At 34.8% G+C, this 72,089-nt stretch overlaps 2 protein-coding genes across 7 annotated transcripts; one reads left to right on the top strand and one right to left on the bottom strand.

Moving 5' to 3' along the window:
- Positions 1-825: 825 nt before the first annotated feature.
- On the top strand, positions 826-8,719 carry LOC121430445 (COMM domain-containing protein 6-like). The gene is made up of 6 exons (XM_041627744.1): positions 826-935; positions 2,337-2,461; positions 2,960-3,036; positions 4,361-4,472; positions 6,271-6,477; positions 7,213-8,719. Exons 1-6 carry the CDS (start codon positions 908-910, stop codon positions 7,261-7,263), a joined length of 600 nt encoding a protein of 199 aa, XP_041483678.1. The 5' UTR covers positions 826-907; the 3' UTR covers positions 7,264-8,719.
- A 3,709-nt stretch (positions 8,720-12,428) lies between these two features.
- On the bottom strand, positions 12,429-55,462 carry LOC121430017 (calcium uptake protein 3, mitochondrial-like). 6 transcript variants are annotated; one of them, XM_041627459.1, is made up of 14 exons: positions 55,329-55,462; positions 49,670-49,717; positions 45,438-45,520; positions 44,923-44,973; positions 38,578-38,598; positions 32,671-32,742; positions 28,513-28,595; positions 27,262-27,301; positions 26,110-26,247; positions 25,472-25,483; positions 16,440-16,548; positions 15,778-15,867; positions 15,091-15,158; positions 12,429-13,508 (listed from the first exon to the last, which is right to left on the bottom strand). In XM_041627459.1, exons 1-14 carry the CDS (start codon positions 55,393-55,395, stop codon positions 13,434-13,436), a joined length of 957 nt encoding a protein of 318 aa, XP_041483393.1. In that variant the 5' UTR covers positions 55,396-55,462; the 3' UTR covers positions 12,429-13,433. The 6 variants fall into 6 exon arrangements, with proteins under 6 accessions (XP_041483393.1, XP_041483259.1, XP_041483524.1 ...); XM_041627325.1 differs by lacking the exon at positions 38,578-38,598 and having other exon boundaries at positions 44,884-44,973; XM_041627590.1 differs by lacking the exon at positions 32,671-32,742 and having other exon boundaries at positions 55,329-55,461.
- Between the last annotated feature and the right edge of the window lie 16,627 nt (positions 55,463-72,089).

Raw genomic sequence — 72,089 nt, 5'->3', positions numbered from 1 at the left:
TTTAAATACAAATTTGACAATATTTGGACCAACTTGACTAAACCATATAGTACTAAACAAAGGTAATTCTATATGTTCAGGGAGGAATTATTAGTGTTTCACATGACAATGAGGAGAAAATTAGAATATTTCATATTTCATATAATAAAATACAAAAGAAACAGTGAGTGGATGATGTCATCAGTCTCCTCATTACAGACCAGGATGTGCAGATAACTGTTTTGTGAAATTAAGCGAAACTTAAAAATTTCGTAACTTTCTTATTTTACATCCGATTTTGATGAAATTCTTAGTGTTATGTTTGTTGGATTTTTCTCTTTTTATTCAAATCAACTTTTTTTTGGAGTGGACTTGTCCTATTAACTCTTGAAGAGCGTGTATATATAGTGACTGCACTTCAGAGTGCTGATTTGTCTAGTTGAAATAAACTTTTTGTTAGGGTAGACCTGTCCTTTAATTAGTTTCAACTATGGGGAAAATAGTAAATTTGACTGGTTGTCAAATAATAAAAAGCCCCCCCCCCCCGTGAGGAAAATCCCCGGCCGGGGGTGGGAAATCTTTTTTGAAAAGCCAAAAGTTTTATTAGGGCGGCCTTAAATAATTACATGTATTTAATAATACATGTAGTTAGAAAGAAAGCTTACAGAAACAATCGAATTCAGTTAATACTGCATTGGAGCTGCTTGGATTCAACGTTGCTAAATTGGGCAATGCACATCATTTTAATTTGAAAGCAGGTCAGGGGGTCAAGCCTTGAAAAAACAAATCTCACACAAAATCGGAAGACGGTATACCATACCGGTATGGACCAACGAACGTAGAGGGCAGCAACACACAAGCGCCGAGACTGTCACTGAGACAAGCAGACCACCATCGCTTCTAAATATTTGTTTTTTGTCACTTCAAAATGATCGTTCTACAGTCTGTTCCCGATGGTAAGTGTGAAAAAGTAGCACCTCTTCGATGCTGTTATAAAATATGTTTGAATTTGCTATAAAGACAGCAAATATAATAATATAAATGTACCTATAACTTTATATGACTTATTACAGTCCCATATATTTATATTTATGTTTGTCTCGTATTTTTCCATTCACACTGCCGTTCATCATCATCATCCGTTAAACTTTAAAGTACAGTCCACCAGGTTGGTGTATCATCATACTTGTATTCAACTAGTTAGGGATCATTTCGTGGCACTCAACTCTCTTTTTGTTGCATTATAGGGCAATGAGAGCATTGTAATAAGAGCACAAGTGCAGAAGAGTGATGAATATTGACAAAACCTTTTATTTGTGGTGATTTATTGATGAGCTATCATGAAGTTTCAGCACTTGCTTCTTATTTGCTGCAAGCAACACAAAGCTGAAATGTCTTAATGAAAAGAAAAAAAAACATGAACGATTGCTTCATGCTTCAGTCACAAGTCACTGAGTATGAGCTTTAAAAGTAGAAAAAAAATTAGAAGTTTAGTTGGAGGTGAAGGGTGTCAAGCTTCGTTAAGCTTCAGTCTGTTTTTTTTTAGCTGCACAAAGAGTCCATTGTAGAAATTTTTTACTTGCACTGTACACTCAACACTTGACAAACACAAGGTACGATAATACCCCAGTGGCGGACTGTACCAGACTGGAAGAAGAAGAAGAAGAAGGATGTCACAGATGATAATTTGTAGTGAATTCATATGATTTTTTTGACAGTGACCCTTGAAATTGAAAGATTTTGTTTTCAGATCTACATGTAGGTCCCAGCACCAGGAAATACGCATGGGTGACTGGCAATTTCACCCTTGTGAAATCCCGGATCAGCCCGAAAATTCCCTCAAAATGCATGCTTTGGGGTGCCCCAAGATCTGTCACAAACAATATTCATGATTACTTGGAAAATCGATATTCTAACTGGCAGAATGATCTTTGTTTTTACTGCATAATTGCTTGTTACCCTGAAAAAGTAGCCATTAAAATGAAAGAAATGGCCCCCAAATTTATAAAATCGCCTGAATGTACAAAAAAGATCTCTTCTCCTGCTAGGTCCTAATTTTTTCTAATAAGTTTATATCAATTTTTATATATTTTGTTTGTTTACTTTGGTTGAGGAAAGTGATTCTCATTGTACTTCTTTGTCCTACTCAGTACTCAGGTTTTGCATAATTCACTACTTTTTTAAAGAGAAAATGTGCATTATTCATGTTTTTTTCAGTGCCATTTATGTGTGTTGTATGTTAGTAGATTTTTTATTTTTTTACATTGGATACTCATGCCATGCCTCTTTAACTTTATGTTTGGCATAGGCCTACATCTTTGATTTTTTCTTTGGTCTCGTATTTCTACATGAAACAGGTTTTGGGGAAGCAGTGACCTACCTCAACTCCATGCCTCAAGATGTAGTAGCTGAAGTTTGCCAGGAGGTGCTTGCATTCCTTACCTACAAGAAAGGAAGCTTAGAAGTTGCTCCATTTGTACCTGTAAGTGGATTCTGTCTCTTGGGAAGGGTTGGGTCATTGCTGAAAGATATCTCATGCAGAGACCAATTCAGTTTGGTTGCTGTTTTTATGATCTCTAACAGGGGGGGGGGGAAGATGTGGCTGCAAATATTCAAAAAAAAAGTCACCAATATACTGACATAGCAATATACCTGAATCACTGCATTACAAATTGAAAGTGTTAGTGTTCGAATTTGGAAGCCCACTAGTTATGACCGCAATAAGTTCGAGCTCTGAATTTGGATCCATCTGTAGAATTACCACTTGTTTTCAAAGGGGGTCATAGAAAAATAATTCTGATAGTATTCACTGAACTTGTATCAGATGTTCCTAGGTGCTCTACACTGATACAGCATAATTACCTTGGCTTGAGATGTGTAATACAATCCTGCTACGTCTAAATATTATATCTTATGAACGACTCTCGTCCAAAAATATTTTAAAATGAAATTTATGCTATTTGTCTTTTGTATACTATAGAAATTAGAAGCAGCAGGTTTGGAGGCTAGTATCGAGTCAATGAGAGGTGCTGCTAATGCATTGTCATATTTGTTCAGGTGAGGTTCATTTCATTCCTTTAAAAGACTACATTATATCTCATTTTGTTCAACTCATCTAGCTGAAAGATGAATTTAATTGGCACATGATTTAATATTCAATTCTAGTGTATTGGAGTAAGACAAGACACCAAAGACTTGAAAATTCACTATAATTTATTTTCTTTGAAGATCTATTCTGAAAGAGGAGATAAAGAGTTTTAACTGATGTTGAAATAAGACATTTCTTCATTGTTTTTTATCCCAACGTGCTATGGGGAGAGGGGCAGTATTCCAGTATGCCAGGAAGTGAGCATGATGATCAAAATGTGTAATGTTCTATTGCAATTGTCATGCACTTTGCTCAGTCGATATGCTCTTTAAAATGGGAAATCATACCCTAAAATTTGATTTGGATAAATAGAGCAAAATCAAACAACAATTTTGCTATAAATTCCATCGAAGTTGGATGGAAACAAGAAAGTTTTGCAGATTAGATAATGGATATCCTCTTGATAAAATATTCAAATCTGACAACGTCTTGTGACATGAATTAAGCTATATAGGTTTTATCTTTAAACTTTATAGCATGTTTTATTAGGTAGGTCATATTTTACACTTTATAGGTCAAGTCCACCCCGAAAAATTTTGATTTAAATAAATAGAGAAAAATCTAACCAGCATAATGCTTAAAATTTCATCAAAATCTGATGTAGAATAAGAAAGTTATGACATTTTAAAGTTTCTCTTATTTTTCACAAAACAGTGATATGCACAACTCAGTGACATGCAAATGAGTTTGCCTTTAGCCTCAGTGACAAATGAAACAGTCGATGATGTCCCTCACTCACTATTTCTTTTTTTTATTGTTTGAATTACACATTATTTAATTTTTACAGATTTGACAATAAGGGCCAACTTGACTGAACCATGTAGTATTAAACAATGCTAATTCCACTTTTTCAGGGAGGAATTGTTGTGTCATTGGACAATGAGGAGGAAATAAGAATATTTCCTTTTCTATATAATAAAATTCAAAAGAAATAGTGAGTGGATAGCGTCATGAGTCTCCTCATTTGCATACCGACCAGGATAGGCACATAATTATTTTGTGTAATTAAGCGAAACTTTAAAATGTGATAACTTCCTTATTTCACATTAAACTTTTAAGAATTTTTCAGTGTTATGCTTTTTGGATATTTCTCTTTTTTTTAAATCAATTTTTTTGTTGGGGTGGCTTTGTCCTTAAAAAGGAAGATTTGCAAATTCTGTCCTCAACAAACTTCTTTTTCAAGCATCAAACATAACACCTATTACTATATTCTTTTCAATATTACCTTTTCAGGTCAGCAGCTAAGGCTAAAATATCAGCTGATGAGCTAAGTAAAGAATTGAGCAGTAGTCTTGCTTGGTCAGACTCCAACATTGCAGCTATAAAACACATATGGAACCAGCAGGTATGATATATATATATATATATATATATAGAGTGCGTCCCACAAAAAACGAAACCGAGATTTGTCGATGATTTATCATAGCTTAATCACAAATACAATAGACAAATGATCTACCATTTTAAAGCTTAGAATCTCCTCTTTCATCTGAAATGACTTAGATTATTTTTCATTCACGCATGAGTGAGCAAAAACAATTTGAAAAGGGGATACCAAAAAGTCACTCGGCAGGCCGGATCTGGGTTTCAAAAAGAAAACCTTATTTTTAAAAAGTTCAATATCTGCTCTTAAATTTGATACCTCAATTACAGAAAATGGTCAAGAAATAACAAAGTTCTGGTTATTTGAAATAAGGCTTGAATTTCAGTAATTTCATAAAATGAAGAGGTTTTACAGGCTAGCATTCAAACTCACTCGACACTCCGTTTTGTTGATGATCAGTCATGCATTAAGTCTTTGTTACCATGCGATAGCTTCTGTGGGAAACCGGTGAAAACACATTTATTTAATGAAATTATAGAAATACAAGCTTTTTTTTACTACTCGACCATTTTCTGTGATTTAGGTATGAAAGAAAAGAGAAGATATTGAACTTTTTAGTCATGTGATTTTCTTTTTGAAGTTCAGATACACCGCCAAATGAGTTTTTGGCATCCTTTCTTAGAATTGTTTTTGCTCAATCATGAGGGATAATCTAAGTAATACCAGATGAAGTAAGGGATTCTAAGCTTTACATTGGTAGGTCATTTGTCTATTTTATTTATGATTAAGTTATGATAAATCATCGCTAAATCTCGGTTTCGTTTTTTCTGGGACGCACTGTATAGTATGAGTGAGGTCTTATTGAGCGCACACACTGTCCAGAGATGCTCATGGTGCTAGCACAAAACAGTTCCTTTGGACATGCATAACTACATATTATAAACTACTACAAATATAAATGTAAATTAAATCAACATAGAGATCTTAATTTTTGATAGTTTTGCATCACCCACTGGAATTCCTAGCTACACCTTGGTGGGGCCTGGTGCCCCCGTGCTCACTGCTCCATTCACCAACAATTTAAGAGGCTATCCCCTTAAATTGTTATTTTTTTGTTAAGCAGATACAGACAAGCAGTCTTAATAGCACCACCTCAAGTCTTCAACTACTCATATCTGGCCAGGTTCCTAACCCACAATGCAACATTCTGAGCAATATAGTCTCGTAATACATGCTCACTTGAACGATGTGCTAATGCACTTTTCAATACATTTATATTGCAATAATGATATTAAGTAGCTAAATAAGTACTTTTCCTCTCAAAATGTTGTTGTTTCACTTTACAAATATAGGTTTATTTATTCCCTCTATTATAATTATTTTGAAAGGTAGATTTTAAGACTAGCTAGAAAATTAAGACAAAATTTTGATCAACATACATGTAACTGCAAAAAACAAAAACAGACAATGGTTAATTAAACATTTGCTTACTGAATTCTTTAATTCTGAATTCATCTTACAAAGATCAACTGTTTCCAGAAGGTAAATGTTTAAAGGGGATTTTGTGACTGAATTTCTTTGACATGTGCAGCAGTAGACAAGTAAATATATGTATAGAGGGTTCTCTGATGATATCTCTGTGACACAACAATGGAAAACCTGCCCATCAGACCATAAAAAATGATTTATCATGGTTTAATACACAGGTTCTTATGATTTGTCCTCCAACATGTCTGCTTGTGGAAATGCAATGTAATAGTTCATTTCTTCTTTAATCAACAAAGTCAAACCATTCTTACCTTATTCTTCTTTCATACAGGGAAGGACATTAATGACCCCGGAGTTGGCCGACTCTGTCCTGGGTGTCGGCAAGTTGGTGGAACTCAAATGGAAGCTGGGTGTGGCCATGAGCTCCAACAACTGTAGAAACCTCAACTCGCCATTCATAACCGTCAGTCTAAAGGTCGCCGACCCCACAGGCCAGGTTCAAGAGAGGTCATTTGAAATGACGGTGCCACAGTTTAGGGTGAGTGGACAGAGAGATATGCAAGCGTTTAGCTGTGACAAATAAATGAGTTCATGTAGATTGCAAATCAATCCATCCTTTCCGGTACCCACATCAAGGAGGCATGGAACCAATTGCATATTTGCAGTTAATAAAGATTTGCAGTTGATAGCACATTTCAGCAATTAACACCTTAGTTAATATTGTCGTTCTGCCCTTGCATTGAACACAAGTACAAATTTTCTCACATCCAAAAATGCTATACAAATAGCTGTTATGGATCATAGAGGAACAGCTAGCGGACACAAATGTATCCCTTCTTAACCTATTATTTGTTTCTTATTTTAATAGTCCTTGTTCCTCTCAATGTGTTTCTCATGAGACCTGAAATTAATAATCTGTTTCACCTTGTTCACATTCCAACTGATAAAAATCTTTTTGATATACATTTTGAAAAGTGATCAGGCATTCTGTGAAGGCCCTTTGTTAAAGAAATGTCCATAAGTCTACATCTATGCTCTTGAACATTTACCTAGTTGGGTCTAGTATTAGAAAGAGAAGTATCCAGCACCACATTCACTGTATTCTCATATGAATTTGTAATTTAAAAGTGCATATTAAGTACAATTTTTGTTTAGAATGTTGAAATTTTAGTTTTTGCTATTTTACTATTATTTATGGTATGACAATGATGATGTTAATTTATTTATCTTCTCTTCCTCTAATTCTCTTCTGGTTTTTTTTTTGCTGTTACAGAATTTCTCCAAGCAGCTTAAGGACATGGCAGCCATATTAGAGACTGTATGAGGACATTTATAAACACATGATGCAACTCTAATAGATATAGACATTTATTGAGAGAGAGGAAGAGTGAGAAAGAGAGATTTAGGGGGGTGGGAGATATGGAGTATAAAATTTATATTGTCACTGGGCTGTTAAACCTCAAAATGTAGAAATTTTGAGGACGGCTTAGAAAAGCTTAGATTTGACGTAAATGGCAACCTTCTTTTGCCTTGTAAGAGTCCTGTACAGGAATTATGAGACTATTTACAGACAATATCAGGTCACCCTACTATTGCCATATTCATAAAATTCTACAGCTCTTTCTGAGCTGCCTCAATTTTGTTTTTAGTTTGAGATGTATGTTTAGAAGACGGTGTACTGTACAGTCCAGTACTGTACCCATACAGGTAAATAGATCCAACTTACCACCGCATATAAATCAAGTTATTAATGGCAGTAAAAACTGGTATGTATTTGTGACCAACAAGACATTGATATTACCCATGAATACAAGGTACACAAGTACAATACAGGCATGATATTTCCCTCTGAAAAAAAATCTGAAAAATAGCCAAGGTCAGGCTAAGTCACAGACGAAGTCTGAGGCGCCCTGGTCGGTGTTATAAGCTCTTGCATAGTAAAGAAATTGAAAGTATCTTGGGCAAAAGATTTCATGTAAAAGAAAAAAAAAATTCAGAATTCCTATTCAAGTCGGGAGAATATCATGCCTGGTTCACGTACATGTATATCATATGTGCTAGTGAGATAATTTGGTGTCTGTAAGTATCTTAATGAGTGAAGATGATGCTAATTTGTATGAAGGAATCGGGGAAGCCTTTCACAAAGCAACTTGGGTGTAATTTTCACCCACAACTGTTATAAGCTTCTAATATCCTTGCTTTTGATTGACCGAGAGCAAAGTTATCAGCAAAAAAAAAAATTGATGTTTCATTTTATGCTTACCAGATCACCGAAGATAAAATCTCTGTGTGAGGTGGGTGGTAGATATCATATTTCATATTTTCTATTCATCTAAGATATTATTACTTTAGAACTGTTTTATTATTTTAGGAGTTAGATCATTCCTGCAAAGCAGTATGCATCTCGAGTTCATGTATTGTAGTACTTATGGAATCCTGCTATAATAAAAAAGTTTCAAACTTTGAAAAAATATTAAAGATATTTCAGACAAATGTGCATCCTGTTAAAGCCCTCCAGAATATATGATTAGATTAGAGCTTTATTTTGATAAAATGAAATGAAAAATTATTGGCGCTTCTAAGGTGCTTAAAACCAAGTGTGAGCTGTTAATCTTTTCGGTGCTGGTAAATATGTAATATGATTTTGATATCCATACAAAGTAAAGGTGACCCTTACTCCCTTCACTTTGTCACTTAAGACTTGGGTGCTTTCATAAAATAATCAACCTCTTTTTGTGGATCTCAATTTTTCCTGTCCTAACTTAAGATGAATATTTATTTTACTGTATTGAGGTACATACAGGTGCATATTGTAAATTCAGATTCCACAGATTTTTGGCTATGCAATAATTGTAGAATTTTTAAGAATCATGATTATTGGATAATATGTCATCTTACATGTCAAAACATACTATCATGGCTTTTTCTGAATGTGAGGTACAAGACCTCTCTAGTAAATATTTTTATGCAATCTTAAGTATATACTTTTATTTTATAAGAAATGTTTGTATTTGATTTAATGTGATCTCTCCTCAAAACAACAAGACACTATGGTTTTCCTACATTGAATTGAATCGAAATGTGTTATTTCAGCTATTGTCATACAATGAATTATTATTGATGAAATAGCATACAAAATAAAAATACATTCAAAGTAGACACAAATTACAAGGAAAATCCTAAAATTCATTATTAATCAGGACAAATCTATTAGAAAGAGTACATGTATAATGAATGAAGGGATGACTAGATAAGGCAATGCTTTATAGTGTTGTCATCTTGTTGATCTGAATATTAATAGATGCTTTTTTAAATGATGGATAAGAATTAGGCTCTTTTTTAATAATATTCACAATTTACTGGTAGCAATGAGGATGGACATACACAAGTTTTGCAATGAGAAACAAATGTACATGTATATATAAAGAAGTTCAACATGGGAGAGGAGTAGACTCAGTTTAGATAAAATTTGCAATTTATATGAATTCTTTGCAACTTTGACATTGATCACAAATCCAAGTCTCGATCAGTCATAACATTGCAGATGGTACGAGACAACCGATAGGCTCCGAATGATGGGCTTTAGTTGGTACACATACTCCTGTCCTTTCATAATGTCTATATAATTATTGTAATCTTTATAGATTAAAAAAAAATCTTCATTATATTATGTTTTTTCACTAGACACTATCATCTTAATCACTTCCATTACATTTCATGTATTCACTCTTCTTCAACTGAAATTTATTCATTTTCCAAATTCTCTAGCAAGCTGGAGACTCCTTGCACCTGCACAAAAGCATACACACATGTTGACTTTTCAAATCATTTCCAAAATGAACCTATTTGATACTATGTAAAGTTTTATATATGTATACATTATTCATGTAAATAAATTGTATAAATCCTGAGATCATGCTTTCGTGTGATTTATAGTCATTAGAAAAGGTATTGCTAGTGATTGCATCTCTTTATCAAAGTGTTGTATGAATTTGTTTTTTAATGCACGTAGTGTCATTGTTCATGAGGCCTACATTTTCTTGTGGGTCGACAGCTGTTTCCGCAATGTAATACGCACCACTAGTGAATGTAAAAAAAAAAAATACTGAGAAATACTTAACTATAACTTAAGTGCATGGGAGAATTAGGATTATAATTAGAACTAAAAGTGAGATCCCCTAAAATATGTGGTGTTAAAGCAAGGTTAGTAATCATTTTGAAAAGAGAAACGGATGTTAAAGGACAAGTCCACCCCAACAAAAACTTGATTTGAATAAAAAGAGAAAAATTCAACAAGCCTAACACCAAAAATTTCATCAAAATCGGATGTAAAATAAGAAAGTTATGGCATTTTAAAGTTTCTCTTATTTTCAACAAAATAGTTATATGAACGAGCCAGTTACATCCAAAATGAGAGAGTTGATGACATCACTCACTCACTATTTCTTTTGTATTTTATTATATGAAATATTTTGATTTTCTCGTCATTGTCATGTAAAATGAAGTTTCATTCCTCCCTGAACACGTGGAATTCTATTATTTTAACATTTTTTGCTTCAGGCAAGGAGGTCCTAATCGTAAAAATTGAAATATCGTATAATTCAAACAATAAAAAACAAAAGAAATAGTGAGTGACATCATCGACTCTCTCATTTGGATGTAACTAGCTCGTTCATATAACTATTTTGTTGAAAATAAGCGGAACTTTGAAATGTCATAACTTTCTTATTTTACATCCGATTTTGATGAAATTTTCAGAATTGTGCTTGTCTGATTTTTCTCTATTGATTCAAATCAACATTTTTCTGAGGTGGACTTGACCTTTAATGCACAGTGATCAAGTAGTCTCTTGCTATTAATGCAAAGGAGTGATGTCATAATAAGGTTGCATGCATTATTAAATGCATGATGTGACCGAGGCGATCATGCTGATCCAAAATCCTCGGCTCTTGGCCCCATGGGTGTGGATCCGCTTGCACTTTCTATTCATTAGGGAGGATGGCGCTTTGTACTATTAAGTAATGTCCCCCAGATGAATAGAACTTTCTGCGGATCAACACCATTGCTTAGCCATCTTTATGAGCAACACTCCCAGAGAGAGAGAGTGAGACGGCACTATCCACACTATCTTCTATACACACAATTTAATCGACTTAAACTCTGAAACCATGAGAGATTAAAGTTAGATAACAATGAAATAAATATTTCTTTAATCTTCAAAGCAAATTTTTTTTGTTACAATGCATGATAAATAGTCTACATGTATTTACATAAAGAATTACATAAAATGCAATTATCTTCATGTGAACTTCAGTCTAACTCATTTACACATAAATTTTAAAGTTAGAGTCGTCTATTAATTGTACAATATCTATTTCATAGCTGTTGTGAATACACCCGGCTTGCGATCACAAATTTGTCCATTCCTTTATAACAACCACTGGCAAATGGTTAATTTTCCAACATGAACTATGTGTTCAGCAGATAACATTCTTAAAGACTTTCTGAGGACTAAAATACTAAAACTGCTGCTATTTCTGGTGTAGTGTTGCACTCAGTGTTTACATAACACGACCAGCAGCCAAGTCCAAGCTGAACTGGTGCTGAACTTTTTGGACCAACTTTACGGTTAAGACTATATTGGCACTGATTCTGCAGACTCATAAACATACGATAAGGGCTAACTCTGTTGGAGGCTTTGAATCAGACTTCAAATCTTGGATTTGTAATTTTCAGAGTCTTGCCTTAATTTTCAATAAAAACAGAGAACTTTGAAAAAACAGTTAAAGGTGAGTCTCAAACCAATGACCTTGACTGCAGTGGACCCATAAGAGCGCATCGTTTTACCGATTGCAGCACACCAGACGAGCTGGTCGATACGTTGTAAAGTATGCTCTATACTATTACATGAATATTCATGAGGCGAAGTCTGACTAAATAAACCCTATCGGGTACTAAGTCTGCCAAATCAACATCAATACAGTCTTAACCCAACTTAACATTGGCATAGCACCATACTGGAAATAAAGTTGGTGCCAAGATGAATTCCATAAGTTGTTGACCCACAAATAATTTGATCGAGGTCATTTTTTGAAACTTGGGTTCGGTGTTGGTGCTGGGGAAGGCAATCCAAATTGAGCTTTCAACAACAACACCAACACTGAAAATGAAACTTCCCAATGTGCTTGGCTGGGTGGAGTGGGTGCAAGGCACCCCTCTTCCAGTTGACTGCTTTTAAATGCAATATAGTAATGTAGAGTTAACCACAACTATATAATTGTACACTCACCTTTATATTTGTATACTAAATGAAAAAAGGACACACTTAACAAGATACCACATTGGCCCTTATGAGAAATGGTGAAAATTAAAGGTTGAAAAAAAAGGTAATGGAATACTAGCTCTGTTTGAGATTACTTCTCAAGGACTTACTTCAACATTGAACACAAGCACATATGTAGCAAATGTAGTGAAAAATGTTTTGCCAGGTTTTGACATTGTGTGATGATATTGAGAAGTATCGATAATGGAAGCTAAATCAAGTATATAGGTAGATGCAATTCCTTTTGTAGAGTCAACCCAAGAATAAACAACTATACTATAATTCATGGGTTTATGAGGAAACTGGTAAATAAATTATTCTTGGCCTCATCACACAAAACTGAATGCTTGATCATGAAGCTGATTTTCAAGTTTCTAACTGATAATAATGTGCGATCAGGTATGTAGATTTAATTTTTACATGTTGTTACAGGGCTCCCGACTTTAGTTTAACTTTATCAAAAAACAAACAAACATATAATCAATATTTCAATACCTCCATGCAGAAAATAGTATATCCAAATAAATAATAAAGTAATAACAAAAGATAAGGTTTATAACTGTTTATGCTGTAATGTGCTTTGGGCCATTCTGGGAAAAGCACTTTATAAAAATTGGCTAATATTATTATTATTATTATACTCCACATAAGATTCTAATTTGATCTTATGATGTACGCCTTCAATTTCTAAGTGTCATTTTGAAATTTATTTATTTGTCAATTATATTATGTATGTCTATCCACAATGACTTCACTTATTAACCCATTCATTGCCTAGCTATTAAAACTTGGAAAGTCCCTATCAAAAACCAATGGTTATTACAGACTTAAATACTCAACAGTATACATGCATAGGACAAGCCTATCAAGTCAACATTACAAAATACTAAAATGGGGAAAACTTTATCCCTTGTTGACCTTTAATTTGGAGATGTACAGAGAGTGAATTTTTCTCATTTGCAAAGTATTTATCATCTCTTTTAGTAATCTAAATGGTAAATACTTGTATGTTGTACTTCTTGATGGCCCTTTATAGCTGTCAATGTTCCATCTCCCACGTTTATATGACTGTAGCGGAACTACAAGATCACAAACATATGAATAATTTATATCTAAAAGAAATTCTAAAGCTGCAGATCTACAGGGTTGCATCTTGGAGCCAGTGTTGACTCTTAGCTGTTGTGCTTGAGTTCTTTCCTCACACAAGCCTTGAACCCTTCCCAGCCAGCCGGCTTCTTCAGATGTTCCTACATATGGAGAAAACAGATAACAGAGGTTAGAGCAAACATGTAGAAGCAAGTTTGCAAAAGCACCATCTCAATTCCACAGTTCTGCCGTACTTTGGCAAAAGGAAGCAAGTTACGAAAGTATCATTTGTTGTAAATGAGCAATGTGTGTTAGTCATTCATTTACATAGACGTCAATCTAACAGTATATTTTCTTCAATATCTTTCCATAGAGCGATCTTTTCTTCCCCAAATTTTGCCTGAACGTGCAACATACAAAGCGTGTTTAAGAAACAACAATAACTCAAATTTGACTGAGTCACTTGTTTCCTTTGGGAAGAATTATTCAAAAAGTCCTATGTTCTTTACCCAGCATGCAACATTTGATCTTTTGGTCTTATAATACCTACCCCATTGAATTTTTCAACTTCACTCTTTCCAACCACCATACCACAAATATCTTTAAAAAAACAACTGCTTTATCTTGATAAGGAACAAATGATCACAGATTGCCTATGAATATTCATTTTCATTTTCTGATAAAAACAAAACGGGCATCACTGGATGACCCAGAGGGGAGGGGCACATCTGGCTCATGCCCCCCCTTTGAGAGCCATAACCAAACATGTTAATGTAGAGATGCCAATTTTACCCAAGTGTGCCCCCTATTTAAAGCAAGGACCTTTTTTTCTTCTTTTTTTTTCAATTTTTTTTTTGGTTGTCAATTTTCATCAGAGAAATGTGCCCCTCCCCTTTTGAAAAATCCTGGATCGGCCCCTGATGGGCAACAAGATTTACACCAAATTTCACAACACGTTTTCAGTTGTTTTATCAAAGACTATATGTTTCAAAACTAGTTAACAGCATAGGAGGATAAGAGGATTTGAAGCCAAAGTTCCAACGATTTTCAGCACCATCTCAAGTACACTGTAGTTACCATTGCTACCATCACACACTCGGAATCCTCTCGATGTATTCTACTCTTCATCACTTCCAGGAACCCCCTTTGGGTTCTTCCTTGACAACTACCATTACCAGTCCTCCTTACTAACACTATCACCAATCAACCACTCTCTCTCAGAATCCTAAATGTTTATTTTTAATTCATCATCGCTCCCAGGAACTCCCTGTTTGAAGACCACTACCTCTACTACTACTACTACCCCATCACTACTACCACCAATACCACTTCAATATTACTACCACAAATGCCACTATGACTACCATCACCACTACCACTACTACAGTACTACCACTACCAGAGCTACTATGACCACAATCACTACAACTACCTCCACCACTACTACCATCCACCACTACCACCACTCTGAATCCTCAATGTATTCTATTTTTCATCATTCCAAGGAACTTCTTCTGGCTTCCTGACGACAACTACCACCTCAGCTACTACAAGTTCTACCAGTACCACTAAAACCACCACTCACTCTAAATCCTCAATGTATTCTATTTTTCATCATTCACAGGAACTCCCTCTGGCTTCCTTGATGACAATTACCACCACGGCTTTTACCACCACACCAATACCACCACTACAACCTCTACCACTTTCATAACTACCACTACCACTAAAACCACCACTCACTCTAAATCCTCTATGTATTCTATTTTTCATCACTCCGAGGAATTCCTTCTGGCTAAGTTTCCCATCGCCTGTACATTCAAAGAAAAGAAATGGAACGTTAAAATCTATCAAGCAATCATTCACATAGATAATGTAATTTTCATTTCTTTGAAATTCTTAATCTTTATATCAATGAATCATTTCATTTATTTGCCTTGCTTCTTGAATCAAAGTCACTTCATAACACTCTCCTCAACTTAATGATAAATCTTACATGTACTAAATGTATCCATGCTATTAAATCTCTCTTCTGAAGAACTCCCAATCATATTTCAGGAATATCAAAATCTAAACTTCATTTGGATTAACATAAAAATAAAAATGAAATGCCTTTATATTGAATAATTTTGGAGCAAAGTTGCTGAAGTTCGATTGCAAATTTGGAATTGATCTTCAACATCTTTCCTCTAAAATTGTTGGATTAACTTTAATTTCAACTAATCAATTTACTTCCATATATACAATAAGCAGACCAAAATTCAAATATTTTTTTTTTCAAATAACGGCAAGACATGTGATTGATTTGATATTTGAGTCTAAATTAGCTTTGTAATCAATTTCAAATTTCTTACAATCCCTTCAAGTTCTACTGAAAACTGGTCCATATGCAAGTGTATCTGGGGTGTATTAAAGCATAGTAATACTTACCGTCTTTATCAAATATCTGAAAAACTGTATGTACTATGTGCCCATCGAGATTTTGACCAGTGGTGACGTTCACAGCTCTGCAGAACTCAGCTGAAAATGAGGGTAAAACAGAGTGAATTTAAAGAAATGCTGGGTAAAACTGAAAAAAGAAATACATGTACTAGAGCTCTTCAATATACAAGAAAAGGCAATAGAAAAGAACTGGAAAAAGTATTATCTTTTCTAAATAAAGAACCCTCTATCAGAGGGGGATATCACCCCAACCCCAATAAAAAAAATAAAATGAATAAACTGACCATAGATTATTTAGTCTTGAGTTGAAAGTGAGTATTCTCATTCATAATCTCACCTTATCTTAATTTTCATTATACATGTAATGTTAATCCAAATGAAGTTAACTTGTGAATTGCATTCATGAATCAAAACAAAGAAATTAGCACTTTTAAATATATCATGAAGTGAGAATGAACACATTATTTGAGGTCAATTCATATATTTTGGTATTTTTTTTTCTTCAGATGGTTGGTATGATTTAATTCTAGTCATTACCTTGTATGATGGGTTAGTCAGCGAATGTGTACAATATAATTGTGTGTACTTGTTTTGTGGCAATGATACGTTTTATTTTTCAGTTGGTTGTGGAATTTAAATCTAGTTATTACCTTGTGTGATGGGTTGGTCTGCAAACGTGTACATCCTCAGGACAATCTCAAAATCATCAAGATGATTGATAAACTGAAAGAATTCTGTGAAGCTTTCAAAAGAGATACCCTGTAAAGACAAATGAACAACAAATTAATTAATTAATCAATTTTTAAAAGTGATCAATCTTAAAATTAAGGTTTGTTCAACTGCAGTAACAAATCATCAGTGTCTTTTATTGAAATAAATTGCAGCAAAAAGTGCAGTTATATGTCATATTATAAAGAGAAATCTTGCATATTAACTGTAATGTATGACCTCAAATGACCTTTGACTTATGTAACCTCTAAGAAAATCTTAGGACGCCTTTATACCAAAATTTGCGTCTTTCACACAAGAATCCCACAAGTGTCTTTCTCTAGCTTATCTCTTACATTCAGCAGAGATAAAATGGTATTCAAAGGCTTTATGCATCAACTTCAGTGGCTTCCAGGCATTCACCATTTTCGGTCTGAGATGGAGAGTTAAAGGAGAAGTCCACCCTTACAAATATTTCTTGGAATAAATAGAGAAAATCAAACAAGCATAACTCTGAAAATTTCATCAAAATCGAATGAAACATAAGAAAGTTATGACAATTTAAAGTTTAGCTTAATTTCACAGAACAGTTATACGCACATCATGGTCGGTATGCAAATGAACAGACTGATGACGTCATCCACTTACTATTTCTTTTGTATTTTATTACATGAAATATTCTAATTTTCCCCTCATTGTCAGTGAAATTTTTTTTTATTCCTCCCTGAATATGTGGAATTACCATTATTTCAACAGTTTATGATTAAGTCAAGCTGGTCCTTATTGTCAAATCTGTAAAAATTGAAATACATGTATTGTATAATTTAAACGATTAAAAACAAAAGAATAGTGAGTGAGGGACATAATTGATTCTCTCATTTGCATATCATTGAGTTGTGCACATATCTGTTTTGTGGAAAATAAGCAAAACTTCATAATGTCAAAGCTTTTTTTATTTTACATCCGATTTTGATGACATTTTCATTTATAAAAATCAACATTTTTTCTGGGATGGACTTGACCATTAAGCATTTGTGATAGTATAATGCCCTACATAAATGTACATGTAGCATATGCATTTAAGGGCAAAGATGTTTGGATAACCATGGTTATCATCTGAACAACTGACGCAAAGTTACGAGAAAACTTAAATGTTTGTAATGGACAATGGGTGATGAACCAATGCCATCTGGATATCTTAGCCTGGCAGTCACATTTGGTGGGCAAATGACGAATAATTATTAAAGGTATTGTTTAACTTTGTGAGCAGCAGATTTAAAAAATTCTCAAACCAAGATGAAACATGTGTACAAGTGCATGTATTAGAACTAATAAACACTGAAAACAACCATTATTGAGAATGAAAAGCTAAAACTACAAGGCAAACCCTGATTTTGTAAATAGGCGTCTTCTAGACGCCTAAATAGTATACATAAGTGTATGGGATGAAATTAAGATGGTGTTTCCGGTCACTTTATACTTCAATTTTTGAAGCACTAAATAATTATTTTCGAACGCAATTTTTTCTGGGCTTCATTTTTGTAACATATCACAGACACAGGTGACAAGTGTGACCTTCTAGCTCAGATTTTTTAAAAGTCAAACCAATGTTAAACAATCACTTTAAGATTTGCTGTATTGAATTCAATAAGACTCTTTTTGTGTATAATTGTTGAAAACTGATTTTTTAAAATTACAATTTGGGTGATAATAACGTTGTATTTTACCCAGGGTAGCCACTTCAATTCTGAAAACTGTTCTCCAGCGGGCCCTGATGAACACGTTATTATTACCCCGGTTTTATTGGGCGCTCGAGCATTTGCTGAAATGCACACTCATGAATTTCAGGGAGGGATACCCCACTCATAACGGTGAAATGGATTCAGCTAATCCGGCTTTTAATGTTGCAATGAAATGGTTTTGAAAGCATCCGTTCTATGTGTTCCTTATTGTGGCAAAGATGTACATCTGAAAATGTATTTGCTCCTAATGATGATACCCAGGCTCTGTCTTAAAAAGCATTGCAATTGATCCAATCAACCACTACAATGGAAAGCTAGCAATGTCCTCATCTAAACAGTAGGTTTGTTCAACACACTTTCTAGATGTCAAGTCCAGTCATAAATTCATAGGTTTCTTATAAATTCAGTGTGCTTATCTTTGTTTAGAAAGGACATTGTGCAAATTTCCTGAAGAAAAAATTGTGACACCGATGCAGTGGCATGATGAGCCCCAAATTTTGAGGGGGCTCAATATGGTGTATTGTGTAAAATGCAATAAAAAGTTGCCAGCGAGCGAAATTATCGAGCAAAAATTTCGACATTTTCTGATAAAAATACAAGTTTGTGATAGATTTGACATAATATTAAAAAAATAATATCATATTTTACCCTTGACCCTTTCCTCTTCTTTATTTTTTTATGGACGTGATTTTTTTTTTTTGGGGGGGGGGCAAGAGCCCCCCATCTGTACCAGTGCATCAATGGATTTCCATATACTTGAGGTTGATAGGATCAATCATAGCTCTCTGAAAGACAGGGCCCTGATGTCTTTGATGATTACTTATCATTGACAACTTGATTTAATAATAATAATACATAACATTTATAAGGTGCTTACTACTGGTGTTTCTGAGTGCACTGTGTTCTGTGTATGGTTTGTACTTGGGATAAAAAAAAAATGTGGCAGGGGAAAATGACACAAAAAATAATGCAACTAAGCTAACAATAAAAAATCAAAACTGGTAGGTTTTGAGTAGGGTTTTGAAGTGATTCACAGACTTGGCATTATGAACGTAAGATGGTAGCTTATTCCAAAGGGAAGGGGCATTGGGTGCTGAGAAAGTGACCATGGTAGCTACCATTAATGGTTAAGTATATATCCAATGGTTACCTGGGGAAAATCTTCACTTTAGTGAATGACTTATGAAATCATTTTTCTCCTGAAACAGGTGCTAGATGCTTTTGTCAACCCTTTTCACGCAGCTGTACAATAGTAGACGTGACCTGACTGTTAAAGCAACTGTCTGTTATATCATCTTTCTCTTGCCAAGTTACACTGATGCCAAACGGTGTCATGAATGTAATATTTATCCATTTTCCCCATGGACTGCTAAGTTTGGCAAATGAAGCTGTGATGCATTTTACCTGTTTTAACACTGATAAAATGGACCCCTCCAAATAGCATTTTTAAGTTCATGCAAATCAAACCAGAATATATTTTGCTTTTATGATTGGAGAACATAATTTCTTATATCTATCGAGGGAGGTGTTTCATAAGTCTTTTCATATTAAGTTATGAGGGAATTTACAATCGAATGGTGAGGAACTTCACATTAACACCAATGATAATCTGGTGTGTATCAATTTTTTTTTAGTGTGGGTGAGTCGTGGTCTAGTGGTTCTGACTCTCGCTTTTGAAACAGAGGGTCGTGAGGGTTCAAATCGTAGCCATGGCGTGTTTTCCTTCAGAAAGAAATTTATCCACACTGTGCTGCACTTGACCCAGGTGAGGTGAATGGGTACCCGGCAGGAGTAATTCCTTGCATGCACTGAGCGCCGTTGATGGTCGAGCTAAAGCCGGGGTAATAATAGCAAGCGCTTTGTATCCTCTGGCAAAAATCGCTTTAAAAATCCAGCTTTCATTATTATTATTATTATTCACTACAAGAAAAGATCACCCAAAGACTGTCAATAAGTCGTTCCAAACCACCCAATCACAAGAATCCGTTAGATTACGAGAACTTTTTCAAGCTAAAAAAACCCCCTGTTTAATATTCCAGCATTCACATCGCCCTGAAAAGAGGTGCGTGCCCGGCCAACTACACGCCCTGGGGTGGGGGGCATTCAAATATATTGCTGTATACACGCATGACCAAGTAATTTCTAAACACCCCCTAAACAAGTTTCTCTCTGTGTGCAAAATAACCCCCTAAACAAGTTTTTCGTGGGCTTTATTTACACATTTTAGCCCCTTAACATGTTGTCACCAAAATATGACCTCGGGGAAAAAGCTTGGGAAAAACATACCCTAAACATCTTTGGCTTGTCTTAAAAAAAAAGCCTTGGGGGAAAAAATATATAGGCACGTATTGTATTACCGGACACTATCATATTTCCGGACGCGCATATTATGCGTATGAAATCAATTTCGTACCGTAAGACTTCCGCATATCAATTTCACAGATCAATTCAAAGAACAAAATTGCAAAAACAAGGCGAAAAAATCCAACTTTTACCTTATTTTTCTCTAAAATGACAGAAAACGCTTATAACATAGTTTTGCATTAACAATTGATCCCAATTGATCTATTTTCTGATGGAAATACGGGCATAATTATTTGCCGAATTTTAATCTTGTCCGCTCCATCGCTCAGATCATCGACGGCTAGTTCTCAAGGTACTCGGTAGTCCGGCCATGCGCGAGGTTTACCGTGATAGATCCAGATCTAGAGAGCCGTCGACGATCGACAGCGCATCGATCGAACTTGATGACTGAGGGTCACGATATGAACGAGCATTAATACTGGAAAGTGCCATATCGAACGCGCGATAAAAAATGAAATTGGTTAGCAAACACAAATTTATTACAAAGATCTGTTCAGAATCGATATAAGAAAGCAAACAAAAATTTAGAATTTACTCATGATATATCATGAAAAAATCACACGCAATTCTTTCTTACATCAATATAATCAAGAATATTTTTACCCATCCGGCGCGCGTCCGGAATTATGATGTAATTTGTCACGCATGAAAATAATTGTTTTTTCGCGAAGGGTATGAGGCAAGTGCGGTGCAAAGAAAACGGTTGGAATATATAAAATAATTTCGTCATATTCATAATTTTCAGAATATTTGGAATAGCAAGTGATAATTTTTCTTGATTGTATTTCCTCTAGTTGTCATTTTTAAAGCACTGAAATAAAGGTGTCCGGCAATAGGATACACTGCCATACCCTAAATACGTTTGACCATGATTGTCCATTGACCAGTATTTCAAAACCTCCCTTTTTCTTGAAAATCAGTGTTTTTGATACCCTTAACGAGTCCATGTGCGGACCGCATCCAAAACTGAAATAACACCCCTTTAAACGCGTTATTTTGGTCAGGCGTGTGTACAGCAATATATTTGACTACCCCCCCCCCCGGCTACACGCTGCTAAAAGTTCCATAATTTGCTTTCACACTGCCAAAATAATTGCGACCTTGGAAAAATCCAGCGAAAGTTCTTGGAATTTTGACAAGTACCCTCTACCCGGTATTTAGCGGGGATTTTCTTTTGGGGAGATGTGTAATTTGCTTTCACACTGCCAAAATACCTGGAACTGACAAACATGGGGGCGGTCTGAAACCACCTAATAGGGACTCTTTTTGTCTTACATACAGGCCTGCAAATACTGCAAGGGGGTCCTACTGTGCAATGGTATAGAAATAAAGAATGGACATTAGGGTGATGTTACAAAATATTGCATGAGGTGTGAGAGAGTAAGAATGTCTCTCTTTCACAGAACAAAAAAATTCTTGTACCATTGCACTAATTAGGATATTTCCTTTTTTTATTGTGTAATGCCTCAAAAGTTGGAGAAATTTCTGACACCAGGGAATACGATATGGGGAAAGAATTTCTGATTGGAAATATTTTTAAGTGCATGAATTGAGATTCACATTTACCCTTGTAAGCTTAAAATGATATCACAAAGAAAAAAAGCGAGTTGTTTCGTAATGGTGTAGTTAACAAGGGCACAGTATACAAATAGCGAATAGGCATGAGTGCGATGGTGCGAGATTTCGCATGAGGTGAAAGAAAGATGCTCTATTCAACGAGGCGTTAGCCGAGTTGAATAGAGCGTTTCTTTCTTTCACAGAATGCGAAATCTCGCACCATTGCACGAATAAGAATATTCGCTATTTGTGTTGTACAACGCCTCGGAATCTAGCGAAAATATGAAAAAAAACAAGAGTTTTTCCCTCCAGTAATCTATGAAAAGGGAGCAAAAATATTGAAAGCGAAAAGCAAAATCCCACAAGCCGGGCCCACAAGCGCGCATGATCTTGGACAGCATTGTGCATTTAGCCAGCGGGCTGTACGCGCATTATCACCTTATTCAATGAAATCGCATTGTGACGTCACCTTCTAAGGCCGTGCAATGGTACATTTTGGATGGTACGTCTTGTGTGCAACGGTACGAATGTGTGACATTCAGCCTCTAATTTGATCGCGTATAACAAGCTAAATAGGCGTTGTACAACACTAAATATGCATCTTATCATAATGACAAATGACCATGCAATGGTATGCTTATTTTTTAGATAATACATGTGCACTGGTACAAATGTTGCATGTTTCAGCTCCCATAGGTTCACTACACTGAACCTTCATTGTGAGATTCACATCTAATGTCAGTTAAAAACTCTGTACTATGCTGATGAAGCCTCAAATAAAAATTTCAAGTTTCATTAAGCATTGTTTTTTTTTCATTAAAAAATCCATAAAGTAGAAGCTATGTAATTATGAAAAAACAAATTACTGGTTAAAACCATTAGTGTAATCATTAATCTCTGTCATAAACAATCTGGTGAGTAATTTACAATAAAGCATCAAGATACTTCTGGAGCTGATTGCATAAAGTTACTCTTTAGCAGGGGCGGATCCAGAATTTCCAAAGGGGGGGGGGGCAAATTTTTTCGGAGAAAATTTTTGACAACCCCCCTCCCCAAAAGGTTTTAAACCACAAATTAAGTATATTTCGTACCTGAAAAATTTTGACCAGCAAAAAAAAAGAGGTTCAATTTAAAAAAAGGGGGCACACCTCGGTTTCAATATTTCATATTGAACACATTTTGTCTTGTGATAATTTTTTTTTTGTACCATATTTGTTGTTTTCTTGTATTATGTTTTTTGTTGTTATATGCCACACTTTGCTTATTCCTTATAATTTCAATCTTTTATATTGTAAAAACTTTTTGTAATTCTGCTCTGTGGTGTGATGGAAGTTTTTTATCTGAATAAACCATTTTGAATTGAATGGCATTCTTACATTATAAATTTTAATTTTTCTTCTTTTTCTTCTCAAAAGGGGGGCACGTGGCCCCCCCCTGGATCTGCGCCTGCTATTTAGGTACTTCCATGGAACAAAGTATCATTTTATTCAAATTAATTTAAAGTGTGGCAAGTGTTGTGCTTTGCAGGATAAAGCCTCTATTATTTATATAATATTGACTGGCCTTGAGGGGAACATCAAATATATTGCCAGCAAATGAATCATATTGGCCCGAGTCTTTAGACGAGGGCAATATGGGTCATTTAAGGGCAATATATTTGATGTTCCCCGAAAGAAGAGCCAGTCAATATTTTTATTATCATCCAAATCAGATATCTAGAGCAAAAATCATGATAATGGGGATATTTCTTTTAAAAATAGAGTTCTATTGTGTCATGTTAATATCGGTCTAGGCTCTGCACTTTACCATTATGACGTACTTGCAAGCGCTCGGATTCAGCGTTGTCTTTATTATGACGTATATTGTTGGTGGGCGGATCCTTATGAAGCGTATCTCTTTATACGCATCCACAAATTCCCGGATGTGAGACCAGGGAAAATACAAAGGTATATTTTGCTCCGTCTCTGCATGCAAAGTAAATATGCGCAATGAGACCGAGGAAAATACAAACAATATACCTACCCCTTCCGATATTCAGAAAATGTAGGGCAATACGGTTTTGTAAATGACCAGCTCAGATGTCTGATACGGGTGATAATAGATAATATTTTATTCCTAAGTTTCAACTTTGGAAGACACAACTGAACATCACTTCATGCTTACCATATTATAGTCAATCGTAAAGTCATACTTAATATCATAAACAGAATAATGAAATGCAATCCCTGGATTAATTTCATGCCCCTGTACCCTTATATGGCAGCTAAGCTACAGCCGGTGTAATGGTATACATTATAAAGCGCAGTAGAGAATATAATTTAGTTACTGTGCGGAATAATTGGGAAATGTTACAGTTCTTACATTAGTTATCATGCCATTCAATATTTATCTGCATAGCTCTATAGGACTAATCAATTTCCATTACTTCAAAATCTTTGTAATTGATGCAATTACTTTAGAATTGCAATTTTTTAACTGATACATCAGTTTTAATAAGAGCAAATAAATGTATACTTCAGTTACAAGAAACAGGCAAACCCTAGGGGCGTTTCATGAAGGACTTTTATCGTTTTATCAAACAAGTACCAGTTTATCCGACAGTTACCATAGGAAGAGTGCCTCTCAGCCAATCAGAATCAAGGAAAAATGTCAGATCTGACAACTTGTCGGATGAAAATATTGATGAAACGCTCCCCTGGATACTTATAGTTAATTTTGCGACCTGAGAAAGACTTGCAGTTAGTTGAAAATTTATGGCAACATATCTTCACCGAGCACCAAGCCCCCAAGCATTATAATGGTAATGAAATTCAATGATTTTCCCTGATAAGGCATATTCAGTGAGCGATGACTGCAGAAACCAAGGCGTGGATATAGGTTTTTATGATTTCATTTAGATGGTTTAGCACCCCCTTCCCAACCCTGCCGTTAATTTCCTTCAGCAAGAAATTATCCACATTGTGCTGCACCTGACCCAGGTGAGGTGAGTGGGTACCCGTTGCGATTTATCTCTCATATGCTTAGGCACCTAACCTGTGGCTCTAGGACAGCCAGGTTATTAATATAATACCATGTGCAATATCAAATGCATGAGGGTTCATGCTTATAGTAGCTTCATTATCATTATTATTAAATAATTTACCTTATTCCATCAATTTTTTTAGCTAAAAGTAAAATATGAAATAAGAATCCAATATCACGATGGTACTTGGAGATCTACTATGAAAGCAGCAATGCCTTTTTCTTTGCATAATTCTGAAGATTTGAATAAAGCAGCAGTGTGTTGTTAAAAAAAACATCATTCTACTTACTCTTTCACCAAACTTCATATTAGTAAAAAAGAGACATAACATTGCATTAATTATCAATTTAAAAAGTGAGTTTGACCTGGGTTTTAAAGAAATGATAGCCATTTGATTTCTTTTCATTATTCTTTACATCTTCTGATCATTTTTAAGAATGAATTCAGAGCAACCTGATTGCAATGTTAAATCATATCATGTGACATCCACATTTCCTAAAAGTACAGCGCATGGTATTGCAAAAGGTGCAAAAAAAGTGAAATGGATTAAAAAAAAAACAAATTTGCACATATTTTGTTCGCAGATTCAAAGTAGTTTGAAAGTGAAGTTGGGAGTTGCAAAGGTTGCAGTTTTCACTTTCCATAACTAGTAGTTAAAAAACAGAAAAAATGGCTTTAAACCAATGGCTTATAACTTTTGGTGTCATCATTTCATAAAACAAGTTCCTTGGTCTTTTATGCATAATAAAAATGGAATGAATGATATGCACACTAATCTTTAAAACATTGCATTTCCATCAATAACTATAGGTTGAGTTGTGCAATTAAAAATGCTAGAGAAAATGGCATTTGCCCAAATTTGTCAAAAGTAGCCCTAAATCTTTTTTTCCACTAAACTAGTTTTAGGACGGGAGGTGTCTATTATACCTTTTCTTCTGGCATGCGATCTCGGACCCTCTGCACATATTCTTCCATTTCTGCATCCTCTAGATGTGTGTAGCGTAGGAGGATGTTAGCAAACTCTGCCTCGCCAATACTGGGCATCCCTCTGGAGAACTCATAGAAGTGAGGGAGGAGAGAAGGGGTTGTCAAGGAAATCAATGTTTATGGGAGGACTGTCCTCTTGTGAAGTATTGTCGTGTGAGACCCTACCCTTAACAAGTATATATGTTTCAAACAAAACGACACCCTTGACAAGTATTCCCTGAATAGACCCCCCCCCAAAAAAAAAGTACAGTGATATCTTAATTGTTATGTCATGGACGTGATCACGGATGTCTGCTTCAACTTTAATTACATGAATTTATTACTGCCCCATCCGACTCTAAACAAGTGCATCCTTCATAAAGCATTTTAGTCTTTATTTATACCCTCGCAAATTAGAACATAATCATGTAGCTTTCCTAGCAAAATATATACCCCTTTTTCAGTATTTTTGGCACCCTTATTATGTTACGAACGTAACCTGCCCAATTTTGAAAAAGAGATCTTTTTTCATGTTTCTTTGGTCGTGCCTGGTATGCACTTGTCAATGGAAGTGCCCCCCCCCCCCCCCCCGGAATAAAATCAGGAGCTCAATAAACATGGCCACTTATAAAAACCCTCTCAAGACTGACTCTGAGATTCATTTATACGTCCTCTAAAACCGAGTCTGGACAATCCAAATAATAGACATATTACAACAGTATGAATGTTGGATAGAGTAAGAATAATAACAATAGTTATAATAATAATGATAATGATAAACTGGTGCTTATATAGTGGATAATTGATTAAAACTGGTCTATGCACTTTACATATACAATTTACTCTCCAATATTACAATTACACTACTACAAAATAAGTACGTTTTCAGATGTATTTTAAATGATTCAACAGATGTACAAGATCGATGATGGATTGGTAAACTGTTCCAAAATTTGGGACTGCAAAAATCAAAGCTAGTTTGCCCCCCTTTTGTAACAACTCTCTGAATGTGTAAGATTGAAGTATCTTCACTAGAGTAGAGTTGACCAATCTATTGTGAATATATTACATTTTCTCAAATATTCAGCTATGCAAGTGAAATAAAAAGGATATTTCCAGCTCAAGCACCTCAGTCTGGAGATTGTCCATAAACCTAGAATTGATAAACACAAATATTGATAATCATTACAACAAATTTCCTCTAATTTTCAGAGAATGCAACTGTAGTGGTGCATTCCAATTTGAGTCGTTACATGTAGGTAAAGAACAAGTTGCTCCTTTGGATCCCCAATATCCAGCTTTAAAACTCACAAATTCCAGCAATGCAGGCTCAACAACGTTGGAAAACACTGTGATAGGAATTCTGATAATTAAACCTCGGTTTAACCCTGGTCTGAAGGAGAAATTTAAACTTCTAGAGAATGCCGGATTTCCTGATACTTGTTCTATATTCATGGCAAAGATAATGTACCAAATAATTCATTAAAAATTCACTTTATTTCTTTTTATGTCATATTTTTCCCATTTCAAGATATAATAGGTGTTAAGACAACTTTCAAGAAAAGAATAATTGTTAATTGGTGAATGAGTTGACAACTGGCATTCCAAAAAATTATGGTCTTAGTTAACCCAGGGCCCCATCTTACAAAGAGTTATGATTAATCTGGAAATCCATCGGTGTCATATTTTTTTCTACAGGAAATATGCAAAATGTCTTTGGTAAACAGAGGCGAACACACCACATTGTCAAGAAAACAATGAATGTATGAATATACATCATATCTAGATTTTTTTTTTGGAGCAAACATTCATTTTAGATGTGGGTGTTGCTGGCTTTCCATAGTTGAGGTTGATCAGAACTCTTTGTAAGACGGGGCCCAGGTTTAACAAACCATGGCTATTAGAATACAACCGTATGGGTTGAGGATAGGTCTAGCTTACCATAAGTGGCAAAGAGATCAACCTAGTTTAAAAGTCATTTTGATGACTTACTGCTTAATTAGCGACTGAGTGTAGTCAATCTCTACATATGTACATATCAATTTCTTTCCCTAAATTCTGAAGAATTCTATATTGCTATTTTCAGTTCGAAAGTAAAAATCAAAGTTAAGCACTCTCCTTCTAATACAATGCATTGCGAATGAAACCCCCTCTCCCACTGAATAAGAAAGAAGCATATGGAAAACACCACCAAAAATCCATAAAAATGAGTACACATTGTTAATAGGGCCAAAAAAAATTAGAATTTGCAAAATTTTCCTCTCGACAAGCTTTTGAGCCCTTCCCCAATAAATTGATAGGAGAGATACACATAATAAAAAAAAATTGATAGGAGAGTTCTTGTGAGGATAATTTTGTTCTTACATTGCAAATGTCTTGTAGTCCAGTGTGTCTGTTCCTCTTGGACCAAAGAAATACCTCAGAAGAGTTGTCTCATTAATCTTCAGCTGTTAAAATAAGTGTTTTTCAATCAAACAAAAGAACAACCTTGGTAAATGAAATACTTGAAACCTATTTAGTGATCCACATTTTCTCAAAGAAAAAACAGTAATTCATTGAAAACAGAATATTGATAACAAGATATATATCCCAACAACACTTCTATATGATTAGATATTTGTAAGGACTGATTTTCCCTGTTTTAAATAGTTGTTTTCTCCCATTAAAGGGGTACTCCGGGCTGAAAATATTTATATCTGAATAAGTAGAGTGAAATTCACAAAGCAAAATGTTGAAAATTTAATAAAAATCAGTTAACAATATAATTTCAAGGTTTAGCAATATTTGTTAAAATAGTTATCTGCACGTCATCATGAATATTCATTAGGTGGGCTGATGATGTCACATCCCCACTTTCCTTTTTCATATGTGATTATATGAAATCATAATTGTTTTATTTTTTTATACATGTGTGAATAATATGTCTCCTTTATAATGAAATAAGTTGCAGCAATGATTAGCCAATACACAATTAGGTTGTCAATCAAATTTTTCAGTTCTTGGTAAAAAAATTGAATAAATTTAATTTCATATAATAAAATATAAAAGAACAAGTGGGGATATGATATAATCGATTTGCTCATTGAATATTCATGAAGACATGCCTAGAGCAGTTTTACCGGAATAATGCAAATCTTTAAAATGCCATAACTTTCTTATTCCTTTCCGATTTTGATCAAATTTTCAGCATTTTGTTTGTCTGATTTTGTTATCTGTTTAAATCATAATATTTTCAGCCTGGAGCATTCCTTTAAATATACATGTAAGTAGGCCTACAAAAAACCTTTTATAAGGGTAAAGTGTACCTTGTCTCAAATGTCTCCCTTTCCAATTGTAATAAATAGTTATAAACATATAGAAAGGTATCACACCCCTACCCTATATAGTTAGTCAGTATACTTTATCTCTTGTATATTTGTATTTCAATAATTGTTTTGTTAGTGTATGCTTATTTGTTGTAAATGTGAAATAAAGACCCTGGAGCGTAGAATATAGGTGTACTTAAAATCATTATAATGATTATTATCACAGGTGTGAAAATCATTTTAAAAAATAGTGGAAAAAGTTGAAATTGAAAGAATTCCCCTACGTTTGTACAGAGGAAAACTACAATAAGTTCGAACAGTTCAGAAAAACTTCACATAAATATTAAAGTGCTTATCAATTGAAAAAAGCATTTAAGTATGTTATTCCTATATAAATAATTTGACACTGCAATCCAAACTCCTAATAATCAGTGCTTGAAAACTAAGAGGCAATTTCTGATTAAGAAACCTACACATATATTTTTTGAATGAAATAGATAGTGTACATAGAAATGAAATCTAAAGTGGTGTTAGAAATCTCACATTTATCTGTGACAACGGTCAAACAAGTTTACATTTTGACAAAATATATGTCATTTCAACTAACAAAGACAGATCGGTGATAATGCAGGGAAATATAAATGCTAGATTTTCATATGGCATAATCTTCATCATCAGAAAAGAAAATCAATTTAAAACATTTGTGACACAGGTGAAACACAGTATACGACAAGTGTTATAATATACCAGGAGATGGGCTGTCTGGTATAGATTACTTTAATTTTGACAGTTTTGGAATCTAAAATATATGTATACACTCCCTTGTAAAGAATCTTGGCATGTCTGAATAATATTTTCACATGATTTGGTATCTGCTTGTCTTATTTTCAAAGAACTAATACATGGCCCGGCATCAAACTGGGTTGAATATGCTGATGTATAATTGTAATGTTATACTCACAATCATGTTATACAGTGCGAATCAAAAAAAAGTTTACACTTTGAAAAAATCCTGTAAAATTACCTTTTTGTAATATCCTGAAGATTTTTCCACATTTTAACATTGGTACAGATCCATTTAGGCAAAGGACGATATAACTGTCGAAAAAATATTTCTGCTTGAGTGAGCACCACTTACTTTTGAAAAGTTAGTGAAAAATGATTTGCGCAGAACTTTGAAATAGTTTAGCAAATAAAATTAGACCTTAATCATGAAGAACACGTGGAATTTAGCTAGTAAAATTGATTTAAATATATTTTTGTATTTTAAAACTTGTTACCTTGCCCAAAAAATTCGAAGAGTGCTTTGCGCCCCACCCCACTCCCCTACACACCGAGGCCATCGTGACAATATTTGATTTACACTGAGCTGTGATTTATATGAATGGCTTAGGCTTGATTTTCATTGTGTTAATCATTGTCAAGCTTAGGAAAAGTGTGGAGAAACGAGTATTAAATAAAAAATGAAATATAAACCCACTTTAAATGAAAAAAAAAGAATTAAAAAGTGCTGGAGATGTCTGATATAAACTTTTGTTCAGATTCAGTTATGTCCTCAGATCCAGCTGGGTAAAGATTGTGCTTACTAAATGTTAAAATTTCAATTTGGGTGGCAAAATTGTTCCAAAATGCTTGAATGTATCCATTTTATTTCAATTGACTAAAAGTACAAGGGAAATGTATGAGAAATGTTTCGCAGGGTAAGTTTGATTTCGCTCTTTCCCCTTGACACAGCGTGAAAACGAGCATTTCTGCGCAAACAGATTTCTGCGAGCTTTACAAAAATGGACAGTGCTCACTCAAGTGTAACAGTCTGTCAAAACATTTACTTTCATTGGATAGATAAGACCCAAACCCAAGATTATATGTGAAAAAATTGCCCACATGTTGTACATTTTTTAATTCCCAGGGCTTTTTCAAAGTGTAAACTTTTTTTGATACGCACTGTATATTAAAATAAAGTAAATATAAACATATGATATTTACATTTTATTTTTCTCTGTCCATCCATGTGATGAGTAATTTTAATTACATCAAATTGTTTATGGTGGTTGGTTGCATTTATCCTATTTTCTATGTAGTTATAGTATTTTATATACATTCAGTAAATCTGAATTTTCTTACATATTTTTCATACTTTGGCAAAAGGAAGCAAGTTACCAAAGTATCATTTGTTGTAAATGAGCAATGTGTGTTTGTTATTTACATAGGCGTCAATGTAATTTAACAGTATATTTTTGTCAATATCTTTCCATAGAACTATAATTTCTTCCCCAAATTTTGCCTGAAGAAGCAACATAAAAAGGGTCCTTCAGAAACAACAATACTTCAAATTTGACTTATGTATCACTTGCTTTCTTTAGCCAAAGTCGGGCAGTATATTTTTTCCAAGATCTAGATACGATAAAGTAAAATTAGACAATAGTTCTCTCAATGCTAGGTCACATAAAGGCATGATAACATTTAAAAAGAAATACTACACATAAAAAAATTACGAATGCAACAAAATACTGACATGTTGAAATTGACTCCATCTGTGTTATTAAAGGACCACACCCTGGAGTTCATACTTAACACCAGACAGTATTACAATGATAACAAATGGTGTCAAACTAGCACCATGAATTTGACATTACACATTCAATAATGGTGCAACACCGTATACTTTGTTACTAGAGAACCGCACCCTTAAAGGTGTTAAAAAAATCATATCTCGAGTTTGTATGTAACACCATTACACCAAAGAGTGTTACAATAGTAACCTAAGGTGTTGAATTAAACCACAGATTTAGCACTGGTGTAAACTCTTTTGGTATGGTCCTCTATAAACACCGGTGGTGTAGTGTTAACATAAAAGTTTTTCCTGCGATGAATGAAAGCATAACTTGAATGCTTTGCTAAATGATATTTAATTCCGAAATACATGTAATGCTGACATATTGCATTCATTGTCCTATTCAAATACAGGATAAATACATCTAGGAAATTATGGGCGAGCTATAAGCTGTTTTGGGGAAGGATTGGGGAAGGCAGCTATGGTTGGGTCTAATGTAAGTGGGAAAGGGCTTTCAGACAGGATCACTATTATAAAATGCTAAATTAAGAATTACAGAAATAATATGCAAGTTGGGGGATGAAAACTATAAAAGGATCGTACATAAAGGGGTGAGGTACTCTAAAAGGGTCACTTGTAAAATGCAAACAAAGATTATAGTACTTGGTCCCAAACAGGCGATTTCATGTAATCGGTCAATGGCACTTCACCCGGTTTCAAATCACTGCTTGCAGGCTGGTTGGTATATAAAGGGGAAAACGGAATGCAGAAAATAAAGATGCAGACAGCACAACACTGCAAAATACAAAGTTTTCTGATGAAAGATAGCAAGGATGATAAGGACAAAAGAATGGTAACTGAGAGAGCAATAAAGTGTGTAATGGGAGGGAGAGAAAAATGGGGGGATAGAAAGAGAGAGAGAGAAGAGAGGAAGAGAAGAAGTAATGGAAGAGAAAGGTGAATCAGAAGATGGAGTGATGGAGAAAACTTGGGGATACTAGGACCCGATCTTGCAAAGAGTTACGATTGATCCAATCAATTGTAACTCTATGGATATCCATCCATGTCATATTTTCTACAGAAAATTTGCAAAATCTCATTTGTTTACAATTGTCAAGATATCAATAAATTAATTGATATACATTTATATCTTCAAATTTTTGAACAAACATGCTGGCTTTCCAGAGTTGCTACTGATCGGATCAAGCGCAACTCTTTGTAAGACTGGACCCAGAAGGATGAGGAAAGAGAGAGAGAGAGAGAGAAAGAGAACATGGCCATACAAAATGGGGTGGGGCTGGGGCACTTGCCCCCCGCAATCTTTACAATTATGTAAGGTCTTTCAGTTCCAATTTCTAAATGCATAAAATGCCCTCAGCTCGTAAGTGAGCTCGCTCACAGATGCTTTTTAATATTTTACATACATGTAAAAATTCCTGCTCACGGCCATGTGAGAGAGAGAGCGAGAGAGAGAAAGAAAGAGAGATTAATACAAGAAATAGAAATCATACAATAAAAAAGAAAGAAAGATGAACAGAATAGTATTCAAAAAAGGAAGATGATACTGAGAATTCAAAGTAGAGGAACAACAGAGCTGACGGACTCAATAAAAGCAAATCTTGATAAATTTCATCCATTATTCTTAATAAAACAAAGAAATGCATGCTCGGGGTTATAAGATAAATAGTACATGCACAAAATGCACAGAATACACAAGATGCCTTATATCTACAGGGATGCACAATCGTATCTTTAACCCTTTACAAACTAAACAGTCATATACGGCCCCTCCTATTCATATCCACCCAGACTGCCCGTCATTTTCAACACAGTATAGTATCTATCATAATAAATATTGTATAGGGATGATCCTCTGAATATCTACAGTAGGACATATAGAAAACTCTCCCCTGTTCCATAGATGCAGGCTATGTTACAGTGGAAAAGACTGTCCCTCGGATAGCATGTTAAATGGAGGCCCCGTGTAGAGAAGAGTCACCACCTTTGCACATTAAGAACCCACTGCACTATTTCATATAAGAGTACGGGAAACCCCAGTGTAGTGGTCCACCTGCATTCCCCCCAATCAGTTATATTGGGAGGAGAGACCTGCAGGTCATAGTGCCTCCCTCCCCGGCACAGGTGATGCCAAACAAATAATAATAATGATAGAAATAATAATAATAATAATCTATTTATATCATGACTTCATACTGTTTTAAAAGATTGTCAAAATGCAAGCCAAGAGCTGGTCAACATCCTTTAGTGAACAAATGAATGATTTTCACAACATATCTACTTGCTAATAGGATTATTTATGGGTTATTATTCATCTATTTCTTTTGTATTCATTATTTCACTGGCAATGAAACCATAAGACTCCATCTCTTGGATATTTCACAGGTATCTAACAATCACTCATTCATTTATCCATATAGGGTTTTACTAATTTGATAATACGTTCATATCTTCTACTGATCACTGTTCGGTGAAGATTCAGCAGTGAGCACTTTCTGGAAGCGATACGGATGCGAAGGTGAGATTTTTCATCCCTTTTTACATATCATTAGAACTACACTTCATTTAATTTTGTGTACTTCACTGATTGAGACATAATACACTGCAAAAACTCTGGTTAAACACCAGCCCACAATCTACATATGTCCACACCAAAGAAGTATTGAAACAACACCAGTTGGAATCAAACCGATGCTGTTTTTAATACTAATTGGTGTTGTATAAACACCTATCTGGTGTTAGACCAAGACCAAACTAGTGTTGTTTAACACTTCTCTGGTGTGGACATTATACAGATTCTGGGCTGATGCTAAATCAACACTAATATTTTTTTTACTTATTCATTAAGAATGGTATATGTTGATGTCATATATTTCAATATGGTGTTTACAGAAGAAGGGACACTGGATTTAAAGTGAGAAAAATGCTTTTAACTATTCCAGCAAATTGCCTCCAGCAGAATTATACTTTTACTTGATTTGAACGACATAACATTGGTTGATTATAAGTCTGTTTTCTTAATGTGACTGCAAAAGAATTCAGGGCTATTTCTTTCTGCAAAGACAATAGAAATCTATGAAAAATATGCTCTTGGCCTCTCAAATGGTACGACTTCAGTACAGTAGCTTTTCACTGGATATTGATAAGGGTTTCATGTAATGGGCCCAGGTGGTTTTGGGAAAAATTCCTTGACCGACTTCGAGTTTATGTAAATACAATATTCATATTAGTTTATAGAGAGAATAGTATGCACAATCAATGGCATAGAAACATGCACAGAAGCAAGAATAACAGAAATTAAATGGAAACTATGATGAAGAAACAAGCTGGATGACCTAAAATAAGACCAAGAAATAAATCCTTTCAAGGTCCAAATCCGGGGTTAAAACTGATGGTTACATGCACAAGTGCAATTAAGGTAATCTATGGGTACAGGTGCATCAAAGTCAGGTGACATATGCAAATTAATGCAGAGTTGGTTGGTCATGTGAAAACTGAAAGGATCAGGTGACTCCAAGGCATACAAATACTTGCACATTTGTTTGGTTTACACAATGGGTTTTATATGACAAGTTTGAATTGGTTATTACAACTCACATGCAACATAATTTTGTACCGCTCCCCAGAATATGCAATGCTTGTTAGCATTGTTAGATCACATAGTTACTGCACTGATTATGTTTTTTTAAGACACCTATAAAACATCATGAATATAATACATTCAGTCAACTTTTAAGAACAGTGGGCCTAATGAACATAATATGGAATGAAATCTATCAATGTGAACTTTATAAATGGATAAGTACACATTTATACAAATATGATAATTACTATATGATAGTCACAATGAGTATGTAATATTAATATTATAACTCAACTTACACTGATCACTTACAGAAGACAAATTTACTCAAATGAACATAAAATGATTTTTACATAAATATTCAACAATTCTAAAATTACTTTTAAGGTTGATAATATTGACAAATTTTAGATAAAAATACTCTCTAAAACACTGTTCATGTGACCTCTCCGTCGCATGACATTACCATATTAAATTTCAAACATTTTCAAATCTATGTAAAGCTACATATATTAGTTCAACATCCTGCTATTCCATTTTCAAAGGTATTTTTTGTATTCTTGCTGATAAAAGTAATGACTCTCCCTTGTTTTGGGTGCAATGTGGGAATCGTGGTGGTAATATTTCTTTATATATCACTCTTCTATCAAAGCATCGTATTACTCATACAGCGAATGTCTGGGCATAAGAAGTAAACTATAAGTACATAAACACCTATAACCGATTTATATCTAAAGCCTGCCCAACTTGTGAGATCTTTGTGATGCAATTTTGGAAATAAATTTCACTACCACACCAAGGCTCCCCAACATAGACACTGTCCTTATTATAATTTCTTAAACTAGTTGACTGGAAATTGGTTCAGGAAACCAGTTTAGAAGATCACGATGATAGCGTTCCCATTTGATGAGCCGAAAGTGTTTTTCGAAACCACTTCACGTAAAGTGGCCTTGTTGCTATGGGAATGCTCTCAGTGGGGGTGACATGTTTCGTGTGAAATTTGAAACCGCCGTTTAGACATCCTACAGTGTGTGGAGTAGCGCGTACAAAAATGTGCGAAGATTGCTTCCGGAAGAACAATTGTGTCCTCACTTACACTAAAACCAGTATAATGAGGCAAAGCGATCTTGAAAACTACATCGTGAGGTGGATTTTTGAACTGGTTTGGAAGATCGCTTCCAAGGCCGCTGCGACTGTTCTCACCACACATTAAACTAGTTTCCACTGAACTAGTTTCCAGTAGACTAGTTTTAGGGTGGAAATGAGAAAGGGGTCTTGTTCACAGATGAAATTGAAATTGAAGTTTCATCATCAAAAGCCTTCTGCCTAGAAAAGGCACTATTGGTTTAGAATTACAGCGTTCTTGGAAGTGGTCTTGTGATTTGAAATGGATATGGCTTTTATCCTGGATTTCTTGGGAAACTAACCTTACACAATATTCATATGCACTTTTACTTTTGAAAAACAGAAGAGCATTTCATGATAGGACATAAGATGTTTTTATCAAACAAAGTCTGCTTGATCTGACAGGTACAAGAGTAACAATGGCCAATCAAAATAAAAAAAAATTGTCAGATCTGATAACTTGATAAATAAATAATTAAATGTTGATGAAATGCTTTCCTGAATGAGTTATTAGCCAGAATACTTAGATTTGATGCTTTTGAAATTCATGACCAAAATCTCAACCCAGTAATTTGCACAGTGAGTGGCAAGGCTAACACTAATAACAAAATTCACACGTCTAGATAGACTAGATCCACGGCAAAGTCAAGGGTGAAATACAGAACTATGGTCACCGGTCATAAAATAGGAAGATGTAAGGAAGGACATTTTGGGCTGATGTAGAATAGAGATCTAGATTACAGAGTGTGGCCAACTTGGCAAAGTGCTTGCCTGATTTTGCATTGTCAGCCATGTTTGTTCCAACTCTGCAATGAAGGGCTCTGGTGTGGCATCAAGAATGTCAACGGGTTCTCAAAGAGGAAGGGGGGAAGGGGGAAGGGTAAGGTACGGTGATAAAAGTATCTTGTAAAATGATAATAATAATATGCAACATTTATATAGCGCTTAATACAAATGTTTCTAAGCACTGCATACTATTACCCCGGCTTTAGCACGGCTACCCTGATCGGGCGCAACGAGCATTCAAGGAATTCCTTCCTACCGGGTACCCATTTACTTCACCTGGGTTGAGAGTGGCAAATGTAGATAAATGCCTTGCCAAAGGACGTTAGTGCTTAGGTGGGATTTGAATACCAGACCTTGTGGTTCAAAGTCCGAAGACTTATCCAAAAGAATTGGTCATATTAATGAAGGGTCGGGGGGGTTCCTCCACTATTACATTTGTCATTTAAATTGACAGTATTTGGGGTTTGGTTAAATAAGTAAATATGGATGGTAGGACTCCAAAACAACACAAGTTGAGTAGTGATTAGTAGAATGGACATCAGGGACCTGTTGCATAAAACTTTTCCTATAAAAAAAACTCTTTAAAAAAAAACTTAACATGTAATTTTCAATGGCATTTTTCAATTGCCAAGGTTTTTTATGGCAGAAGTTTTATGCAACAGTACGGGCCCTAGGATAGGTGCACAAATAGGAGGGAAAGGGGATTTAAAAAGGGAGGAAGAGTGGAGGGAGAATGAGGAGATGGCAAGGAACGGAAGAAGGGGAAAAGGGGAAGGAAATGAGGGGATGAGAAGGACATGGGAGGTGAACATGAGTGAGAGGAGACGGGGTAGGGAGGTGATAAGGGGAGGGGAGAGGGGATGGAAGGGAGAATAAAGAAAAACGTGAAGTGGGAAGAGGATGGACAAGGAAAGGGGAAAAAGAAAGAATAGAAGGGCAGTATAAGGTGCACACCCCTCTCTTCACCCCCTGTTGACATCCTTTCAATGTGACATTCTTTGTGATGTAATAATAATAATAACACTGATGATGTTACGATCTACACTTATGTAACTCACATCATTCTGGAATATTGACAGCTAATGATTACAAAAAAAAGATGGATATAGGGAAAAAAAGAAATTCAATGATTGTTCTGAAAAAAAAGGTAGATACTTTTCTCACAAACAGAAAGAAAACCTTCCAACTTTCTGCACATAATGGTGCTTTAAAACCAACATGAATTAATATCATCAAAGAAACAAGTTGATGTTTAATCTTTAATCAATTAAGAGGAACTGATATGAATAAGATTTCAGTATATTCAAAACAATTCAATTACTTCCATGGATTGAAAACATCCTATACAATGTAACTGAAGGCCGACTTATTGCACCATTCTAATCTACTTAGATATGAATAATTCCTTAGCCACTTCACGGCATTATCAAATCATATCAAACAGCATGAAATATATTTGATACGCTGCCTTCAAAGTCTGCCAATATTTTGTTGTAAATCGTCTAGAATTGACAACAAGAACTTTCTTTACAATTACATAAAAGTTCATATCATTGCTTTGCATAAAAATGAAGTTAAATGAAGTTAAAGAAAAGTGAACTTGGACAACCTAATGACTAGAAATTGACTGTGGACATGACACATGGATAAAAAAGCCTAAATCATCATTAAACATTCAGCTTACAATCCTTCTCTCGACAAAGAAGTAAGACACATGGATAAAAGATTTTTTTTAAATCCTACTTTTTTACTTACTCTTTTAGATACATAGTTTAGTAGAACGATATAGGTATATCTAAAATAAATTAGGATAGTTTTTACTTTCAGAAACAAATTTGAGCTTAGCTTACTTTACGTTAATCTTAACTTTGATATATATATATATATTCATTAAAGATAATGAATTAGGATAATCATTATTTTAAGAAGAGAAATAGAGTAAGATTCATTAATAATTATCTATGGGTTATATTGTTTAAGGTAAGACTTTCATATGTATGTTGTACATGATCAAATTAAGATAAATGTATACACAAATTCATGAAAAATTAAATATTTAAAATATGTATATGATTATGGAAATTAGTGTGTGGCTGATCAATGTCATACAGATATTACATGTATTACTTACCATGAAAAGTCAGAAATATTACGAGAATAACACAGCAATGAAAATGGCACTTGACAAGTTGAAATGAAATAAACACTTCCCAATTAACGGGCTAAACCGCTTTTTAAATCAAAATTGTGGTTTAATGCTTAATGTGTGTTTTACAATAAAGATACCCAAATCCAAAGTTCATTTTAACTGCCATCCCCTTCCCTCTTCAATAGAACATTCATATAAATCGATGCGGAACTCCATATGCAATTTTTTTATTCTGAATGTTATTTCTATCATGTACAGATATAATATCCAAATTAAAAAGAAAAACTGATGTCCCACAGTATACAACCCTAACAATGACCCATAAGTATCCATTCACTTTCCAAAACTGAATATTTATATTTATCATATATTTTCTTCATATCTGTCAAAATCTGACAACAAAAACATGTATTTCTCAGAATTCCCACCATACATTGGATCATAATTTGTCTACGATGTCATGAAGACTTTAGCACTTTGGCTTAATAGAAGTTTTCCCGACATAGCACATACACATTACAGATGTGCTCTCATTCATTGCAATTGTACATGATGTGCACTGACTTAGAAAACTTGAAAAACCTCTCCCAATATTGTATTTTATCAATTTTAGCAAGACTCATATTCAATAGACCCCCCAAATAATTATCTTTTAATCCAAAGAGGAATACTGACATATTCCATATCATATTATATATCATTTTTCACTTCTGTATAAGACGAATTATATAAAAAAAACTTGCATCATTGTAAATGAGTTAAAAATATGACTGACTTACAATACAATTCACTGATCCACGTTCTGTATGAAGTTTCACACAATGAAATAAATTTTATCAATCAAGATGAAAGAAATATCATTCAATGGTTGAGAATACGCATTTGTTTGAAGCAAGGCTTGAATTAGTAGTCTGGAATGAATTTGGTTGACAAATAGTGAAACTGAATGAATTGGAATGAAAATATCACAGATGCATGTACTGATGCAATATCACATTAAGTAGTTTAAACAAAATTATCAAATTTCGGTAGTATAGTAGCCTGTCTATTTAGAGGGACGATGAAACAATGGTTTAATTTCTGCAAAAGTACATGTAAAACTTAAAACACACTAAACAAAATCATAGAGTACAACAAACACTGATTAATGAGGTTATATTGAACAAAAGAATATGATTTGCCAACTTGAACACTGATTATAAAACACTTGTTCTGAAAGGAAAAACAATGACTATAATGATGGGTATATAGAATGGAAAATAGTTATGATATACAAATATATATATGTAAAAAAAGAATATAATTATGAAATAAAATCTGAAAGTTTGAAACATAACGTCTAATGATGTCACATCAACAAGAACACAAAATGAAAAAAAATAGAAAATGTCATGAAAATCATTACAGATAAATGGAACCTTGGGAATGAGAAGATAAAATTTCTAGGTGAGGGCTGGTTATTTGAATTGAATCTTCCATTATAAGATGTCTAGCGCCCCCTGGTGCTCAAAGCTTTTTAAGTCTAACCCTGGCAGGATATTAATCTGATAGCACATTAAAGATACTGGGTTGATTAAAATGTGTATATAAAAATCAATTACAAAAATAATTATCAGACAAATCTAACACTTTATTTTGATAGATAATGCAAATATCTATAAATACTAGTAACATGAAGTTAAAATGTAGAAAAAGTTAATAATTGAGCTTATAGATTTTATTATTAATATATTTTTAGATCACCTATGAATATTTTTGCATCATTTTCAAACTTTTAAAATGTATTTCAACCCCCTACCTCTTCCTTCATTTCTCCCTCCTTCAAAAAACAACATTATTGCCCATTCTTTTAGATTTAAACTTAATTCTCTTCTCCTACTCTCTTCTTCTTCTTCTCCTTTTTCTTTTCCTTCATTGTCTTCTTCTCCTTTTCCTTCTCCTTCATTGTCTTCTTCTTCTTCTCCCCCTCCTCCTCCTTATTCATCTTCTTTGCTTCAGGTCACTTCACACTCAACTTTGTTCAATGAATACAAATAATTACTTATCAATTACTGTAAAATAGTTTTAAAAACAAATTTAGGTCACTAAATGTGAATTTAAAAAAAATCACTATGAAAGCTAATAAGAATATAGGAAAGTTTTTTCAGAAGTAAAAAACAAATATTTGTTCACATTCATCACAAATATGACAAGAAGAAATTGAGAAATACAACATTGATAGAGAAGTGTACAATATCCAACATACTGACCACTATTATTCAATATATTATATGCATAGCACTGTTTTTGCTAAACATATAGAAAAATATATAAACATAGAAAGAGAGATAGATATTCGATATGACGTGATCTTGTTATCAATCACTTGACTGAGGCAGTCAAGGCCAACAATATCACATTTTCTTTAAAAAATTTCCAATTTCTATAAGATCCCCCAATGAATCCAACTTTTAAAAAATCAATCAATATCTGTACATTCTTTATCATCTGAAAGAGGTGTCCTCATTCATACAATAATGACAAAGTTCTCAGTTTACAGTACAAACAAAATGTATTATTTGATGTGTTAGGACCTATGAAGCTACTAAACAAAGCATTAAAAAGAAATCAAATGATATTACAATAAAAAATAAAAATCAAGCACAATGAGGAAAAATACACAGAACCATGCAGTGATTATTTTGACTATACTATGTCAAATTAGCATTAAATTGGCAACACGGATAAACAACACTGCAAATCACAGCTGTCCACAGACTGAAAGGTTCGTTAATTTCATCACTGTACTTTTGTTGAATACAGTTATACTAATTATGTTAAATCTAAGTTCACTGTCTAAAATGTAGCTAATGTTGAACTTTTTTATGAAGCATCGACAGATAAGTTATAAGTCATTGATCCACATAATTCCATAACTAAAAATTTACAAGTAAAAAGAGTAGTAGTGAAAATATGTTTATAATGAGCATAGTTTAAGCCCGAAGGTTGGTAGCCATCCCCCCTCTTTATTTTGATTATTATTCTAATAGAGATTCGCTCTTAAAGAGCAGTATTAAGTATAGTATAGGTTTTGTGTGTAAGGTAGTTTATAGTGTATCTGAGGTGTAAATGTTAATGTGGTGTCAATTAGAACACAGTGTTAGTGTGGTGTAAAGTAGTTCAATGCATGATGTGGTGTATATACATTGAAACAGTGCTCAAAATGGTGTGCACTCCAAATCGACACTCTAAAACCAAACTTTGAATGTACCCAAGGCTATAATATATCAAATTACACTGTATATTAAATCCACATCATGAGCAGATAGATCCTAAAACAACATATCACATGCAACAAAATCAACCAGCATGCTACCGTCATATGCATGCACAGTACCACATGCAAAATGGCACACTCCACAGTCATGCAAAATGCAAGCCATTGCAAAATTGTTTAATCAAAACCATGCTTTAAAACAACATCCAAGTTTTAAATGAACAGAAACATACTGATTTTATGTCATTGTTTGAGGCATAATCCTTCCACAAAAAATATTTTGGTGTACACTTGAAATATACAAACATTTAAACATTTTTAGAGCTTGATTTTTTTTTCCGCAGTCAGGGTATACATATCCTATATATATATTTGACATTATGCATACATTTGTATCGTACCCCAACCTCAAATTTTCCCCTTTGTGTGTGATCTTGATCAAAAAAAAAAAATTATCAATTAATCAGTGTAATTAACACCCTATTTTGGGTGTCTTGAGAGACTTATCAATTAACATTAAAATATAATCCTGAAAATGTATCGGTTATTGCATTTGTCAAGAAGAATGTTTATTTTTGGTGGAAGGATTATTCAATTGCAGCAGCATGTTTTCACTTATAGATCATACCGAGATCAATTTGTGTATTAATAAACATTTTATAATCTACAATTTCAACCACACTGCTTAGAATGCCATTAAAATGATATTTTCAATGGAAAGAATGTAATTCCTCTTAAATCCAAGCGTGGTTTGTAAAATGTTATCTCACACAAAGGCGGAAATACTTCTGAAACATCTGTTTCAAATAAGAAGCAGAAATATAAACCAACATTTTGATTTTTAATTTTGTCACTCAATTTTTGTTTGAACATGGAAAATGTGACTGAAACTTCTAAAACCAGAATTGTAGAAGTCTTATTACAATATCCAAATTGATCTCTAGTATAAGAAAGATCATTATACACTATTTGTTCCACAAATTTGTACAAACCCAATGTTTTTTTTTTCTAATCTTAAATCAGATTACATTCCCCTCCCTTCTTTATTTCATATTTCCTTTCTTCCTTTCTTCAATTTAGTTTCTTTGGCTCAGGCATGAGTCAATGCATGTCCAAAAGTCTTTAAAAAATGAATTTAAATCAATTTAATTTGACTGTAGTGACAAAACAATAGTTTGGACTAAACCTATCAGAGTCTTGAATACAGTATACTAGAATTGCTGGGTTTTGTTTGTGAGCACGGTTGGACATGTTCAGTGATTTCAAACTCACTCAGCAGAGCATATTTTAAAATGGCAAAACAATGTTTACTCTAATTCGTTTCAAATGAAACAAAAAAGTTTTCTTTCAGATTAGTGTTCCTAAAATCAATTACCTGTATTCAATCAAATACTTCCTTTATTTTTGCAATAAAGATATTCTGCCATTGAAATCAGTTAGACAGACAAGAATCTTATTTTTCAAAGGGAGTTGTAAAGCCGTGCGTGCAGCATATGTGAAGTAATAAAAATTTCATTTTGTAAATAATGTTTAAAAAAAGGGATATATAATTTTGATTAGCTCCCACCTGGTGAGACCATGTGCACGGTTGAATAAGATGCCATTTATGGGATATAAGGTATCAGTGAAACAAATAGAATATATGATCCCCACCAGTACTCTAAAAGCCAGGCTACATGACTAATTATTATCTAAACTGCCAAATACAGTTTGACCATATAAGGCAGTCAAATCTTGTGGTTTTATTAGAATCATTGGAGCATCATTCATTTTAATGTTTTTGAGATAAAGCTTTCTATAAATTTCAAACTTTAATGTATTTTGTAAATAACTATTGCATCATGCTATTGAAAAGTCAAATTTATGTCTTCCTTTTTTTGCTGAAAGCAGAGTCAAATCTGATTTTTTAATAAGTGGATAATTTTGGGCAAGAATTTTGTTTTGTGTGAGGATACATACAGAATCAGGATCGGTGGCGTAGTGGCTTAGCCAACTCACGGAATCCGACTCCCCGCTGGACTGAGACTTCTTACGAAAGATCTCTTCCATCTGAACATGTGACAATGAGTGCGAGAGAGAAATCAGGTGAGAAGGAGAATGTAATGTAGAGGAAAAGGAGAGAAAACACACAAAAAAATCAAATAGAAACAAAAATATAAATTACAATATTGTTGATAAGGTTCAGATTCATTGTTTATATTATAAAATGCAAAATCAATTTTGGTATTGCATGCAGAAAGGTATCGAACTATACACGCATCATAGACATACATTTGGATAATGAATATTTAAATACATATTTTCTAAGTAAAATCTTTTTTTTTATTTTAATAATTATCTTTTACACTTTAAATCATGCCACTGCCCACACAGACTGTCTAAACTCAATCTATGTTTGGCCATATTTTAAATTCTTTGCTCACTATTTAATTCTTACAATGCAATATCAAGAAAATGTGTGAGGGGCAAAGCCGCCCCTATTCAAAAAAGAAGATGTATTGTAAGTAACAAACCAGAAGAAATTCTTTGCGATCGATGCGCTGGTTTCCATCCCTGTCAAACATCTTGAATGCAATCTCATACCCAGCTCTTGGCTCTGGAAGAGAATTTTTTTTTCAAGAAGAAAAAAAAAAGTTAAGAAATAATAGTGAGATCAGTGGTGTAAGGAGAGAAAAAATTGAATGGGCCAAACATAACATATGAGATTGTTAAAAAAAATATTAATAAGAATCTAAATTTCTGATTGTGACATTACATTGATAAAAAATTATTTTCCTGTCATTTTATTAATTTTTCTCTTCCTATTTTTTCTTTGTCATGGCATTTTCAGGGAATCCAGTGTTCCCAGTCCCCCATCCGTATGCCAGTATGTGTAGTGAAAAATGATAAGTGAGAGACAGTTATAGACAGACAGACAGACATAAAATTATGGCTGAGACAACCAAACAAGTGGAAAGAGTCAAAGAGATGCAACTCCAGATAGAGCGAACATAGGGAGAAAAAAAAACAGAGAAAGAGAGAGATAAATAAAGCAAGAGATAGAGAAAGATGTGAGAGAGAGTGAGAGATAGAGTATGATGGTAGACAGAAAACACATTTATCCAGAGAAGGGGGAGGAAGGGGGCAGGCATAGGAGATGCACAGAGAGGAAGACAGAGATAAAGAGAGAGAAATCAACAATTTGAAATAGATATAAAGGGGAGAAAGACAGAGGGGATGAGAAAAGGTGAGAGAGAAAGATACAGAGAGAGAGAGAGAGAGAGACAAACAGACAGACAGAAGCAAGCACATGACTTACTAAATGGCCAAGAGACTGAGACAGTACAACAGGTGGAAAGTACAAACATGAAAACAGAGATTACATAAGAGAACTCAAGGAAAATTAAAGAAAAAAAAAGAATAACTTTATAACAAGTGGAACGTCTCTGGCAGTCTTGCCTGCATTACAAAATTTGATTTAGTAGTAGTGCTGATTTTGAAAACAATAAACAAATAATTAGTAAATACAACACAATATGATAAAATACTCAATTCACTGACCCAAAATTACCTTTGTAATTGATCATGTGACCTGAAATTCATGCAAAATAATTAGTGATAATTGATTACCCTTTAATCGAAGTTCCACGAATTAGGTCTATAAACCTTCAAAGCTATAACATTTCAAAAAATACTCTGAAACCTTAATGATTTCAATGTTGATACCCAAAACATGCTTAAAGTTCACTGACCTTCAATGACCTTTGACCTCAGTCATGTGACCTGAAACTCAGACAGGATGTTGACTGATACTTGATTATCTTTAATAATATGTCCAAGTTTCATGAACTAGAGATCCATATACTTTCAAATTTATGATGCTATTTAAAAACTTAACCTTGGTTGAGATTTCAATGTTTACAATGCCACTGCCTTTGAAAGTCTCACTTTGCTACGCAGGCCAAACAAAAACATGACGAAAATTTAAAAAAAAAAGATGCAGTCATTTCATCAATTGCTTATTTCTCTTATCATTTCATAATGAAAAGAAAAGCTGAGAAACAACAGCCATATAGAGAAGGGCAATTATATAATATATGTACGTCCGTCCCCCTGTATGTGGGACCGTCATGAAATTTTCTGTCTCTTATTTCTGGTTCTTTTGACAGTCTGTAAAGCTCTCAAAGGACCATGACTTGGTCAGTTTATGAAGTGAAATGAGACTTGAAAAAAATGGGGGTCAAATGTACAAAAAAGTTGATCATTTTATGTAATTGCCCAGAATAGAAAAAAAGACAGGTCAAGGACTTGAAAACTATTATAATTTACTAGATTGACAGAAGCGCAGTCAAAACATCAATTCTTTAAGCCTTGTCTCTGCAAGATCATCCCCTCTTCATATATTGTATTATTCTGGATAACTTCCTGTCTTTAGTAGAGTATTTTTTTTTTTAAGTTTAAAGAAAAACTAAATTGCTAAAATAATGTCCAGTCATCCTTGTTTTGTAAGACCCACTTGACCTTTTCTGAAAGTACTAATCAATACCTGACAACCTTTACAATTCCAACTAACACCAACCCCCTAATTGATTGCAATACAATCTGGATGACATCAGAAACACTGAAAAATGGGTAAAATCCGGAGATGACTTCAACCAATGACGACATTCTACTTCACTTGTTTATGACACCGGTTAATATTTTACCCAAAATAGCCGGGCGTGATTGCTTTCTTAGGACGGTGCTAATGAGTTTTGTAAACATTGAGAAAGCTACGCTCATCTGGATCTTAACTTCTAAGAAGATATTGGGATTGATTTTGAAGAGGGTGACTGAGACGGATGAGAGGTGCTTGGATGTGATGTTAAAGGTTCTGTGTGGCATTACCTGTGAAAATTTACACTGCAAATTAACACTTTAACATATCAAACACTAAATTAGAAGGTGCTATAGTCCTTAACTAAATCATATAGATATTTGCACCACTATAAGCTTGTGTTTTTAGAATAGGTTAACACTGCTTCATTATTTGATAACAACAAAGTCCTTCTTAAATAACAAGACATCTTAACTATAGACTCTGAATACATTGGAAAACACTAAAGTTAACTATACTAGTAGTGTTTGATCATTACATTTAAGAATAAAGATTTTTGTAAAGAAGATAGACTCTCTCTCACTGTAGTTTACATTAATTAGTAAACAATGCAATAATCATAAAATTGTTCTTTGTATTTCTTAGTTGTCTCGCAGAAAAGAAATCCAGCGAAGCCGCCTTTAATTGACGAAGGAATGTTACGTGACGTAAGAGGAAGGCAGAGGAGAATTTACGATACTTTAAAAAATCAGCAGAATGGACGCTGATAAATTGCTGAGCAAATGTGAAGGGTTATACCACGCTAAATATAATTAAAATGCTCCTCCTTTTTAAGTAATCAGCTGCAGTGAAGATTTTCTTCGAAGCCAGAAATAACTTCTTTCTTGACAAAGATTTCTCCATCTTTCATTCTGAAATGTTTCACTAGGAAACAGTTCAGAATGATTTTTTTTCCTATATTGATTATATGAATGGTATCACGTGGATAAGAATCTACCCATGGTCAGTTCTACAATGTCATTTACTCTATGCTGGGTAATCAAGTTTCTTGCTTCAAAATAGAAAGTTGAAATCACTCTATCACATCGACTTGGCTCCAATCTGAATACTTTAACTCTTCATGTACCAGATAACTGGGATTACTGTGTATTTAATGGACCTTACTTAGAGTGACTTCAGACTTTGCAGTTTAAAGATTTTTTTTTAAGATTTCAATTTTTTTTTAAGTTTGAAAAAGTAAGGAGTTCATATCTATAGAAGATATGACAATTAATAGTAAAAACATATTATTTGATATCATTAAAATTTTACTGATATGCAAAAGCATTGAGCAGAGCATCGAGATACATACAATGCAGTTTTAAGGAATAATACATGAAATAAACTATATAATATAAGAAAATACAAAAGGTTCATCATTAAAAGCCATGTGACAGATTGCTGGTTGGACACAGATGGGTTAACTAAGGAAGCTTGAATAAAACTTTTGACTGATAACCAAATCAATTATTTGAAACAAAAAGGTAGTCTTGGAACTCACATCAATCAGAGATAAAAGTATTTGAACAAATAACACAATAAATTTTCTCAAATAATGAATGATCAGATTCACGTAACTCTTTGCACGCTGAATTAATTTTTGGGGGGTTAATAATGACAATTGTTTCCATATTATTTTCTTTAATTCAAGATTTCCATATTGCACCATTGACACTTAGGACTGTTGTACAGATGTTATCCAAGAACTATCGTACTTTATAAGCTTCCCTATAATGTGTATGTAGAGGAGAAAACTCATTATTACAATTGTTAAATTTAATTGTATGAGTGTGCAAAATTGCAACATCAGCGCGCAAATGGTTAATCAGTAAATCCCAGTCACGGAGCAAATCTCAGCCATGTAGCATTACAAAATATTTATGCACCATTTGTTAGATTTAGTTTTCATTTCATTTCATTTCCTTTCATTTATTTTTTTGGGGGGTTCATTTTTGCAATTAACATATAGTATGTCTGTTACAAAAGCTATTTTTAAATTTTGTATATTACCAGGCATCCTTACAAATAAAATAGAATGAAAGCTTGGAAAATACAAAAAGAGGAAAATTATGTATTGGATAAAAATAATAAAATAAATAAAAAAATACAATAGGTTCAACCTCTACTTACTTGTTAGGATACAGAGAAGAAACAGGTATTCTGTATAGGACACAATCCCTGTAGTGGAAACAAATAAAAAAGCAGACGATATATTAATGCAACATGTCTGTCACATCATTCAATACATTTATTAATTAAAGAGTAGAAATAATTTTTATCATCTCACGGTGGGTGGTCAAGACGGGCATTGGAGTTCCGTGCATTTCATATGATACTGCAATTGAAGCTTTGTGGGGTAGTGGTTCTGACTCTCGCCTTTTTATCAGAAGGTCCAGTATTCAAATTCCACCAAAATAATTATAATAAAAATAATAATGTCATATTTTACCCAAGGTATCCACTTCAGTTTTGAAAACTGTTCTACCAGCGGGCCCTGCTTAACAGGATAATGTTTTTATTACCCGGCTTTAGCATGGCTACCTTAATCGGGCACCCGAGCATTCAAGGAATGCACATTTACCTCACCTCGGTCAAGTGCAGCACAGTGTGGATAAATTTCTTGCTGAAGGAAAACACGCCATGGTTCTCACAAACTTGGCACTCTCCACCAAGGTATTACAGTAGATACCATCAAGAATGTGAAGGACAATGTTGTATGCTTATTAATTCACTGGAATGCCCCAAAGGGAGCGGAGAAAGTGCATACATCATGAATCTGATGCCAAGAACAATATCAATACAAATATTTATCATTTTAAGTGTATTTACTGAAATTTAACCACTGAACTGGTTAAGTGAGGTGAAAGTGCAAGGTTTGCAAAATTTCATTCATTGGTGTCCTCTTATCATCATTCCAATTCACAAGGATTGACACACCTCAAAAGCAGTATGCCACAGATTTTTTTCTTCTTCTTCTTGAGGCCCCACTGGCACTCAGCCCTCCTGAACCTGTACAGAATCATTTATTCTTCTTCTTGAGGCCCCACTCCACCCTTCTGAACCTGTACACCATTCCACCCTTGAGAACATGATATTTTTTAAATGAGCACTTTTTTTTTTTTGGGGGGGGGGGTTGATGAGCCATTGTACATTGCCCCAAAGACACCCCCACCTCATCTTTTTTTTTTCTTGACAAGAACTTGTACCTTGCTACCCGTAGCTACTCCACTTCCTCCTTTTTTTCTTGACAAGCCCTCATTCATTGCCATCCGTAGATACCCCACTTTCTCCAATTTTTCTTGACAAGCCCTCATACCTTGTCACCTGCAAGGACCCCGACCTGAACACCCTCTTTTCCTTGAGAAGCCCTCATATCTTGCCGTCCAAAGACACCCCATTTTCTCAAATTTTCCTTGACACTCCCTCATACATTGCCATCCGAAGATACCCCACTACCTCCATTTTTTCTGGACAAGCCCTCATACCTTGTCACCTGAAAGGACCCCTACCTGAACACCCTCTTTTCTTGAGAAGCCCTTATACATTGCCGTCCAAAGATAGCCCACTTTCTCCACTTTTTCTTGACAAGCCCTCATACCTCGCCACCTGAAGGGCCCCCACCTGAATACCTCCTCCTTTGTGGGGGGACAAGTCCATTTTGTGGGGGTGTCATGGTTTAATGGTTATGACTCTTGTCTTTAAATCCAAGGGATATGGTTTCAATCCCCATCCATAGCATGTTTTTTTTTCAGCGAGAATTTTACCCACATTGTGCTGTGCTCAACCCAGGTGAGGTGAATGGATATCCAGTAGAAAAAATTTCTGAATGCTTGAGCGCCTGTAAGGGCAGCACAGCTAAAGCCAGGGTAACAATAGCAGTGCTTTGTATCCTCAGGCAAAAACGCTTAAGAAATCCAGTTATTATTATTGCACTGTTTGTCTGGTTTTCTTTCCCCTTTCTTTTCGAGGCCTTTATCAATTTCAAGCTCTTAGCTTAAGATGGAGGTCTCCCACATTTCAAAATGCATTATGTTGATATATGTATACATATATATAAATTCTATTTGATTTAACAATTAAAAATAGAAATTCATCAGGTATAAATAGATTTCAATTAGATTGTTAGAATGTATGTATGCGTATGTTATTCATTACGTCATTGCTTATTGTGATGTTATGCTGAGAAAAAATGATTACACCTGTATACACTTCTGTTATTTGAATGTGGAAATAAATCAACCAAATCAAATCAAAATTATTCCAATGCCACTCATACCCCTTTCATAAACCCAATAATGTGGCTAATAGCAGCATAAATTGGTTGTAAAATCTCATACCCCTTTCATAAAACCAATAATGTGGCTAATAGCAGCATAAATTGGTTGTAAAATCGAAGGAGGACCAGAGTTATCCGCATTATTTTGATGCTGCAATTATCCGCATAATAGCAGCATCGGGACGAGATTTTGACTTTATGAACGCATTTCGAAAGTAATGCGGATAATTGCCATGGAGCGGGCACAAGGTCACCATTTTCCAACACAACCGCATCGGAGGGGGGTGTGTGTGGTTGCCATGACGATTATCCTCCTTTTTCAGGACGGGCGCTCGTAAAAATAGTGAGGATTATTTTCGGAGTTTATGAATGAAATTTTTATTGAATTATCCGCATTACTCTTAGGCGGCTAATTGGAGGATAGGTTTATGAAAGGGGTATCAAAGAAACCCCACCTTTTTTTTCTTGACAAGCTCCCGTACCCTGATACCTGTACAGAACCCACCTTCTGTCACTGACACCATCCCCTCTTTCATAATCACACAACCTGAGATCACCATCGGAATATCTTGTTCTACAAACATTCGTTAACATAATTTGAAGGTAAACTAGCGCACCATCACTTATGAAGTATTTCCTGTCTACAAGCCATATACCTAATGGTGTGATAGAAAGGACAAGAGGCATAGCCAACCCTTTTCAAAGGGAAATCTCTTGAAACATCTTTCAAATAAAGCAAGAGAGGGAGAGAGAATAACAGACAGAGAAAGGGAGAGAGAGCAGATATGATTACAGAAGAAAGCAAATGAATAAATACAAAGTTATAAACTCATATGGTGTGTGCTGGACCTTCAAACTTAGAGCTTTATTTCTCTGTTAGGTCTCTATTTCTTTGAATTTTGCTTTTTTGTAGGTAGTGGAATGCTCCTCTTTGCTCTAAATATCAATTTATTTTATTTTATAGATAAAAGCTGAACTCAGAACAAGTTCACAAACTTGATATCAATCCTTGGTCCTTTTTAATGGTCCAGAGTATAAACCCAGGCCATGATCATATTTAAAAATCTAACTTGAAAAACATCTCCTTTTTGTTCATAATTACTCTTAAAAATAAAAGCCATGAATTAATGTTCATTAAAGATTACTGAAGAATTATGGAAAAGTAGCCATTTCCACATTAGGAATCCCTTGCAATTTTTCTAGAAAATACAAGTGAAAAAAATTCAAATTATCATTTTTTTTGTGTGTGTGGGGGGGGGGAGTACTGGGTGGAAGTTTCTTCACAAAAAGGTGAAATCTTAACAGCAGTATGTTTATGAAATTAAATCGACTATAAATGATATCAAGACTTTCACATAACCTTTTGACTAGGAATTATCATAAAATTAAGCAAGGCTTTACAGTAAGGCTCTATAACTTTCACATAGACCACCTCGGGGATTGGTAAAATCTTTACGAACAACATGAAAACTTTGTGTTAAGTTGACTTCTGAAGATGGTAGATGAATTAAACTACAGGCATATTGCGTGAGAATACGTTGGTGGCCATCCCCAGAACATGTGCAATCAGCCCGAAAACCACGACACTGTTAAAACGACCCTGCGAGAGGATTAAGCAGTAGACAGCAACTGCCAGACTCGTGGTTTACGTATAGCAGGTGGAATCAAAACTATAGGGGGGGGGAGGGGCGACTGGTGTAACCCTAGTTGCCATTAGAGACACATTTTTAGATAATCTGATGAATAACAATGGCAGACACTTGAAACATAATGAATATGTGTGTTGGAATTGGTAATGACTGATTCTGAACAAATTGTTGATTCAAGCGCTAAAGTCATTGCTATTGTTTGTTTGTGAGCAGACAGAAACATTGCAAAGATAAATTTGAGAATAATTTAAAAGTAAAAGACAGTAGTTGGAGCAAACAATTATTTTCATGAGAAAGTATTTTAAATCAAGGGTGATAGTAAAAATATTATAATACATCTAGATCTGGTACATTAATATAAACTTATCTTTGTAAAATCATGAATTCTTTGCACAAAATCGATAATTCTGATGATCACTAACACAGAAAAACATGTGGGCCAGTGTATTAATATTGCTTCGAAAAATACCCGACATCTGATGGAATTCCATGCTTATTTTGCTCATTTTTCAGCAATTACAGCACATTCGGCATATATCTTTTCACATACATACAAACAATTTGGTGGTAATCTCATTTGATTCTGTTCGAACTCATTTTGAGATCGTTACCACACCTGGTATTTCCACATGTATCTTTAAGAACGCTAGGTTTTGGACAAAGTGGTAAACAGGGCAATTACCAACAGCTCACATAAGTTGCCAACAGCATTGGGGTGCTATGCAAGGATTGGGCATCTTTAAGGTCTTCTATACCTTAAAAAAACTTAAAAAGGTATTTCAATTACCTCTCTTTGAATATTTAATATCAATACTCTAAATAGTAAAATATTAAATGTAAAGAAGTGGAGAATGTGGGAGGCGTGGTGGTGGGTTGGTGACAGGGTGACATAACTACAATATAGCTTCATTTCAAATAATTTAAACACAATGGCCTGTATTCTGAAGTCAGGTTTAATTCAAACTCAGGTTTTAAATTGTGATTTAACTATGGAAGGCCAGTTATTACATAAATCTCTAACAGTAGAGGTTCAATATATCAGCTCATTTTACTCCCAAAACATTATTAACTGCCTGGGAAGGATAAGTATGACAGTTGTCTTCACCATAAGAGAATTAGTAAAGAGCACAGTAAACATGAGAAGCATTCAATGTAAACAAAATTTTGAAACGTTTGGCTTCCCATAATTTTAGCAGAGTTAGACCATGGTCGAAGTTAAACCTGACTTCAGGTGCCATGAGCCTAATTACATCAGGAGGGCTAAAGATATTCGTTCGACCCAACCCATTCGAATTTTTTTAATTTGATGTTGCTGATTGACAAAAATGTATGAATATGATTCAAAATTAAACACTGATTCTAGAAATGGTAACTACTGAACTTCCTTCGCCCAAATTGGGAAGATAAATAAGTGTCTTGGAACTATTTTTTGACTGGCGGACTAATTAGGGCTTTTTTACTGTTTCAGTTGATGAATTTGATCCATTCATAGTTATCTTCATAAATGGCGATTTATTTTTAAAATGAGCTGGCTACGGTACCCTTTCCTGGTCAGATATGGAATGTCAGATATATATCCTATCCAATGGTAGTAAACATTCCACCCTCTAATTTCACATCTATTTTTCATGAATTTTTCAAAAGTGCCATTTTAACACTCAAGTCTATGGGGAATGTTTTACGCACGTGACACCTTCAGAATACGGGCCACAGCTTTTAAAGCTTAGGCTCCATCCTTGCCTCCTTTCAAGAACATGCATGTTTTGGGGTGTTTTTTAAACAATAAATCACAATTTTAAGAATGTATTTGGTAATAAAAATGTATATGAAGATCACAAAAAATGAAAAGATTTATCCTGCAAACCTTTGTCCATGATTGAGCGGAAGAGATTCTTAGTCGACTTCTTCCGGCTTGGGGTATTCTTCAACATATCCTGAACCTGAGCTTCCGTCAGCTTGAAGCGACCAATGCGAGCTGAAGAAATACAAACAAACAAGAATAAAAAATAATAAACAATTGATATTCTATTCTTTAATTTCAGACAGAAAGGGCAAGACTTTTACCAATTATTTAGTCAGTTATTTATCAAAATGTGTAAATTGTGCAATAAAGGTATCACCAATACCATTAAGAATGCTTTGGGACTCTGTATGCTGCTTCATTGTTAACCTTTTAGATAGTTAATCACTTCTTTTTCATCTAAAAAGGTAGGGTAATGTTGATTCTACATAAAAAAGTGATATGGTATATCCCTCATTCCGTCAAAGCAAAATTTTTACCTTCTGACAAATTTATTCTTCCCTTTATAAAAAAATTCATTCAATGCACCCTAAATGCACCGATTGCTCCTATGAACAATGCTTTCACAGAGAACTTAAAGTCACTGGTCAATTCCTAATTATTATAAAATGGGTGCGAGTTGAGGATTTTTTTGGTATGCATTTTAGACATTTCTATAATATGTTGTTTGTATATTTAGAACCATTTTTAACCCCCTTTCTGGTTATTTGAAGAACTTTTTAAGGTTTCGAATGTTGGACCACATGTTCTCATCATTAAGCACAACATACTCTGAGTGAGCCAAACAAACCATGGACTGCAAACTGGACTTCAGTAGTCAAATGGAAGAGCAAAATAGACGACTCGGGGCCCTTTCTTAGAGCTAAGTCTTGTAAATTATGCGAGACTTTGCACAGCACTGTTGACCCCTTCTTGTGCTGAAATATCCCCTATTTTCCCTTTCTTAACATAATGGGAGTGAATTTCATGTAGCTCAAATCAAACTTTGAAAATAATTAATTTTTCTTTTCAGATACCGGTACTTCTTTAAAGTAATTATTTTTGACCTACAAAGAGCAGATTCCATCTTTAGCTGATGAGAATCTCCATTAAGAATCTGGTTTAACATCCAAGAGCTGGTGCATTCTACTGGAGCATCAAGTCATGCATGGACAACTTATAAGAAGTGGAATGCCTCTGGCCGTCTCACCTGCATCACGCGGTTCAATATAGCAGCAGTGCTGACTTTGAATACTACTCTAACTCGCACAAGATGTTCAGTGATACATGGTTACTCTTATTTCCACTTTTTATGAACTAGACCAATAAACTTACAGAGATATGATGGTTATTCAACAAAAAAACCCAACATGGCCAAAGTTCATTGACCTTACATGACCTTTGACCTTGATCATGTGACCTGAAACTCGAACAGGATGTTCAGTGATACTTGATTACTCTTATGTACAAGTTTCATGAATCAGATCCATAAACTTTCAAAGTTATGATGGGAATTCAACAGAAACACCCAATTCGGCCAAAGTTCATTGACCTTTGACCTTGGTCATGTGACCTGAAACGCGCACAGGATGTTCAGTGATACTTGATTACTCTAATGTCCAAGTTTAATGAACTAGACCAATAAACTTTCAAAGTTATGATGGTAATTCAACAGATACCCCCGATTCAGCCAAAGTTCATTGACCCTAAATGACCTTTGACCTTAATCATGAGACCTGAAACTTGCACAAAATTTTCAGTGATGCTTGATTACTATTATGTCCAAGTTTCATGAATCATATCCATAAACTTTCAAAGTTATGATGGGAATTCAACAGATATCCCCGATTTGGCCAAAGTTCATTGACCCTAAATGACCTTTGACCTTGGTCATGTAACGTGAAACTCAAGCAGGATATTCAGTGATACTTGATTAACCTTATGTCCAAGTTTCATGAACTAGGTCCATATTTTCTAAGTTATGATGACATTTCAAAAACTTAACCTCAGGTTAAGATTTGATGTTGACGCCGCCGCCGCCGTCGGAAAAGCGGCGCCTATAGTCTCACTTTGCTTCGCAGGTGAGACAAAAAGCTTTCAGAATTCATAAATACATAATTATAATACATGTCAAAGGGATCTTATTAGTCAGCCATTTGCAAGAACAAAATGTCACTCTGACCTCCTTTCATATATCCTGCATTAAAGAGTGGAACAGTTTACCTGTTGATGTAAAAATATAGTAAAACTCTTTTCATATTCAAAAGATTATCCAAAACTTGCTTTCTTGATAAATTATGATTATTTTCCTTCAATATGTATTTCAAGTTGATGTATTTGCATTTAAGTTGATGACCTATTCATTTATGTTTAGTATGTGCATGTGTGGGTGGATGTGGTTGTGGTGTGTGTATATATGTGTGTTTGTAATAGTTTGGTTTTTTTTAGTTAGTTTTCCATTCTATTTTAGCATCTTAATCTTATCATATATATATTCTTTCTCTTTTTGTATTTTGTAGATTAGTATATCCTATATTCTATGTTCATAATCATAAGTATTCCAGGGCCCCACTAACAAGCTTTGCTTTTAAAGGGGTCCTAAAACCAATTCGTCTATGCTATAATCTAATTGATGTGTGTTTATGTCCTAAATTTATGTTATGTATATCAATTTTGATTATGATGTGATGATTTTGGTTTTAAATAAATAAACTTGAACTTAAGCTTTATGAAAAACCACAACGAGACAAAAAGGGAAACAGACTGCACCCAATATAGGAACTCATTTGCATTCCTCTCACTCTAAATCATTCTTAGGTGACACGTCCTGAACTTGAACTATGGCAGACAATTCTTGTGACAGGAAGAAAAAAAAATCTGAAGAAAAGGTTAATGCTGTCTCCTTGTCAAAAAACTTTCCCTTTCTGGAGAAAATGTCTAAACAAAATACATTTTGAAACATGGTGCGAATGAGCAACTGTCATTGGACGTCAATCAATGGTTCTGTCACTCTCTAACCAATCATGAGTAAACTTGTAGACGAGGGTGGGCGTGTCAGCAATGGTTTGAACGGACAGATGGTGAATAGAGAAGTAGTTAATTAGTAATGCAGGAATAAAGAGGAGGGGACATCCTAATGCCGATTGTTTGCTGACTGGAATTCTATCTGTTGGGATTAAAAAGTTTGGCAGGGAATTAAATAAGGTTGTAGTTTTAGTTTTCACATTTTTGCAGGTGATGTACAGGATATGTGATCAAGAATATTACAAATAACGGCATTCGGATGATGCTTCAAAGAAAATAAAATAAGATCCAAAAATAGTAGAGTGCAATTTATGTGAATACAATTATATAATATTTGATAACAAGCACAATATAACTATCAATAATTGTAGCATAAGAAACACAATGTTGCTGACAGATAAAGATGAAAAAATAGGAGACAGGAGGGCACACAACTCTGATGAAAAAGTATTCAATAAATGAATGAAAAAATGAAGATAAACAAAAAACTAAAAGAATGTTGAAAAAGGATTATTCAGAGTAGAACCGATAAAAAACCCCAACAAATTGACCAAGGACGAAATGGAAATTTAAAAGTGAAAGATGCATGGGTATACTTTTATTGAAACAAACACATTTGACATGAATCAAACAGAAATAAAGTTCACATGGGTAAATATATGAGAAAATACAAAGATCGAGGGAGAGATATAAAGGGAGAATGGGGCCTTGGAAAGCAAGAATAATATGCTTGAAATTGAGAATTTTTAAAAAGCATGAAAAAGTCGGAGCAACAAAGAGTGAAGAGGGTCCCTCATATGCTTTTCACATGGCACTCTTTTTCCTTAACCCCGGGAAATTGGTGGGGCTAAGGGGGGTCTTAGCCCCACCAATTTCCCGGGGTTAAGTCTAGCCCACTTTGTTTTCCCACTACATTTTAGCAAAGTGGGTTAGCACGGTAAATAGTACGGTACTATCTGGCCCTGCAAAAAACGAGGGTTAGCCTGCTTATTGTGGTGCTAGCTAGCACCACAATTGCAGTGCTAAGAGATGCATTGTGAAACGAAACTGGGCTAAGGAAAAGTGGGGCTAAGCATTAGCCAATCACAGAAGTCAAAATTGCATGTTAATCGCGCTCTGTATGGTAAAAATCATCAATATTCATGAGCTGTGTGATCGTCCAGAGTTAATGCGTTAACCCCGGCTACGCAAATAGTATGGGGTCAAGAAAGACAGTGTGAATCAAAATATAGATAGAATGGGGTTAAGGAATAACAGTGTAAAAAGCATATCATTTATTTTAAACCAACCCATCACTTGAGAAGGAACTGCCGATCAAGTACCTCATTAAGGTTAACTTCCTTTGAGCATGCCTCTATTCTATTTATGATATGAAAATGTATTATAAATACCAGTTGCTGACAAAGCACATTTGTAACAATTAGAGAAACTCAAATCAAATCAGTATCGCTGATTGCCTATTTCCTTAATTCATGAACAACTGCAACCCTCGACTATGATTATGCGATGAAAATTGAATCAAGGAATTGCGGTCAAAACGAACAACTGCAGAAAAATGTCAGTTTTCAACTTTTGGGGGGTTTTCATGGTTAAGGTCATCGCTCATTTCTTCTTCCCAATTAGAACAGCAAATGTGATGAATAGCATAATGAATGATTAATACTGCATTTCATGACAGAAAAGCTTCCGATGTTTCATACCATGTGATTGATGTAAACTGTACAAGTTTGATGCCATTTTATTCAGTTGTGTGTCTATAAGCAACAAATATAGTTCTATCCTAGAAACAAGTTTGAAACACTGGTTTATCCGCAATTTCTTCCAAATAGAAAAGCTCAATCTTTACATACACAGTATATATGTCAAAGGAAGCATGAATAAATTCTCATCCTTTAAAAAAAATCTTACAGACCAATTAGCAAACTAACCAGATAAAACATCTCTTTCATTATTTCAATCACTGCCAGGACTGTTTAACTGTATTTTTTTAAAATGTTATTCCCCCTCCAAAGGTATTTTATTGGCAATCTAAAGTAGTAAATGAAAATACAATGAACTAACAAAAATTACAAAACAATTATTTGCATGCAACAATTAAAAATAAACATTATTAACATTTTTTTCTTCATTTCCCCCTTTTTGCATTCTTGTCATTTTTTTTTTTTTTTTTTTTTGGGGGGTGAGGGGCTCTTAGCAAACAATACTTCTATTCATTATACGCTGTAAGAAAAAGCTGTTTAAAATTTAAAGCATGTTGTTTAAGGCCGTCACCCTAACAACTACTGCTCAAACTTTTCAAACTTTTTAAACAGCTTGTTTAATAAGTTTAAACAACTTGTTATTAGAGTGACAGGCTTAAACAACATGCTATATTTTTTTACTGTGTAGCTTTGAACAGGAAACTCAAAACCCCACTCATGCAGGAACTGAATCCATGCACAAGGGTTCTGAAACAATTTTAAGAGCAATATGAATTTTTAGTGGAAGAGCTCCCTCTTTAATCCAGTTTGGTACAATGACAGTGATCATTCGTCCAAGTCCAAACACTGTTATGGTTGTGTTCTCTCAAAGCAGTTTATGCATGCTCTTAGAAATATGTCAGAATCTGTGGGACACTACCCCATAATGTAAATGGGGAGGATATTTCATTTAGATATGAAATTATTGAAAACACACTTATCTTAATGAGTCCAAATACATGGACATGTGGAATTAAAATTGAAAATGGTGTACAGAATACAAGAAGATGAATGGAATACAGTAGCATTGGTGTAGCAATGGGTTATGAAAGAAAACAAAACCCATATAAGAGAAGAATCTTCATTTATGCATTGAGAAGAATCTTGATTGATGTATTACTTCAGACACTGAATTCAATACTCTAAATCTTTTTTTTGACACAAGAACTTACACTGAAAAAAACACTGGTGTTGATTTAACACCAGCCTCGTATCTATATCGGTCCAAACCAGATAAGTGTTGAAACAACGCCAGTTAAATATTGGTTTAACACTAAATGGTGTTGGTAAAATGCCAAAGTGTTGTAAACTAACGCCGAACCAGTGTTCTTTAAACACCTCTCTGTTGTGGACCGAGATAGATACCAGCGTTTTTGCAGTGTATGACCCCATTCTCATTACCGTCCCAAAACTCATTTAGTGGAAACTAGTAATGAGAACGGTCAAAGCGATCTTTGAAACTGGTTCGGAAGACTACCTCGCTATGCAGTTTTCAAGATTGCTTTGCCTTGTTAAACTGGTTTTAGCGTGAGGACACAACTGTACTTCATAAAGGGATCTTCACACATTTCGAGCACGGTACACTGTGCGTAGAATGCCTATGCTGCGGTTTAAAATTTTGCGTGAAGTCATGTCACCCCACTGAGAACAACAAGACCGCTTTATGTGAAGTGGTTTTGAAAACCACTTTTGGGTGATCAAATGAGAACGCTTCCAAAGCAACCTACCAAACTGTGATTTCCTGAACTGATTTGCTAGTTTTAGATAGTGAGAACGGTATCATATTAAATTGTTAGTAACAGTTATTCAAGATTATATGACACATAGATAGATCCTTGTGATTTGATATCGTTCATTCAGCCCATTTTGCAATGATGTCATCAACCGTGCAATTTTGGATCCATTCATTGGGCAATTTTAGATCCATACGATTTTGTCCAATGCACACGCGCACTGAGACTGCCGCTCATGCACTAGCGGCCCAGCAGTGCGCATGCATGTTGTAATGACGTAACAATCAACAGACAGAACTCGCACTGCATGAGCATGTTTTGCATCGAAATTCATAAATTTCATGTGAAAAAGAAAACCAATTTTTGGAAGTCATATAAACCGAACAATGAATTTTTTCATTCGTGCAATGGACAGAATACTTCATTCGGTAAAAGATGAAATAATGATCCATTCAACGAGGCGTAGCCTAGTTGAATGGATCATTTCATCTTTCACCTCATGAAGTTTTCTGTCAATTGCACTCATAAAAAATCATTATTTGTATACTATTTGATTTGAATATTGTTACTAAAAATACTTCTATTGCAATTGAAATTTTGTAACCTTTTCAGAGCTATTAAAAAAGAAACACTACTTCTTTAACCTTCTTTAAAACCTAAAATAGAAACTAAACATAAAGCTCTAATTACGAATCCTTGACTTATAAAATATAAAAGAGAACATGAATACATAAGACGTATAAAGACCACAGAAGAGGGATTATGCAGTGATAGATCACACAAAGAAACTCAAAACAGAATAACCTAAAATGCCAGTTTTTGCAAAGCGGGGGAACAAAAAAAGTGTTCTAAAAATGGAACTTTTCAATGTTTTTTAGCTTCCAGAAACCTCACGATGACATCACTGTCTGTTCAGAATCCTTAAATCCAGGTACTCGTTACTGCCAACCTTCACATCCTGGCTTCAGATGATGTCATAGTGATGTAGCCAATCAGAGTTAAGGTTACACCCACATTGGTTAGATGGAAACATGATTTAAGAGGTTTCCCAGAACTTTCAGTTTACATTAATGAATAACAGTGGATTGTTAGCCAGTATGTACCTATGCAACAATGACATAATGTTATTCTATAAACATTTTCTCCACATAAGTGTAAAGAATAATTTGACAAGCTTCTAAGACATTCCAGCTTAGACTTATTCTGTGTACTGCACATTTTCTACCTCTTTCTACTATACAATACAACCAATTAATCAATATTTTCTTCACAAATATCAAGGGCCTTTCGAAATTTCACCATTCATTTTTCATACTGACCTGTATCATCCCTTCCTTCTAGTAAAGCAAGAGACCCAAACCAAATTTATATTATTCAGAAAAAAATAAAAATTCCACTAATACCTCAGATGAACCATAACTTTGAAATGTAAACACCTCTTAAACCACTGTCCTCTATGAAACAAAAAATATTCATAATTGTCATATTTAACAATATCTCATCAACATTTTGACTGATTTATACATTGTGGTATAGGAAGGACTACATAAAAAGTTTTTAATACATACAACTGTATGAAGAAAGCCGGTGAGGGGCAGGGCAGGACAGGTGAACGTGAGAAAGAGAGAAGACAGGGGAGACAAAAAAAGGGAATTTCAAAATCAATTGACTCTAACAAACTGTTGTCAGCATAAATATCGAAGGTAATTGTGGATTAAAAACACCCAGACACCATCCAATTTTTTGAAATGTTTAATTAACTCTTGCTCTTTAACTATATTGCATGAGCAACATTCCAATCAGACATAGTTTTCAATTGTCTCAATATCCAAAGAAATGAATACTAAAATTATTTATTTTGAACCACACGGAGCATACATTGCCAAGGACGAATTTTGAGGGGCAGGGGTATGTTTTGATTTTTGGTTTATTGCCGTCTTCAAATGTCACTAATAATTTCAACTCTCAGTCATGAAAATTCAGACAATCCATTGTACAAGCATTGCTCATAAAGAATATCACTACCGATGTTCAGAGATAACTCAAATTTCTGTCCAAACTTCACTCCTCTTTTGTTCTACCATGATCCTACTAACTAACCCCAATCACTTGTTGAAAGTGGTTAAGTGATTTTCCAAGATTTTGCAATTGATTTTGTTTTCATTGTCCAGCCCCCTTCGTCATGCCATTAGTAACTAGTTACGTTTTCTTGATGAGGACACCATCTGGTAGACTCAATACCCTGACATCTTGCAAGGAAATCAGAACAAACTCTGTTAGAGCCTCAGAAACTTGGTTTCAACAAAAGTATCATGGATAGCTTTCACATCATCACTTTGATTCTTTTTACGAACTGCAATAACGATGTTGTGATATCCAAAACTACACATCACCATCATCAGTGGTATTTAATGAATTAGAATAAATACAACAAATAATACATAGTATCGCTTTGATATTGGGCACATTTTATCAGCAATCTCAAACATTGATAAAAGCAGTTATCTCTACTTTTGTATTTTTGTATTTCTACGGGCAACTTTTGGAACACACAGTATACACAGGCTATTTTAATTTCTTTGATACAATCCTGGGGTTTAAAGTAGTTGTTTAAAATCTGAACCAAAACTCAGTTTTAACATTTGATTTTATTAAGCATGGCTGTTTGAAATTTTAAACACCTGTTTAAAACTGTTACACGACTATAAAATTCATATAGCAACAGCATTTTATTGAAATTTAATGTGTTTTTATCGTGTGCAGCAGTAGATACACTTAAGCATTCTGTTGCCATGGGAAAGAAGGTACATCAATAAACAAATACCTGTAATGAGATTTCACATGAAAATGTGAGGGTTCTGAGGGGCTCAACAGTCTCTGGTTATCCTTCAAATGACAAAAGTTCGCATTTCTCTGATTTTTTTTCATAACACAATTATCATAATTCCATCATTCTTACTGTGTATCAAAAATGATGCCCTTCAGATTGGTCTGAAAAAACTATTCAATTTTTAGAGAGCAAAGAGATCTCAAATCCATTCTTCACGAAAGGTTTCAAAGCAATTATGGGCATCTTGTGTGGGAGGGTCAAATTGAAAATTGCTTTCCAACAAAACGGTCAGAAGAAACTTTATGTTTCACAATAAGGATAGAACCTATCGGAAAGAAATTATGCAGTGACCAATGATTATTACAGAGTCTTTGTCACAACAATGATATGTGTCAAAACTAGTGTATCATTTATTTTCACAAGTTGTCATCAAACAAAATCTTGTTGGGCTCAAGGCGGTGTCACACCTTGGCGTTTTAGACAGCGTATGCCCGACGTATCAAAATTTCTCTAAAACGTCGGCATACGCTGAACTTTGATATTTTTTTTCAACTCTGGGCGTATACTTAGCGTATTCATAACGAGTTGGACGTATACATAACGTATGAGTAACTTATATCGAACGCTTCGTTAACTTATAAGTAACGTATTCCAACGAATGCTTAGCGTTTTGCTGGCGTACACAACTTATGCCCTACGATAGTCTAACTTACGCATAGCGCGCTGCAGCGTATCGCTGACGAACACGTGTCGTAGCCTATAAAAAGGCTGCCGCTCGGCGCTGTCACACCTAGGCGTTTTAGACAGCGTATGCCCGACGTAGGAGGAATTTGGCGAATACGCTGGCGTACGTCGAATACGTTACGAGTAAGTTTTGCATACGTTAAGAGTACGCTAAAACACGCTGGTATACGTCGTCATACGGCGAGGTCGTCGAAAAAAATTTTGTGCTTGCACAAAATTGTGCGGTTATGATTTGAATAGTCGAGCGGCAGCCTTTTTATAGGCTACGACACGTGTTCGTCAGCGATACGCTGCAGCGCGCTATGCGTAAGTTAGGCTATCGTAGGGCATAAGTTGTGTACGCCAGCAATACGCTAAGCATTCGTTGGAATACGTTACTTATAAGTTAACGAAGCGTTCGATATAAGTTACTGATACGTTATGTATACGTCCAACTCGTTATGAATACGCTAAGTATACGCCCAGAGTTGAAAAAAATCAAAGTTCAGCGTATGCCGACGTTTTAAAGAAATTTTGATACGTCGGGCATACGCTGTCTAAAACGCAAAGGTGTGACAGCGCCATAATAACCGCACGATACATCACCTATCAATACCACCGCCATGCCGAAGAAAACTCCTGTGAACCCCACCTTTATATACCAATTCCTATAAACGTTGTCAATACGCATTTATACGGTAGCTGTAAGTTATAAACACGTTCAGTAAGTTTTGTGGTCGTCCGGAGCACGTCTTCATACGTCAATATACGTTGGAGTTAAGTTACACATACGTTCAAAGCACGTTACTCATAGGTTAGAAGTAAGTTTTAGGGTACGCTGGACATTATCTCGACGTACATCAACTTATGAGTAACTTACGAGTAACGTGTCTCAACGTGTATCAACGATCGCGTAACTTGCCTACAACTTATGGCCCGCGTATGCGGGACGTATGAGCCATACGCCGGCATACGTCGAAAAATTTTGAGCTTGCACAAAATTTTTCGACGACCTCGCCGTATGACGACGTATACCAGCGTGTTTTAGCGTACTCTTAACGTATGCAAAACTTACCCGTAACGTATTCGACGTACGCCAGCGTATTCGCCAAATTCCTCATACGTCGGGCATACGCTGTCTAAAACGCCAAGGTGTGACAGCGCCTTTAGGTGCTATAACGGAGTAGTAGCTCCTTGGTTGGGCAATGTAATCTGATTGTAGTACATATGAAATTTAATATCCAAATTTGGGAAGGGAAAAGAACAATTATGGCAGCAAACACTATATGCATGCAGCAATAATAATACATATTTGACCTAGATGGTTAAATTCTAGAAATCTGAGTTTATAACAACAAACTATCTTGTATTCATGGTTCTTTGGCACACAACTGTTGGCCTATTAAAAAGTCTTAATGAGGGATGTAACACGAAACTGGTGAATATTAATTCTGGATCATTTTCAATGCTTGAAGCAGCAGTTGCTAATCCCCTAATCCCGATAATCCATGCTATATGGCTGTGAAGTCCTTCCATTCCAAATATGATATGATCGGAGGAGAATTTATGATCTGCTCAAGAAATTAGAGAATCTAACTATAACAGGCTTGTTAAATGGAAAATGTGATATTAATAATAATCAGTTCTTGTATAGTGCATAACACATTATAAATAACGTCTCTATGTGCTTCCAAAGGACTTGGGATATTATTCCCCCGGCAGTAGCTCAAGCAGCTAGCTTCCAGTGCTCGGCATTTCAAGGAATCAATTCCTGCCAGGTACCCAATCACCTCACCTGGGTTGAGTGCAGCATAATGTGGATACATTTCTTGCTGAAGGAAACTACACCATGGCTGGGATTTGAACGCATAACCCTGTTTCAAAGTCCGGAGACTAATCCACTGGGCCACAATGCTCCACACATTTTAAGTCCCGTGTTGAGAGATTTTTAAAAATCTGACTACTAAGATATTCCTTTAGGACACATAAAAGATGGGATGGAGAAAGAGAGAAGATAACTAGGTTAGAAAGAAATGCATAATATAGGAATGAAGGAGAGTAAGAGAAGGAGGTACAGAGTACAGAGTTAAAGAGGTAGAGAGAGATGGGGAGAAGACAGAGAGGGAGATAGAGAGAGAAAATACAAAATATTTGAAAGAAGAAAAAGTATGAATAAATTAAAAGAAAAAAATATCAGAAGGGGTGGTTAATGAGATTCCAGTAAGGATTGTATCATTCTTTTAAATAGATAAAGGTACAAGAATAACCCTCATCATGTCATATAATAAGAGTAAAAGGGAAGAGAAATAAGGAAAGAGAGCAAAGTAAGATAGATCTCTCAACGATAACAGAGAAGAGGGTAGGTGGAGGTATTAAGAAAACACAAATTCATGTATGTCTAGAACAAACTGCATCTTGAAGAGAGTCAAAGTCATAAAAATAGCTGTCATAATCGTAAAAAAAGAAGATGTCAAATGGAGGAATTTGTCATGGAGCCATCATGGGGTATTCACACATACCCGCCAGATCAGAAAAAACATTTCAGTTACAAGGAACACCTCAAACTACCCAAAAAATCTTTTTGAGCATTCACACAGTAAGAAAACAGGAAGAAATCCCTGTGAAATTCTTGCAACTTTTAATAGTAGTACAAACCAATTCAAAGGTGCCATGTTGGGGGCCGGGGGGAGGGGCAAACTTATCAGAAACTTTGCATTCACGATGGCAAATTACCCGGTATTTTCCACGATCGAGGAGGTGTGAATACCCCGACAAAAGTTGACAGGGTTCAATCAACTATTCATGGTGTCCTTGAAGGTGACACTATGGTGTCTTCAAATGAATCTCATTTCAACCAGAATCTAAACAAGTGGTTTAAACCCACAAATATGTCAATAAGCTCAATATATGTCCATTCACTGACACCTCCACCTGCTCAAACTAGTTCATTCTTCTTTTTTTTTAAGGAAGCTCCTTTGTACTGCCAATTCTGTCAAATTAACACATTTCAGAGTAAAACCATCCATAGTCCAACTATCATCTTTTATGATACCAAAAGTGATCCGACTTGCCCACTCTTTTTGCTTAAATTCTCATTTATTTCTTTCATGTTTTAGAGTAAAATCCATTATTGACCTCACCCTTTTCTTCAATAACATTACAGGCTTGGGTTCACCAAGGCAGCCACATGGGTCCACTTAATCCTATATTTATTGACATTTTGGGTAAATTCAAAGTAATTTCAGGGTAGAACCCTTTCCGGATCGCACTATTCTTTTTAATAACACCACAGGTTACCCCTACAAAGTGTTCATCATCATAAAACTTTTGTTCTCAATCAGCTTATTCTCTTCTCTTTTGTTATGAGGTTCTTGAACTCAAAGACAATCTAATAAAAGAAAATAACATTATGAATTATTATAAACTGTACTGAAATTATACACAAGTGTTCAATTTAAATGTCTTCACTATATTTCAATCAAATTACCATTCATTTGTGGAATATGAGCATTAAAAAAAAGGAAGAAAAGGGAATAGAAGGAAGCTTTGATCAGTCAGGTCCACATGTCAATACAATGGGTCACAGTATATTTATTTCTCAAGTTCAAAGCTTAGAAAACACCCTGTCCCACATACCAAAGCTTGTGCTGACAATTGGCTCTTAAAGGTAGCTCAATTCTTTCTGAAAGGGATTCCCTAATATAATTGTTTTGAGTGTAAATATTCAATGGAATATTGTGGAAATACAGTCTTTCTTTTCATAAAACTGTAAAGCATACAATTGGAATTCACTCCCTGCCAATACATTCCATTTAGCTTCCAACGTGGACAGATTTAATATTGTTAATTTATATTTAATTAGCTTGATGTAAAAACTTTTTTCTACTTAATCAATTATGGTTTATTTTGTGGCAATTACAGGTCAATTTTCATCATTTTATGATGGATGGTAAAAAAAATATATTCCAAAGCAAATTTACCCTCAAGCTAATCCCAAGAGAGGTAAGAGTGATAATTCACTTTAATGTTTTATCAAACAATCAAAACAAATACAGTTTCATTCCAAATGAGACGAGTCTGATGATGATGTAGAAGTGTTGTGGCTCAGTGGATAATCGTCCAGACTTTGAACCATAAGGTCCGGGTTCAAATCCCACCGCAGCACTTGCGTCCTTTGGAAAGGCATTCCTTGAATGCTCGAGCGCCCAATCAGGGTTGCCATGCTAGAGCCGAGGTAATAGTATGCAGCGCTTTCATAGAAACATCATATCAAATGCTATTTAAATGTTGCATATTATCATTATTATTCTTGTCATCCTTGATATCACTCAAAAGGGGATAAATAAAAATTCACTTCTTAAAGTGGTGTCTACATCAAGAAAGAAATGAATGGCTGTACCACCTGTCAATGGCAGACACCATAAAATAAAAAAATTAAAAAGGACCTATTTTGCTCAATGGTATTTCTTTTCTGAGGGTGCAGTAATTTTCTTGTTAATATAAAAATCATATGGATGGAAGAGTTCAAAATGACAAAATTCAACTTCTTAAGTAAAAGCTCAGAAAAGTTATGAAGGTTTTCTTTAATACAGTATATTTTCCTTTGAGAAAGATTTTTTTTACCCTGGAAGGAGGCGCAACAGCTCAGTCGGTAGAGCGTATTCCAAAGACCCGGATTTGATTCCCACTCGTTGCGCTAGTGAACTTGGTAAGGCACTTATCCTCATTACCAAGTCCAATGGGGAGGACCTTAAGCTGTCGGTCCTCTGGTTGCTGGCTTACAAGCATTCATGCTTTCTTAAGAATCAGGTTAAACAAAAATCAACACCAATCAACACCCTTCAAGAAAGGGTCAACACATGTCTACAGAGACCACTGTTTGATGTATACTGTACAAGAGATCTGTTATATTTATTAAAATAGCAAATTACTTTTTTAGTCCCAAATAGAAAAGTTTGTTAAATCTTCAAAATGACACGCCCTTTAAAGGCCAGGGAAAGCCGACAAAGAAGTGCGAAGAATATCTCGGCCACCTCTTTCCTTGCGTTGGGGCTTAGTGGCTCACGCCAGCCCATGTTGTTTTATTTGTATAGATTAGGCCCAGCAAATCCCACTATATCATCGTCATCAACGCTTGCCACGGGTATAATATTCTCGTCTCCGAGAATAAAAGCGAGGAAAAAAATCAAGTGGTATGGAATCGCCTGCTCTGTGTGTAAAAGTTTGATATAGGCATCTCAAAATAATGCACAAATTGCACAATTGCAACTAATTTTAAATCATTCAATCTTCTGAGTATGCTTAGATCCTTACAGATGAAAATAGGTGTTTCAATTTTGGGTGTGTGTATCATTCTTATTTAAATTCTTTATATTAATTTCTTATTGAAATTATCACTAATGAATGAAAAAGCCAAAGTCAGAAAAAAATCCATAAATGCAAGAAGTTGTCACGATACATGTATGCAAATGCCAATGGTGGCATCAATTCTGGTTCCCACAAAAAGAGAGTGAATTTAAGAAATTTGAAGAATTGGCCATTTGATAACTTTGAACATGGCACGAGATGTGGTTTCAAAATCAATTTGAACAAAAATATTCTTGACCAATAAATTATTTCCTTTTAGGTAAGTTTTAAAAAGCATTCCTTCTACCATTCAACCCTCTCTCATTCTCAGTTTTAATCTTTCTCTGATCGTCTCCTCGTGATTAAAATCTCTCCATCTCCTTTTTTTCCTAGCCACCTCTCTCTCTCATTTTTATTCCTTCTCTTCTTATTCTTTCATTTTCATTCTTGATTTTAACTCCACTCCTTCCTTTCTCTATCACTTCTGTCTATTTCTCTGTCTTGTTTTCTTCCTATCTCTGTCACTCTTGTTGTCTCTCTATCATTTTTTTTCTCTCTCCCTCTCTTTTTCTTTGTCTCTCTCACTCCCTCTCTCTCTATCATTTTTTTTCTCTCGATCTCCTTTCCTTTGTCTTTCTATCACTCTCTCTCTCCCCCTTTCTCTTTATATTTCAGTCTCTCTCTGCTGACAGCATGGGATAAATCATAATTTGAGGGTATCCATCATCACACTCCCTGTCCTCCTCCCTCCTAGCTAGTCCTGCACCAACTCCAGCCCTGCAAACTGGGTCATCCCACCAAAGCCTCTCCCAAAAACTATCATCCATGTTTACCACATCTTAGCACTAGACCCTAAACAAGTTGATCTAGAAGGAGGGACTGTTTGGGTGGCAGACCCTGTTTCCACTTGGCCAATAAAGACGTTTCATCTTATATATGTTAATGAGGAAGAAACAACCATGTGTGAACACAATTTATATATACAGCACTTTGATTTTCAATACCAAGGGTAAGGTCACCTTTAGTATGGTCGTCGTGTTGGTGCAAGAAAGCCCTTAATAGCAAAAGATTTTGGCACACCCCATCAGTGCAGAAATGTTCTTACGTCATGCACTTACTTGTGATGCTGAGGGCGTTTTTGTGTGCATGCCATGCTTGAAAGGGTGGTGTTAAGGGCATTCTTGCACTAAAACAACAATTTCTGCATAAGGGCCTACTGCTGCACAAAATGGGGATCCTATTGGGGGGGGATAAAAAGGGCTTAAAAAATCAGGGGGGACCAAAACGTCAAAGGGCCAATTAAGGCAAATGATTAGGCATCAAAGACAATTCAATGCCTGCATAGACATTTCAGATTGATCAATATCAATCTTGGAGATGAAAGAGGATGCAGAAGGGCCGAAATTCTTGTAATGACCATTGCCAACTAGTCCATCTTACAGTAAAGTAC

The sequence above is a fragment of the Lytechinus variegatus genome, chromosome 1 (assembly GCF_018143015.1).
Source record: "Lytechinus variegatus isolate NC3 chromosome 1, Lvar_3.0, whole genome shotgun sequence".
Taxonomy (NCBI): Eukaryota; Metazoa; Echinodermata; class Echinoidea; order Temnopleuroida; family Toxopneustidae; genus Lytechinus; species Lytechinus variegatus.
Note: the sequence above shows the minus strand (reverse complement) of the source record. Positions and strands in the feature narration are given on the sequence as shown.

Bases quoted from the DNA above. Each gene is read 5' to 3' on its own strand.
- LOC121430445 (XM_041627744.1), top strand. From the start codon at position 908: ATGATCGTTCTACAGTCTGTTCCCGATG. The intron at 2,462-2,959 runs GTAAGTGGATTC...TGTATACTATAG, and splicing joins AAGTTGCTCCATTTGTACCT to AAATTAGAAGCAGCAGGTTT. The intron at 6,478-7,212 runs GTGAGTGGACAG...TTGCTGTTACAG, and splicing joins TGACGGTGCCACAGTTTAGG to AATTTCTCCAAGCAGCTTAA.
- LOC121430017 (XM_041627325.1), bottom strand. From the start codon at position 55,395: ATGTTGAAGAATACCCCAAGCCGGAAGAAGTCGACTAAGAATCTCTTC. The intron at 49,718-55,328 runs GTTTGCAGGATA...TTTCCACTACAG, and splicing joins CCGCTCAATCATGGACAAAG to GGATTGTGTCCTATACAGAA. The intron at 26,248-27,261 runs ATATCCTTTTTA...CTCCTCCCTCAC, and splicing joins CTGAGGTGCTTGAGCTGGAA to TTCTATGAGTTCTCCAGAGG.